Here is a 72,089-nt window from a genome sequence, read left to right on the forward strand (position 1 = left end):
TGGGCATTTTGATGTCTAATTTCTTGAGTTCTTTATATATTCTGGATATCAGCCCTCTGTCAGAAAAGAAATAGGAAAATATTTTCATTATTTTGGAATCTATTTCACTAGTAACTTATGAATCTGTTGCATGAACAGTGCCAAACCATAGTAGTTTCCTAGTTCTTCTACTTGGCTTAATGAACATGAGGAATTTCATTGAATAATACAACAATTCCATACTGGCACATAAGAAGGCTAGTAGTTGCATGTTTTCTTCGAAGTCTGACTTACAAAGATCTACCAACTCCAGTGGAGGAGCACAAACCTAGCCCTCATAGTTGTCATGATCTTACTGAGACCCACAGGGAACTACCACCAATGTGAGCTGTGACGTTTACTTGTCACGTTGCAGTTTGGTGAAACTATGTTATCTGTAATTCCTGTAAGCACTGATTTCCACAGACCTGTTCTGAGATTTAACATGTCGAGAGTTCTCATCTCAAAGAATCCACTCAAGGATGCATTTCTAATGGAGTTTTGTCTGAAGAGGAGGTCCCTCCTGAGTGAGGGAGCACAGCAAAACAGCACTGCTTAAGGAAACACAGGACATTTTGTGGTCAAAGATACTCCATCCTCAGAGTTCCTCCCCAGGCAAGTCTTTAGATACAGAAATAAAATGTCCAGCCGATGGACTTAGGCAAGAGTCAGACACAAACTTATGTTCACATGCTCACATTTGAACACATTCAGATCTGAGGGTGCACTATAGCTCTCTCTAACTTATTTTCTATTGCTCCATTACAGGGCTTTCTCTGCCCAACGATGTTCTGTGGTGCCTAGTTGTGCCAGATCCAGACCACTGACCCTTGCTTGGGCCATCAAAAAGAAAGAAAAGAAAGAAAGAAAGAAAGAAAGAAAGAAAGAAAGAAAGAAAGAAAGAAAGAAAGAAAGAAAGAAAGAAACTCCACTCTCAGGAAATTGAGATGCATCTGAAAGCACAGAAAGCTAGCTCTGCTGTCATTTTGATATATTCAAGTCACCAAATTTCAGCCATGGTTATAAGTAATTCATACAGGCAAATCTTTATTTATTAGTAAAAAGGTAAAAAAATCTAGCATTTCTCTCTGCCTGCTATTTCAAACTGGCTTTTCCATTTCTCAGATCATCTCTGTGGTAGAACAGTTAGGGCCAGGACTATTTTTCTCTTCTTTCTAGAACTTCATCCATTTGAGAAAAGAGTATTTGACCGGAGGTGTTTTCTATTCTTTGTCCTTTCTGCCCTTTGCTTGATTGTTTCGCTGAGGTTACCAACATTTTTTTTAGTGACATCCTAACTTGACACTTCATGAGGACAGATGTGTCAAGTTGCTTTCTGATCTTTCCACACTCATGTGTCCTTCCTGTCCAGTTCAGATGGGAAATCTGACATACACTGTGATTATGCTGTAATTCTGACAAGAGAAATCATGCTGAAAAGATCACTGTCTCCACACAAATAACCTAGAATTTCTTCCTCCTTTCCATCCATAAAACAAACACATATGCCAGTTTGCAACATGGGACCATAGAAAGAATGACATATCATACCCAGTTGAAGCAACAGAAGATACTATATTTCCTTTGCAAAAGGTTGAGTCTTCAGCAACACTTTTATCATTTCTCAATTAAACAATAGACAGCATATAATATTATTATACAACCAGCAAAACAAAAGTCTGGGATTTGAAGAAAGGAATTGACGCTACATTAAGATTTAATATCAAAAAGAAAATTAAACAGGATAGGGGAGAATAATAAAGTGAAAGCACTGTTCAGATGAGATGCCATTTCCTTTTCTCTATCACTCCCACACTGCCACAATCTGATCAACAATATCTGTGACTTCAAACAGCCACTTTAACACATGCTTATGAAACATTTGGCACTATTTGCTATAGCTTTGAGAGAGAAAAAAAATCATCTTCATTTTTGCTTCCTCATAACATTTATCAAATAAAAATATTCTAAAACTGTCCAAACAAAACTGAAATAGTTGTCTTTTATCCCTGATGGAGGAAAGTCTTCTATTCATTTTAAGATAACCTTGGAGAGCTTGTTAGATTACACTTAGTGAGTCTTTGTGAAGAAGTTCAAGTGTGTGGATGCTTTTGTCTTTATCCACTGGAAAGCACAGCTCACTCAAGCCTGTTTACCTAATCATTGCAGAGCCTTCTGCTTATACAGCACACGCACATTATGAAGAGCTCTACATTCCCTTATCATAAGAGGACTACAGCTGTATCACCATCCTCAGACAGGAAGCAGACAGCTGTGAATCCTGAGCTGCCGTTTGTCCCTGTCGGACATCCATTTGCCCTCTCCTAGGAGTATCATTTGTATTTGTTGCTTTTCAGTTAAAGAGAAGAAAATTAATGTCATAAAAACAACTATTGTTAAATAAAATGATGAAATAATGGGCAAAATAAGGATGAATATTACAAAGAAAGAAAGCTATCATTAAATTGTGTATGGCAGAAGCTTCATTAGGAGAGGTTAGTTATGTTCTTGAAACTGCTGTTTCCTAAGAGTTTGCATTGGGAAGAAATGCAGGGCAATAGAAATGCATGATATAAAGAAAGAGTCTCCTACCTACAGAAATCTGGGACTAGAAGCATTGTGTGAAGTGATTTTTTGTTTGGTTTTGGTTTTTTGTTTTGTTTTTTTGTTTTTTGTTTTTGTTGTTGTTGTTGTTGTTGTTGTTGTTGTTTTGAGACAGGGTTTCTCTGTGTAGCTTTGCACCTTTCCTGGAACTCGCTTTGGAGACCAGGCAGGCCTCGAACTCACAGAGATCTGCCTGCCTCTGCCTCCCAAGTGCTGGGATTAAAGGTGTGTGCCACCACTGCCCAGCGGGAACTGATCTTTTGTTACATTGTTCTGACTTTCTCTTTTTTTGTTTTATCTAGGATTTTTTTGTGTGTGTGTGCATAAAGATCACACTTATTTTCAGTATCATGAAAATAAAAGTAAGATCATAAGGTATTTCCTTACTGAACTCTGCATTTTATTCCACTGAAGAAATGTATCTTTTTGACATAATTGTAATTTTCTTTTTCTCTTTGTTTTCCTTTTACTTAAAGTAGAATTTTTCTCACATAATATATCTTGATTACAGTTTCCCATCCCTCTACTCCTCCCAGTTCCTCCTCACCTCATCTCCCATCCAGATCCCATCTTTCCTGTCTTCCATTAAAAACAGGCTTTTAAGAGATAATAATAACAACATATAATAAAATAAAATATAAGATAAAACAAAAACTAACACATTGGAATTGAGTAAAACAAACAAAAATAAAAGAGCCCAAGAGAAGGCACAAGAATCAGAGGCACACTTGTTCACAGCCTAGAGAATCCCATAAAAACACTAAAATGGAAGACATAATATATACACACAGGACCTGGTATAGACCCATGCAGACCCTGTGCATGCTGTTTTAGTCTCTGTGAGTTGATATGAGTTTTGATCATATGATTTATAGGACCTTGCTTTCTTGGTGTCTTCCATCCCATCTGGCTCTTACACTTTCTGCAACCTCTTCCAAGGGGTTCACTGAGGCCTGATGGCAGGTATTTGATAGAGACATCCCATTTAGGGCTGTGTGTTCCAGGGTCTCTCACTCTGTGTAATGTCTGGTTGTGGGTCTCTTTACTTGTTCCCATCTTCTACAGAAGGAAGCTTCTGCTATTCTCATAGTGCAGGGTCTTGCTCAGCCACCATCAGAGAAGCTTTCTTAAGCCACTTTTGATCATGATGTTTTATCACAGTAACAGAAAAGTAACTAATACAGAAGTATAAATGTAAATGTAAAGTGAGAAGCTGTGTATTGACATGGTTATAGATGTATAAAATATCTTAAATATGCAAGTGATTCTACTATTTTGGATATTATTTTCATGAAAGTATCTTAAAATAACAATATATTAAATTGCATTCCTGAAGTAAAAATATTTTTTATGTAACATACTTATCTCCTCCATATAAGAAGTAAGTCTTAATAAATGAACATGGCAGAAGAGTGCTTTTTATTTGCCCTAATCTACCAGAATCTTGCCAGTTGGAATGCAGCTGGTTCAGTTACAGGTCCCTAACAATGAGTGAAGTTTCTTAAAGCATGACCAAATGAAATCAACAAGAAACAAACTCAGAAGGAAGAAACTTATATATCTGAAGGCTATAACTACAAACCTCTTAGGATGCTCTTGATGGAGGTCCGAGTGTACACTGACCTGTACACAACCCGGAGCAGCACCCTACCACCAGTGACCTCTCCTTCCTCAACTCACTGAGTCATAATCAGTGAGACTAGGACAAAATTCTCAATGTTTGATGTTGTTATCTGTCAGCAAACATTTGTTTGAAAACAAGTTGGAAGTAAGAGAGAGATGGAGGAAGGAGGGGAAGAGAAAAAAGAAGGAAGAAAAGGATAGAAGGAGAAAAGGAAAGGGGAAATGAAGAGAAGAAAGCTGACGAAAGAAGGAAGAAGTCCGGGGCAGGGAGGATGCAGGCTGAAGTGCAAACAGGAAGCATGCACGGAGGGGAGGAAAGCGGCACTTGCCTGGCCCAATTTCTCACTTCGCTCTACTTAGGAAAATTAAGGGTGCAGTTGTGCTCTATCCTGATTGGTTCTTTGTAAATGAGGGATGCATTCACTTCCTCAGCTGATTGATCAATATTCAAATCTAACTGTAGGTCATAATTTCTTACTCAGATTCAAGTAGCGTGCTGTCTTCCAGGGACTGTTTATCTTGGCAGTTGAGGAAGAAACACGACCATGCAGTGGCCACAGACATTAACTTGTGGTCCTTGCTGGGACACAGAGTACTAAGTGTAATGCCATGAAAAATTGGCTTCCAGATTCTATTTGGAATGCTGGTGGGTTAGCCACATGAAATTGTCCTCAGAGAAAGAGCTTTGCTCATGGTGCACACATCATTCTGACTTCGTGGTCTTCTTGTACCCCCGTTGCCCTTGTCCTGATCTACTTTGCAATGAAATGATTGTATTGTACTGCCATTTCTTGTGAACAAATAGAGAAAATTTCAGCTCTCTCTGGCACTGTTCAAAGTTCATACTTCGAAAAGCAAAATACTCATTAAGTCTCCTGAGAAAGAGGTTGCTTCCTCCAACATTTCAGGAAAATGTCACCGCCATCTGCTTTGAATTTAAGGATGTTTCGGTCTCCATTAGCCATGCCTTGGCATTCTGTTTCTGAATACTTTGCTTAGCATTTTGTAGCCTGTTACACTGCAATGCATGAAACTTGTTTCATTATTTGATTTATTCACCCTTGCCTTTACTTTCGAAAAAGAAAGTGTTTAAATCTACAAATTAAAGAACTCATTTTGGATAAAGAAAGTAAATTGGATGTTTCATATTGCTGTAGCCTGTGCTAGTAAAAAAATGAACAAAGTACTTCACTAACATGTATGTGCTCTTATAGGACTTAAAAAATATAAAAATATAAAAACTCAAAAGATAAAGTCAAGAAAAGCTTTGTTTAAATGTCTATTTTTAATTTTCATTCTATGAGACCCACCTCTTGACAATGCTGTACCTCTTGTTCTAAAAAAGAGCACCTTAGTTTAACGGAAGCCAAATGAAAGGCCTGTATGTATTTTAAAAAATCAATTATTAATAGCTGTTTGAGTTTGCTTTAGATCAAGCTGAGGAAACAGAATCCTCTGTTTTGCAGCTTGTTTTTCTACTCAAGATTTTATTTTGTTTCCTTTCCTCCTAAATTGTATCTATTTATCTCCCATGCCCTGTCTTCCCTCTGTACATAATATACTGACAATTAGACTATTTATCATACTCACTCAAGACACCAAGCACTACATACTTTTTAAAGCCTTAAGAGTGCTTTAAAATTAAAGCCTGGCAGAAAGTTCCTCTCCTCAGATTTGCATTCTACAATCCATTATTTATTGTGGTCGCTTACACTCTTCCTGCACTGCTGTGAGCAATATCTATAGCCTGAAGTCGTTATCTTTTTCCCTTTGTCTACCCAAACCTGAAACCCAGGAGAAAACTCACTTTTCCATGCTGCAGACAATGCAGGCATGTCCGGCAGAATGATTGAAATGGCATCCACCAAGTTACTCCCAGACTGAGTACCCACGTCCTGAGAGTGTCACATCAAGGTGCATGGCATCCATGTCAATTCATTCATAAGCTTCTCTGTTTCTGGTCTCTCTAGGACACTTGTGTCTGAATGAGTTGCTCCAGAGATGAAGTAATAAATGAAACATCAGACAAGCTTCTTCCCAGCTCTCTTGCTCATACTAATCTTTATTGTCTGGGGCACTGTCAATGCACACCACCAGAATCAGATTCAGGTCACGGGGCTCTCATTCATAATTGTGACCATGAAGGGCACTTTCTCTCTGTGATCATTTCTAAGATATTTCTAAAAGTAACTTATGTCTCCTCTAAGGTTGTTTTATTTATTACTAAGGGAATCAGATCATGAAATGTAAATTGTCCAGTGGTGTAAAAAATAAATACACAGGATTCCAGGGTAGTGTAGGCACACAAGAAAATCAATTCTAATAACAGAATGGGTGTCATTTGATCATTCCACTTTATTCAGCCACTAGATAAAATCACTAGTTGTCTATCCTACTTACCAAGTTAAATAGTCTTCCAAATAGCACTTTGAATAAGGATTGCTGTAACTTTTTTTTTTCAGTTTAAATAAGGTATGATTTAATTTAAGAAAATTAGTTGTGGGACAGCTGATATATCTGCCCAAAGTAAGACACTACACAGCATTTTAGCTTGGGGAAAGACTTTAAATCTTTTTAAACACATATTTATTGTAACAAACCTAGATAGTGAGTATAGGGGATCCATATTTTAAATACTAACACAACTCATAAAAGTAAAATATTTTGGCCCTTCAAAAGTTTTGCAAACATCTGAACAGCATTCACTACTTAGGATAGAACCTAATAAAGTGAAAAAAAAAACCTTCAAAATATTTTTAATAGTGATTTCTTTCCTAACTCTGTTTTTTAAATAAAGTGAATATGATGTGAAATTCAGGGAAAATTAGAAATAATTAAAATCTATCTCAGTAAAACAATATTAACACCAGCTGAGACAGTTTAGTAGCCAATTAAATATTCAGAATGTGAGCCAGATTAAACATTTCAAAATTGTTATGAAATTTAAAGCAAGTTCTGTTACTCCCAAATCTCTGGTTTCATAATTTAAAAATAAGTATTACTGAGTAATATATCATAATAGTCTATGAATATTTTTGACTTATGCCTTAGTGCTGTGGGATGTTCTATATGCTGTGAATGTGTTGCTCTGATTGGTTGGTAAGTAAAATGCTAATTGGCCAGTAGCCCGACAGGAAGTATAGGCGGGACAAAGAGAGAAGGAGAATTATGGGAAGAGGAAGGCTGAGTCAGGAGATGCCAGCCCGCCATCCAGGGAGCAGCATGTAATGGCACCCAGGTAAAGCCACAGAACATGTGGCAACATATAGATTAACAGAAATGGGTTGAGTTTAAATGTAAGAGCAAGTCAGTGGTAGGCCTGAGCTAATGGCTGAGCAGTTTTAATTAATATAAGCTTCTGAGTGATTATTTTATAAGTGGCTGCGGGGTCCATAGGGCTTAAAAGGACAAGAGAAAACTTCATCTACACCTTAGGGATGCAAAACACAACTATTCAACTATATAAATCCTTCCTCTTCCTTGAGAGTTAGCAAAATTTTACCTCTCAATAGTGCTTAATACACACAGTACATTTTCCCTATAAGCTAGTGATCCAGTAGTAAGCATTTACTTGTGACATATGACTACCACTTGTTTTGATTTTAATATAAAATAGCCCCCTCGACACAGAGGCTTATGGATGCTCTGTTCCCAGATTGGGGGGTGGGGGTACTGTTTTAGGATTTGGAAACTTTAGGAGGTAGGACCAGGTGGAAATAGACCACTGGGAACATGTCCCTAAGGATGTTTCTTATCTAAGTTCATTCTCATTCATTCATTCATCCCCCCCACTCTCTCTCCCTCTCTCCTTTGCTCCCTCCTTCCTACCCTTCTCCTTGCTTCCCCACCTCTCTCCTCTCCTTCCTCTCCTCTTCTTGGGTAAAATAAGATAAAGAACCATCCATCCTCTATTACAATACTCCTCCTAAGAGCATGGGGCTAACCAACCATAGATGGAAAACTCTGAAGCCATCAACCTCAGTAAGCCCTTCCTCTCTTAGCTTGTTTTCTTAGATGTTTTGTCATAGTGACAAGATGTGGTTAATGAAACCCAATCCTATTTTACTGAAGTGGTCATTGTCATAGTTCTTCCTCAGTGCCTACTACTTGTATATTTTCTGTGAGTGAAGTCCCCATAAGAACCATGTGACGTACATTTTCTCAGCCAAATTTTCACAGCAGATAGTGTTATTGAAAAATGAAAAGCTAAAGATGTTGAATAAGATCTTGAAGCCCTGCAAATAGGATTATGTCCATTCCCTCACCTCTTCCCCTATGAAATTTTAGCTACCAAATTTAGTAAATTAAATCAGAACTTTGGAAAGAAAACAAATACTCTAGATCATTTGGGGGGAAATAGATTGGAATAGTATTTTATTTGGTAGCTATATGCCTCCCTTTAAGCAATGCATCCCTCCATCAGTAGAAGTACATTTGGGTTGCACATAGGGCAGATGTGTAGTCCTCATTCTTGGGAAGTTCAGGGAGAATAATTAAGAGTTCAAGGTCCAGTTCCATGGGGGCTCCTCAGCCATTGCTCACAGTTCATGCGTTCCCACTAGTTTGGCTATTTGTCCCTGTGCTTTTTCCAATCACGGTCTCAATATCTCTCACTCATACAATCCCTCCTCTCTCTTGCCGATTGGACTCCCAGAGCTCCACCTGGGGCTCAGCGTTGGGGAGCAGGGGACTGGACCTGCCTCTTGAGTCTACCAGGCTGGGCTGACTCCCCAGGGGAGACCTTGCCTTGGAGGAGGTGGGAATGAGGGTGGATTGGGGAGGAGGGCTGGGGGGTGGGAGGAGGGAGGACGGGGAATCCGTGGCTGATATGTGAAATTAAGTTAATTATAAAACAAAAACATTTTTAAAAAGAGTGTAAGATCATCTTCTTCATATATGTTATGTGCAAGGCTGAGTTACATGAGGCATTGACTCAAAAATAACATCACCACCAACAGAGGAAACTCCTCTGCCATTCTCTGCTCCCATGTGGGAATGAAATGTGGTCAGCCAGCTTCTTGATCCTGATGCCATGCCATACCATCCCTGACAATATAGATTCTAGTCATGAGAAACCATATGCCAAATAAATTCTTTGTTCATTGAATTGCTTTTAATCATGTTGCTTACCATAGAAACAGAAGTAACTTTATCAAGACTGCTTTCATTTTGAGTTTTTTAAGGTTATAAAGACACAAGAGCAGTGATTCATATAAAAACTTAGACGCACCCTTGTAAAACCCCATTCAGAACTGTGGGGACTCCACCATCACTTAAAAATAATGTACTATCTGCAATTCCAAAGTGGTGACTCTTATCTGTGACATAGCACCTTACAGAAACAACCTAAGGGGAGAAATGCTCATCTTGGCTCATGGTATTGAGAGACAGCAGCCCATTTTGGCTGGAAAGCAAGAGAAGGAGGTCATTGTGTGGTGGTAGGAGCTTGCTCCATGGCTTTTTCACATTTTGGTAACTCAGGAAGCCAAAAGATAAACCTTAAGTGGGGCTGGGTTATAACTTTCAAAGTCCTGCGCCCAGTCACCCAATTCTACTAGACATGCCTCCTTCTCCAAAGACTCCACGCCTTCCCAATACAGCACCACAATCTGGGGCCGAATGTCCAGATGCTGTGAGCCTGTGAGAGCCGTATCACATCCAGTCCATAATGGATTGTAACTGGATCACCATCGGCATCAGTGTCTTTCAGGATTCTTGTCTGAAATTCTGAATCTTTGGTTTTACCCCAAATTACTGAACCAGTATGGGCATTTTAATAGGATAGGGATAGCTTGCTGAATTGTATTAATACTAGTGTTTGTAAAGAGAATTTACTGTTACAATTAGAATTCTGTTCTTAAGTTATTCTTAAATGAGGTGGTTTGTTTGTTTGTTTGTTTGTTTTCAGAAAATACTTAAATATATTTAAAATAATTAAAACTTTACTAATAGAAATAAAAATATGGGGTTTATCTCTCCAGAAAATTCAAGGAACAAAACATTTCATTTATTGAGACTTCTGAACCATCCTGATTTCTTTGTGAAACTTAAGTTTTGTAATATATATATAGATGAAAAAACTTGGTTAATTCCCAATCTCAGTGGTTATGTATACAAAAAACAGAAATGACCTACTAAGAAAACAATAACCCTCTCTTCTGTTCAAACAGGAGTCTTCAAAGTCTGTTAGAATCATCAAATGTTCACAGGCTGTGGCAGTCCTCTGATGTGTTAAAACACACAGAAAATGTGACTATTTGACAGTTGATTGATTTTTCTCCTTAACATGATGTCTCTGTGTACAGGTCCTATACAGTTTTGCAGAAACATTGCTAATGCCTACCTACACCACTTGACAGTCTTTTGAAATTATTATTACATTTGGCCTTCTGTATTATAATGACTTCTTGCCATTTTGCCTCAGTGAGCACATAACATCTTGACAGCAAGGGTTGTCATACCCTCCCCATTTCTCCACCACGACCAAAAGGAGGGGCCAAAAAAGGCTCAGGATGTATTATATAGATGGAAGAAGCTGGAGAACAGGGAAGCTAACAACCACGCAACTCGAAATGACAGTACCAATTCAAAAGCCCTAGTAACTGAATGGTTAAGAACCAGTATTTTCTCTTTGTTGTATTATTGGTTTGGTAACATCCAACAGAACCTTAATTGCATCTTCTCTCAGGCTATTCGCTCGAAAAGTACAGAAACTGCTTAGCAGATTAATGCAATTTAATCAAACCTTTCCATCTATCCTCACAATGGACAAGGGGAAATAATACAAAATCTGAGGTTGAGCTTATAAATAGCAACATAGGGAGTCTTAGAAAGTGAATATTTAAAGTCCCAGGAAATACTACCAGAAACTGAAAAGTAAGATAAAGCAGAGAACAGAGAGCCTCATGAGAAAGCAAAGAAAGTTTAAATAATTCAGGAAACTTGTAGCTGGAGTTATCACCAGTCCCGCCTGGGCTGGCAGCCACTCAGACTCAAATAAACACACAGACACTTACATTATTTAAACTATTTGGCCTAATGGCTCAGGCTTCTTGATATCTAGTTCTTATACCTTAAATTAACCTATTTCTATTAATTGATAACTTGCTACGTAGCTTATGGCTTACTGGTACTTTACATCCTGTTCCTCATGGTGGCAGCTGGCAGCATCTCCCTGCTTCAGCCTTCCACCTCCCAGAATTTTCCTCCTCCTTGTCCCACCTACACTATCTCTCCTGCCTGGCTAATGACCAATCAGCATTTTATTTATCAATCAATCATAGCAACATATATTTACAGCATACAGGACATCCCACAGCAGAAACTAACCTCTCCATAGTAGCTGTACACATTCCCATTTTTATATTCTCCTCACACATTAAAAAAAAAGTGTTGACCCATGTTTTATTTTTACATGGTATATATTTGTGCATATTTATGGGTTATAGTATGACAAATCAATGTGTATAAAATATTAAGTTATATCAGTACAACTCACATTTTATATCTTCAAATCTTTATTATTTCTATGTTTAAGATCTCATCCTTCTCTTCTTCCTAATTACTTTGAAACATACGCTGCATTATAGTAGGTTGTAGATGTCTCTGTGCTGTAGAACTGAGGAATGACTCTGACTCACATAAACTTGTTTGGGTACTTGTTAACAAAATACTTTTCATCCCCTTCTCTTCCATGAATACTTTTTAATACTCACACTATTCGATTCTATGAGGTTAACTTTATTAACTTCCACAATTAGGAACATGCAGTGTTTGATGTTGGTGGCCTGGCTTATTTCATGCGATGTCTAGCTCTACTACCGTTCCTACAAATGACAGACTTTCATTCTTTTTTGTAGACTTAGTACTATTCCATTTTTATACATTTGACCACAAATGAATACCTTGATTCTACATCTTGACTTTTATGAATAGTGCTATAATATTAGCACACAAAAAAAAAAGATGAAAATGCTTCAATCTCTCTGAGTCTACTTAGGGACTTTTTGGTGCTTCACATAGCTCTTTTTTTTTTAACTATAAAGTGCTCTCATTTTATTCTTTATAATATAACTTCAAGCTGAGAAGGGGAATGGTTATGGCTTAAGAGGTTAAAGCTTTTGGCTTCATTGGCCATTCAAACAAAACCTAATTGGGAAAACAATATTCCCTTAGTATAAACATTAAGTACTAAGTTTCCTCTTGAAGAGTTTCCTTTCAATCCCTTTCAAAGTCTAAGAATAAGAAGGAGCCAAAGTTGGATGGATTCTTGGAAATAACAAGTAATTTAAAATCTCTCACAGACTTACATTTCTTATTATGGAATGAAATTGTACAAATGAATTTTGCCCACAGTAATAGCTTGAAAAACATTAAATCAAAAGTCATATGTCTGAGCCAGGCCTACTGGTTCATGCCTCTATTCCCATCACTAAAGAGATAAAGGTAATATTACTAGTAGGAATTCAAGGCCAGAGCTCAAGGACAGAACATGGACATCTGGTCTTTAAAGGAGCATGATGCTTTCCAGGTTATCAGATATATGCAAAGAAAACACAATGAACTACATCCCAAAGGATGAGAGGATTTAATAACTGAGCAAAGATTCATAATAGCATTCATGCTTTGAAAGAATGAAATGCCAAGATAAAGAAATAAGGAATCATAGGTGGGAAATATCACAGAGACACACCTCTCCAGAAAAGGAGAAGATAGCTTAAAAAAATCAATGTGGGTCAGGGTCATGAAAAGACACAATGAGAAAGGACAGCTTCCATGACAGATAGTGCTGGGAAAACTTCATATCCATAGACAAAAGAATAAACTTGTTATTATTATAGGACATACACACAATCAGTCAATCAACTCAAAATGGGTTTTAAAAGACTCAAATATAACACCTTAAATTGCACGACTCTCCTAGAATAAAATAAATGGAAAATGTTTGTGACTTTGGTTGTCACAATGATTCCATGGATCTTAACCTAAACTTCAGGTAGCAAAAGTAAAACTTAACAAATGGGATTACATCAAACCAAGAAGCTCTTACAGCGAAAAGGAGACAACGACCAAGTGAATATTTGGTAAGGGGTGAACCTCTGAAATATCTAAGAAATTCTATCAGTCAATAACATAATAACTAACAACCCAACTTTAAATGGGCTAAACAGTTAATGAGCATCTATAGAAAAAGACATAGAGAAAAAATGCCCAATATCATTAATCATAGAGTAAATAACAGTAAATAAACAATTGCTGTGTATGGTAACTTTATTTAACAATTAAATTCTATACACTTAAACACAGAAAACAATGGGTCAAAGACATAAGTTAGAATATGAAGAAGTACCAGACCTGGTGGTGGTTGCATGCCTGTAATGCCAGTGCTTGGGAAGTGAAAATATCAAGGTCAGAAGTTCAATGTCGTCCTCTGACTATTTAGCAAGATCAAGTTAGAAAGGTAGGGCTATGAAACACAGTCTCAAGAAAAATAAGAAACAAAATAATATAAAAATAAAATTTTGTAACCTAATAATATCTAATATATTCTCAAAATTTTGCCATAAAACAAGAAGCAGAAAATGGAATTCAGAAGAGAGACTATTCAAAGAGTGATCCCACCCCACAATGTCAAAAATCCTCAAACCTCCAGTGTCAAGAAACATAGGCACTATGGATTGTTCCAACAAAAGAAACATTCAGTCAAATTTCATCTTTGCTACAACCCAATTTCAAGACAATTATTGAATGAATTTGAATGGTCAGCAGATTCAGAACATGAGAAAGAATGATAGAACAATAACAGTGAAAATATTACTCCATTTTTTCTCCTAATTATGATGCAAAGACCAATCAGAATGAAACCATAGCCCAAAGGTCAGCAGATCCAAGCAGAATATAGTAAAATAGAGTAACACTTTCTTCACAGCACAGACAAATCTTTGATAACAAGATAAAGAAGACATCTAAAGAGCAACTAGAGGAGGGGTTGTGTATTTAATAAAGGGACTAATAAGAAAGTCAGAGACTTTAGTAGAGGCAAGAAGACAAGGAGTGGATTTTAAAACTGAAAAACCCCAATCTAAGATTTTTTAAAATAAATTCAGAATATACGTGTAACTCTTCAGAAAAGGGAATAAGATAGAGAATTAACAAAGGAAACAACAGTATAAATATGCCCATGTTGAAGAAAGGTGTAACCTATTGGTTGCAAGGACCTCAGTGAATCCTGAGAGAAGGAAATATGAAGAAATTTACACCAAAATTAATCATTTATCAAATTTTTTAACAGTAGTGAAATAGAAAACCTGGAGAAATACTTGTGGTTTTGAGTTAAGCAGAGTTGGTCTAAAATCTAAATATCACAATCTGTAAAGTAAACAAAATAGATTCCATCAAAGTATAAATGCTTCCTATTCAAAAGACAACATTAAGAAGCTGAAAGGTAAGCCATCAGTATGAGATATTCAGAACACATATACTTGATAAAGGAATTATATTTGGTATGTAAAGAGCTATAAATCAGTAGTGACCTAATTTTAAAAATAGCATAAGACTTGAATCTTCAACAGAGAATATGTATGAATGTCCAATAAGCATATGAAAAGATGCTTAGTGGTATTAGTCACTAAGGAAATGTAAATTAAAGTCATTGCAGAAACCCACTAGAAACCTGAATTCGACAAGGTTGAAAAGATGGGCAGACATACACAGTGAAAGAAAGTCTCATTCCCTATCTCTGTAATAAGTTCAGCAGCATCTTAAAGGAGAAACACAACCATATAATATATAACCCAGCAGCTCCACTTCCAATTAATTAGAGACATATGGAAGTGGACATTTTATCAACAACAAAATACATTAAATGTTGACAGCAATTTTATTTGTAATCGCTAAAAGTGAAAATAACCCAAAAGTTCATCGGTAGCATTATGAGTAAGCAAAATGGCATGAAATAGTCTTCAGCAATGAAAGGGATTATACACAAAACATGGATGCATATCACTAATATTACATTATAGCAAGAAGCCAAATGTAGAGTGTATATTGAAGAATGGCATTTATCCCAAATTCAAGGACAGGAAAAGTAAGCCAATGGTTATAGAATAAAACAGTCTTAGTCTGTGGTAGTGGGTATGGTTTGGATTAAATGGAAAAGAGGAAGAAGGGACTGTTTACAGTGGTGATATTATGCTTTTATGTCTGGCTTGAATATTGGTTACACAGGTAACCAATATTCACCAAATGAACTGAACTTAGGATCTGTGCATTTTATTGTTTATAAAATAATATTGTTTTAAATCTTATCACCATATGCATCTCACTTGCAGTGATGGGGCTGGCAGGGTAGTTATTATATGGATTTATAAATGAAAACATTAGAACTCCGTGGTGTGTGATTGGTGGAGTCTCTTGCTCGCCTGTGGCTCTTTGACCACTATTTTGGGTTTTTTGCACTGCATTTCTTTTCCCCCCAACATCATGCAGAGCTTGTCCATGAGCATTGACACAGAAAAGAGTTAACAGATTTAAAATGTTGAGAAGAGGAGGTTTTCTGCTGGGTTAGCACAATTTCAATACAAATAAAGCTTTGCATACCAAATATATTCTTTTGTCTCTTGACCACTGTGCTAGAGAATAGGGAAACATGCCAAAGAGTGAACTGGAGAAGGACCACGGGAAGGGGCTGTGGTTGTTAAGGGAGCAGCCTTTCTTTTTGGCTTGGAAATGCTTCTTTCCTGTTCAGAACCATGGGGAAAAGAAAAATAATTATGACCAGTACTGAAAGACTAGAGGGAAATTTGAGAGTCTTTTATCAGAGCCAGCCTAGACAAAGGTAGATGCAAGGGAGGCCACAGTGGGAAACCTGAATTAGACCAGCCAGCAGGATTGTTGATTTATAAAGTTTGTGTGTCTGAAACAAGACAAAAGGGTTAAACTTGAGATGATAGACTAGTCACCAGAGGTGAGGATGGAGTTTATTCAGGCTCTCAGCCTGCCCTGAATACCAATGTTCATTCTAGGTCCTCTGGCTGACCTCCACTCCCTTGCTGTATCTTTGCAGCTAAGGGAATAATTTATTTCCTATAGCTAATGCACACACACACACACACACACACACACACACACACACACACACACGTATATAAGCACTGCAGCTAATATATGTACATATGTGTGTATAATGCACTGCAGCTAATATAATATTATATTATATAAATTGATCAGACAGTAGAAGGAGCTGAATTGTTCTTAATTAGAAAGATTGCTAATTAAAGAAGTAAAAAAGGAGCCATCTTCATGATACTCAATTATAATTAGATTAATTTGGACTAATGTCATAAATTGACAAGTTGTTCATCCATACTCTATTTAGTTTTTCTCAATATTATCCTTGGAACTCACTGGAGAAAATACACGTTTATTCAGGGCAATAAATGTTGTGAAGAAAGGTGGTTTCTGTAAACAGTGAAGGATGAACATGAATTTGACCAGAGGTTGCCCATGCTTGATACACACTAGAGTCCTAGGTGAGTTTTCAAGGAAATGTAGTGTGGTTGTTTGAAAAAAAGTTACTCTGTAACTGTAAGAGAGTCAGCCAATTAAACATTTTCTTTATAAGAGTCACAATGGTCATGGTATCTCATCACAGGATTAAAAACCCTAACTAAAACAGAAGTTGGTACCAGGGACTGGGGTATTATTCTGACAAGCCTGACCATGCATTTGTTTAGAGGAATTTGAACTTTTGTGCTTTGGGTTTGGAAAGCAGTGGAATGCTTTAAGCACTGCTTAATGGGCCATACAAGTAGAAGCATGGAAGACAGTGGTGCTAAGAGTTATTTGAACTATGTGAAGAGGTTTCAAAGAAGAATTTTAGTCTGTTGCCTAGAGATAATTCTTGTGATATTTTGGTGAAGAAAGTCACTGCCTTTTGCCAATTGTCTGCAAAGTCTGCCTGAGGCTAAAGTAAAGAGTTTTTGTGGTGATATTGTGTTCCCCAATATATTGTGCACCCTAATAAACTTATCTGGGATAAGAGAACAGAACAGCCAGTAGATATAGAGGCCAAAAAAATGGTGGCACACACACCTTTAATCCTAGCATTCAGGAGGCAGAGATCCATCCAGATCTCCATGAGTTCAAAGCCACACTGGAAACAGGCAGACATGGTGACACATGCCTTTAATCCCAGGAAGTGAAGGCAGAAAGCAGAAAGGTATATAAGATGTGAGGACCAGGAATTAGTGCCTGGTTAAGCTTTTAGGCTTTTCGCAGCAGCTCAGCTGAGATTCATTCCAGAGGAGGACTCAGAGGTTTCTAGTTTGAGGAAACAGGATTGGCTGAGAAGTTGGCAAGGTGAGGTTAGCTGTGGCCTGTTCTGTCTTGCTGATCTTTCAGCGTTCACTCCAAAACCTGGCTCTGGGTTTGTTTTTATTAATAAGACCTTCTAACAATTCATGTTACAAGTTTTGGATTACTTCCATTAGCAGAAGAAATCACAAAACAACCTAGTATAGACTTCATTGTGTGGATATGAAGCCAAACAATAAAAAGCATCAAGCTGAAAAGGGAAAATATTCGAGGATAGAAAGGGCACCAGAAAGTGGAATGGAACTAAATCCTCTGTTCAAAGAGATAAGTGGATTAAGAAATGGAATAAAGGTAGTGGTGACCTCAGGGCAAGACCCCCACCCAGCTAAATTTCCAACTTCTGAAAAGGAACTAGGGAAAAATGTAGAGCTGTGTATGGTAGTACACACCTTTAATCTCAGCACTGGGAAGGCCAAGCCTTGGGGGATCTAGGAGTTTGAGGCCAGGCTGGTCTACAGAGCAAGTTTCAGGACAGTCAAGCTTAGGCAGTGAAGGACAGAAAGCTGGTAAAGATGTAATACAATGAGGGGGCCATATTCCAGCCCCAGTAATCAACAGAATTTGGCAAATTTAGCCGCATGGTTCTGGCTTTAGAGTTAAGGATAGAAGAAATGAGTTATAGAATTTGCCTCAGTGCCTAAAGAAAGCTGCTGAAGCTGGGCGTGTGTCAGGGATGTTCCTGAATGGAGGCCTAGTACAGAGGCCATTGTGTAAAGCTTTTAAATTAAAGCCTGAATTGTCCTGAAGAACCCAAGATGTTAAAGAAGCCAGTGTTGTGGGATACCTGCCGAGGAGAGCTGCTAACAGGGAGTAGAAGCAGCCCATTCGAAAGAAGTGTGTTGCAGTCAACAAAGCTGAACAGAGTTAGAGATCTGAAGAGTGTTTTGACATCAGACATGGAGATGCAGAGTTTAGAGCTTGCCCAGCTGGTTTTCAGTCTTGCTTTGGTCAAGTATTTCCTTGCTATGTTCCCTTCCCTGAGTTTTGGAATGGAAGTATCTGATCTGCTTTTTGATCTTGATTTTACAGGGGATTACAGTTAAGAGATTACCATGTGTCTCAGAGGAGACTTTGGGCTTTGAAATAAGTTTGAGGCTATTATGGACTATTGTTGGAGCCTTCTGACAGTCAGATGGGTAGCTAGGTGGAGGCATGTAGATTGAAGAGACAATGAAGAAGACAGAAAAGAGCTGATGGGCCTGCTAGTCAATGCCTGACAGCCCCAACCTTATTTTACAGCCAGCTTTATACAGTTTTGAAGGACAGAGGTAGAACAATGCACAGCACAGGCATTCAACCACTATCTGTCCTGTCCTTGTGCCAAGGAGCAGGCAGTTTCATTTTCTATCTCGATGTACCTCCAGCTGGTATCAGCAGCCTGAGTCTAGCTAGATAGTGTGTTCCTTCCTGTGGGCTAATCAGGACTTTCTCACAGCCCTTCAAGGAGACTCTGTGGGCTAATCAGGACTTTCTCACAGCCTTAGAACAAACAAGCTTGAACTCTGTTGACTCAGAATAGACTTCAGATTCAAACTGGGAAACTGAGGCAGTTGTGGGCTCCCACAGACTATAGGGAGTTTTGAAGTTGAACTGAATGCATTTTTGCATTATGATATGACTATAAGCCTTTGGGGATGAGGGAGTGGAATGTGATGGCTTGAAAAGAAAAATGGTCCCAAAAGGGAGCGGCATTGTTAAGAAGTGTGGCCTTGTTGGAGAAGTGTGTCACTATGGGAGTGGGCTTTGAGGTCTCTTTTGCTCAAGCTTCCCTCAGTGTGACTGCCAGTTGACTTCCTGTTTCCTGCAGGATGTAGGACTGTCAGCTACTCCAGCACCATGTCTGCCTGGATGCTGCCATGCTCCCTGTCATGATGATAATGGACTGAACTTCTGAAACTGTAAGCCAGCCCTAATTAAATGTTTTCTTTATAAGAGTTGTTATGGTCATCATATATTTCACAGAAATAAAAACCCTAACTCAGACAAACTCCATCTATAGATTGACTCTAGAATGTCCTCCACAGACTCCTATTTCAACCACAGGGATGCCACATAGTTTTTAGATAGTGGAGCAGAGACGAGGGAATTAGGTCAGTACAGGTTATAACCTTTGAAGGTTATAGATGCCCATGGTTTCAGCTGCATTCTTACTTCCTGGCCCGCTCTAATGGAATGTTTCTCTTATACAGTGGTCTTGAACTCTGCCATGTCTTCCCTGACATGATGAACTAAAATAAATCTAAATCCACTGGTAGGCATGACATACCAGGCTGGTACCATATTCCAACAGAAAGGAGAAATGCATTCAGGAAGTTTTCCACTTTCTAGTCAGGTAGACAGTCAAAAGTGAAGACAGAGAATTCAAGGCAAAGAAACTATCTAAGAAGCAAATAACACAACCCCACAGGGATACATTGCTTCAGTCAGTCTGCTTGGACAGAGGTAAATTGAGGGCTATAAATCTTGAAAATACAGATAAACAGAAATTAAGCCACTGAAATAAAGCTGTTAGTACTTTATAATATAACTTTTAGTCACTTTCCTTGATTTGTTTTTATGTGTTTCTCTTAAAGAATGGATATAAAATTATAAGCAAATTATAAAAAAGCAGGATGATTCAGCTTAAGAGAAGGTATTTATCTTTCTACTGCTATTCTTCAAGGGAAAGAAGCATAGATGTGGGCTGAAGGCATGGAATTTCTTTGTTAGTTATTGTCATTTACCGCACTATGTCTTAGAAAATGTCAAATATGGTAATATTTTATTTGTACTGAAATGTGATTTTATTTGTATGTTAATAAATTAAATTGCCTGGGGGTCAGAGCTAATAGCAAGCTATAGCAGAAGCTGGGTGGTAGTGGCATACACCTTTAATCCAGATCACATGACAGGCAGATCTCTGTGCGTTTAAGGATATGGCCAGCATGAAGACGCACGCCTTTAATCTCAATACCAACCATAGAAGACCTGGAGGTCTGTACAGATAGGCAGTGACAAGGAGGTCATGTGATTGGGTTTACAACCAATGAGAAGGCAGAACAGAAAGTCTATAAAAAAGACAAACACACAGGAAGTAGGTCTCTTGCTGAGGGAAGGACAGGAGCGGCAGTGAAGGGTAGGGTTTTTAGCTCTCAGCTATTACTCTGACCTCTTGGGCTTTCATCTCTGCATTGGCTCTGTGTTTCTCATTTAACAAGATGGTTACATCTACAGTCAAACATTACCTATAATCTGAGAGCTTGGACAGACAACACAGGAGAATTGCCTAAAGTTTAAGGCTACCTCTGTCTGCTCAATCAGTTCTAAATCAGCCCAGGAGAACTAGAGAGACCCTGTTTCTACAAGATCTCTACAGGGATGTATACTATTTCCACTCCTTCTCAACACTGTCCCTGAAGTACTAGCTGGAGCAATAAGATAGAAAAAGGAAATTAAAGGGATACAAATAGTAAAAGATGAAGTCAAACTATCCACATTTGTATATGATACAATATTATACATAAGAAAGCCTGAAAACTATGTCAGAAAACTTCTAGAAATGATAAATTCACCAACATGGAAGCATACAGAATATAAAATCAGTAGATTTTAACAGGGTGGTGGTAGTGCTTACTTTTAATCCCAGCAGTTGACAGGCAGAGGCAGGCAAATCTCTGTGAGTCTGAAGCCAGTCTGGTCTAACAAGCAAGTTCTAAGACAGCCAGAGCTGTAAGACAGAGAAACCCTGTCTCAATAAAAACAAAAAACAAAACTTCATAAGTTTGTTATACAAAAGCAACAAACATGCAGAGAAAGAGGTCATAAGAACATTCTCATTCACAAGGGCCTTAGAAAGAAAGAAGAAAGAAAGAAAGAAAGAAAGAAAGAAAGAAAGAAAGAAAGAAAGAAAGAAGGAAAGAAAGATCGATCTAGGTATAAAGCTAACCAATAAGGTGAACAACTTGTGAAATGAAAATTTTAAATCTCTGAAGAGATAGAGAAAAGCACTAAAAAATAGAAAGGTATGCTGTGCTAATGGATTGGTAGAATTAACACTGTACAAATGGCCATTTTACCAAAAGCAATTTACATATTCAATGTAATATCAATTGAAATCCCCATCTCATTCTTCACACAAATAGTAAAAAATCCTTAAATTCATATAGAACGATAAATGATTCCCAGTAGCCAAAAAATTCTGAGCAAAAGAACAAGATAAGGCTGTCCACTCTCTCCATATATGTTCAACATAGTACTCAAAGTTCTAGCTATGGCAATAAGACACTAAAAGAAGATCAAGGATATATAAATTGGAAAAGAAGAAGTTGAAGTATCACTGTTTGCAGATGACATAATAGTATATGTAAGTGTCCCCAAAAGTTCTACCAGGGAACCTCTGGTACAAAGTAACCATAATCAATATAAAATATCTTAGGTAACTCTAGCCAAGCAAGTGAAAGACCTATATGACAACAATTTCAAGTCTTTGAAGAAAGAAATTAGAGAAAACATCAGAAGAAAAGATCTCCATGCTCATGGATCAGTAGGATTAATATAGTAAAAATGCCAATCTTACCAAAAGCAATTTATAGATTCAATGCAATCCCCATCAAAATTCCAAGACAATTATTTACAGATCTTAAAAGAACAGTACTCAACTTTGTATGGGAAAACAAAAATGCCAGTATAGCTAAAACACTCCTGTACAATAAAAGAACTGCTAGAGGTGTCTCAAGCTCTACTACAGAGCAATAGTAATGAAAATAGCATTGTATTGTCATAAAAACTGACATGTGGATCAATGGAATTGAATCAAAGACCCCGACATAAATCCCCACACCTACAGACACCTGATTTTTGACAAATAGAAAAAAGAAGGAATCTTCAGCAAATGGTGCTGGCAAAACTGGATGTTGGCATGTAGAAGAATGCAAACAAATCAATATATATTACCCTGTATAAAATTGGATTCCAAGTGGATCAAAGACCTTGACATAAATCCAATGAACCTGATAGAAAAGAAAGTTGGAAATAGCCTTGAACATATTGGTATAAGAAACAGTTTCCTGAATGGAACACCAGTACCACACACACTGAGATTGACAATTAATAAATGGGACCTCATAAAACTGAAAAGCTTCTATAAGGTAAAGGACACTGTCAATAGGACAAAAATGGCAGCCTACAAAATGGGGAAAGATCTTCACCAAGCCCACATATGACAGTGGGCTGATCTCCAAAATATATAAAGAACTCAAGAAACTAGACATCAAAAATAATAATAATCCAATTTAAAAATAGGTTATAGACCTAAACAAGGAATTCTCAACAGAAGAATCTCAAATGTCAGAGAAACACTAAAAGAAATGTTCAACATCCTTAGCCATCAGGGAAATGCAAATCAAAATTACTCTGAGATTCCATAGTAAACTTGTCAGAATGGCTAAGATTAGGAAAAAAAAAAACCATAAATGACAGATTATACTGGAGTGGATGTGGAGCAAGGGGAACACTCCTCCATTGCTAGTCAGACTGTAAACTTGCACAGCCATTTTGGAAATCAATATGGCAGTTTCTCAGAAAATTAGAAATCAATCTATTTCAAGACCCAGCAATACCACTCTTGAGCATATACCCAAAGAATACTTAAACATACCACAAGGACACTTGCTTAACTGTGTTCATAGCAGGTTTATTTGTAGTAGTCAGCACCTGGAAACAACCTAGATGACCTTCAGTCAAAGAATGGATAAAGGAAATGTGGTACATTTACACAATGAAGTATTACTCAGATGTTAAAAACAATGACATCAGGGAATTTAAAGATAAATGGATGGAACTAGAAAAAAAAATCATCCTGAGTGAGGTAAACCAGACACAGAAAGAGAAACATGGTATGTACTCACTCATAAGTGGATATTAGCTATAAAGTAAAGGATAACCATGCTACCAATCCATAGATCCAGAGAGGTTAGGTAACAAGGAGGTTCAAACAGGAGGTGCTTGGATCTCCCAGGGGAGAGGAAATAGAACAGATCTCCTGGTTGGAATGGGGGTGTGTTGGGATGGGAACTTGAGGGATCAAGTTGGGGGGTAGATGGAGAGGTAGAGTAATGAAAGACATTACTTGAAAGGGGGATTATTTCAAGGTCAAATAGAAATTAGATTCAAGAGAAACTCCCAAAATTTTTGCAAGGATGACCCTAGCTAAGACTTCTAGCAACCGTGGATACATAGAATGAACTGGCCATCTCCTGTTATCAGATTGGTGTGGTGATATTGTGTTCCCCAAAATATTTTGCACTGTAATAAACTTATCTGGGGTCAGAGAATAGAACTGTCACTAGATATAGAGGCCAAAAAATGATGGTACACACAGTCTTTAATCCTAGCATTCAAGAGGCAGAGATGCTTCTGGATCTCATGAGTTCAAGGCCACACTGTAAACAGCCAGGCATGATAACAAGAGTCTTTAATCCCAGGAAGTGATAGCAGAAAGCAGAAGGGTATTTAAGGCATGAGGATGAGGAACTAGAGCCTGGTTAAGCTTTTAGGCTCTGTGCAGCACAATTCAGCAGAGAGGTATCCAGTCTGAGGAAGCAGGATCATCTGAGGAATTGTGAGGTGAAGAAACTGTGGCTTGTTCTGCTTCTCTGATCTTCCATCATTCGCCCCAATTTGAGTTTGACTTTATTAATAAGACCATCTAACAATTTGTGTTACAGATTGCTGACTACCATAATTGTCATCAGAGAGCCTTCATTCAGTAACTAATGGAAACAGATGCAGAGATCCACAGCTAAACATTAAGCAGAGCTCTGGAAATCCTGTTGAAGAAAGAGAGGAAGGATTGTAGGAGCCAGAGTAGTCAAAAACATCACAAGAAAACCCAAAGGAACAACTAACCTGGCTCATAGGAACTCACAGAGTCTGAACCAACAACCAGGTAGCCTTCATGGAACTGATCAAGCCCTCTACATATATATGACAGCTGTATAGATTGGTCTACTTTTGAGACTCCTAAGAATGGGAAAGAGGGCTGTCCTAATGCTTTGTCTGGCTCTTGAGAAACTATTCTTCATACTGGATTGGCTTATCCAGCCTTGATAAAAAGAGGAAGTGCTAGCATTACTGCAACTTGATATACTGTGCTTTGTTGACAGCCATGAGAGTACTGCTCCTTTCTGAACAGAAACAGAGGAAGAGTGGATTGAAGGGATGAAGGGAATGGAAAGAAGGGAGGAAGGGGAAACTGAGGTCAGGATGTAAAATAAATAAAAAGATTTGATTTAATTTTTTTAAAAATGAGTGGAAAAATAAAGGAAAAAACAATGCTAGATAATTATTCCAGATATCAACATATATTAATTACAAAGCCATAATTATAAAAAATATATGACACTGGCATGAAAACATACATGTAGAACAATGGATCAAAACTGAAGGCTCCAACATCAGTACATGTAACTGAATGAAAAAAAAGAAAGAAGGAAAGAAAGGCCATGACTGCTTGTAGGTATGGTGGAGGAGAAAGTTTATTGAAGATAAAAGGGAAAGCATAGGTAGAGGCATGGACAGGGACATCTGGGAAAATTCAAAGAGGGCATGACCAAATTCAGTTGGGCCATGTGGATAGAAGAAAAGGGGAAAGGAGAGAGGAGAGAGGGGAAAAGTACAAAGTTACACAAAAAAGGACAGGTAACCAAAAACACTGGACTACAAAGGGAATATTCTCTGGAGGAAGGGTATGCCAGACCCTGAGCTGAAGAGTTCAGGGTAGAGGCAGGTGTAGCATGAATCTTAAAGGTACTTGTTAATAAAAACAAACTTGAGGCCAGTTATTGGAGTAAATGCTGGAAGATCAGAGAAGCAGAACAAGCCACAGCTATCTCACCTTGCTAGTTCCTCAGCTGATCCTGTTTCCTCAGGCTGGAAGCTTCTGAGTCCTCCTCCACCTGAATCTTAGCTGAACTGTGTTGCTCCAAAGCCTGAACACTTAACCAGCCAAATGTTTAACTAACTACATGCTTTATTCCTTTAGTTCCTGGTCCTCACGTCTTATATACCTTTCTCTTTCTGCCCCCTCTTCCTGGGATTAAAGGTTGGGTATCTGGGATTAAAAGCATGGGTCACCATGCTTAGCTGTTTCTAAAGTGGCTTTGAACTCAGAGATCCGGCTAGCTCTGCCTCCCAAATGCTGGGATTAAAGGCGTGCACCACTACCGCCCAACTTCTGTTATGGCTTACTCTTCCCATTTTCTAGCCAACATTTTTGGCTTTGTTCTAGTGGCTGTCTGTTCTCTGACCCCAGATTTGTTTTTTTGGGGAACACACAATATTTCAGGGAACACAATACCCACTACATTTCCCCTGTTTTTGTCTAAAATTTAAAAAAGGTTATAACTAATACAAGAAAAACTATCCAACAAGTATATACAATATATACAGTCAAGAACTACATTAACAATGTCTAGTCCATTAACATCTGACAAATTCAGATAAAAACTCCATTATATATATTAACAATGTCCAGTCCAGTAACATTTGATAAACTCAGACAAAAAAAAAATTCATTACTTATGATATTTGAAACAAATAGTTCCTTTTTTCAAAGTAGATTCCATAATCTCCCTTTTTATCTATCATATCCATATTCTCTCTTTGCATAACAGATTCAATAATCTACCTTTTGTCATCTTTCTCTTTCTCTTTTTATAGTAGATTCAATGATCTACCCATTTATCCTGTTATTTCTTTATCTTTTTTCTCAGAGTAGATTCAGTGATCTACCTCAGATCTATATTCTCCTTTTTCTTTCTTTCTCTCTGCTGTGGATATCACTCTGTGTAAATAAAGTTCTGATTGGCCAGTGGCCAGGCAGGAAGTATAGGAGGGACAAGAGAGAAGAGAATTCTGAGAAATAGAAGGCTGGAGAGACACTGCCAGCCGCTGCCATGAAAAGCAACATGTAAAGACACTGGTAAGCCACAAGCCATGTGACAAAGTATAGACTAACAAAAATGGGTTAATTTAAGATAAAAGAAGCAGATAACAAGAAGCCTGCCATGGCCATACGGTTTGTAAGTAATATAAGTTTATGTGTGCTTTCTTGGTTGGGTCTGAGCGACTGTGGGCCTGGCGGGTGAGAGAGATTTGTCCTGACTGTGGGCCAGGCAGGAAAACTCTAACTACATCTCTCTCTTTCTTTCTTTCTTTCTTTCTTTCTTTCTTTCTTTCTTTCTTTCTTTCTTTCTTTCCTCAACTCTATTTTGGGGTTGTCAAGTCCTGTATTATTTGTCCAGCTGCTGCATAATGAGAAAGTGCAGGGCTTGTTTCAAGTCCTTGTTCAAGTAGTCTGTCAGGCTGTATCATCTCAGCCAGCCATCTCAAAATTGTCCTGAGCAGTTTGTAGTCCAAAGTCGATCTTTTCATGGTGTTAATGGCTTTACCATAGTCCATGTGGCATCATCATTGTGGGATCCTGTCATCTTTTTGAAGATTTCAAAGTTGCTGTTAGGCGTGGTCATGGTTCCCTGTAGATTTTTTTTTTTTTTTGTGCCTCCTCTGTGGTTTGGAGCAATCACAGTCTGATAAATGTCTGTCTCTCAGGACCATGAATGTTCTTCCCTAGAAGAGAATATCTTCACAGCAATTTCTCCCCACCATTTGTCTTGCCAACTTTTCCAAACTGACCTTTGCCGATGCTTTCTTGTAACACGCTGATCCTGGCAATTCTTCTCTGAACAAGCAGCAGTAAATTCTTTGTTCCAGGTAGCAGCATCACCACAGTCACCAACACAATGAGAAGCAGCCGGCAACTCGAAGCAGCAGCCTCCATGGTCCCACCAACACTGTGTCTCTGCCCTGGTGGAAGCTTCTCCTAGGCCGACCTCAACTCAGGATCTTCCTGCCTCTGCCTTCTTCAGTAAATCCTAGCAGCATGTGCCACCACAATCGGCCGAGTGTAGCTCGGGCCTGAGCTGGGCCCTCAAGGCCACAGACAAGAGGCTTTTTCATGAATTTGTACCACGAACGTTGGACGCCAGATGTAGCATGAATCTTAAAGGTACTCTTGCGGAGAGGAAGGACAACAGAAGCAGTGAAGGGTAAGGTTTTCCACTCTTGCTCTGACCTCGTGGTTTTTAACTCTGCAATTGGCTCTGTGTTTCTCACTTAACAAGACGGTTACATCTACAGGCGGGGGCATGCCAGACATACCCCATAACATGTAGGGACTAAGGGATGCTGGGAGAACCTTGGAGCCAGGTCTACTTTGATATGTTAAATAGGCACCTTAGCCATTTGTCCTGAATTTGAAACTTAATACCCAGCCATTTTGTAGATAATGAATGATAGAGGGCAACATACTCTTCTATGACAACCTCTTCCTGACATTGGAGTATCTTTGTTGGGGCCAAAAAAAGCTGAAATGTTGGCCAAGTCCAAGAAGATCAGGATGTTTCACTCAATGTCCAGTCTCTGCAAAACCATCTGAGGCTAGGGATATTCAGGCAGTAGTTGGGGCACTTTGCAGTGTTTAATAGATTGGAAATCTGTTGGAATAGATACATGTAGTGGATAGGCATCCCAGCATTGGCCTGGAAGTTCCAACCCCCACTGAGGCTTCGGTAATGGTCACACCCACAAGGCGGGGCAGAGGAGGAAGCGGAAGACGAAGGATCGGGAAGGACTCACTCTCTTGGTTCCGGGACGCGGGACGCGAGAGGTGGACTGAGCAGAGTTCTCCAGTGAACGCCTCCGGACTACCCTATACCTTTGCCAGACTCTGCGACCTACCCCTTCATTTGTAAGTTACGCCACAAAATAAACTTCCCTTTTAACTACGTGGAGTGGCCTTAATAATTTCACCAATAGATACATATTAGGGATGAAAGGTAATATTAAGGAGTTTAGGGGAAATTTTTTTTCTTAGGCGTACATTTGAAACTTTTAGGCCCATAGTCCTAGTAGCTGGGGAAGCAGAGTCCTAAAACCAGGCAAAGGGGAAGAGATGCCATCCTCAGAACTACAGGTAAGGAAACAGGCTGTTGATTGACAATGCTTAATTGGCATCCATTTGACTCATGAGGGGTGGATTCAAATTGGTTCACTAAAGCTTGTAAGATTTTTTTTTAAGTTTACAAAAAGAGATGTTTTAGATATGTTAGTGTTACCACTGTTTGCAATCTGTACTAAAACCCACATTGTAGAAAAGGCAGTAGACTCATGTCTTTGAGTCATAGTAAAAGGCTGGGGACTCAAAATGATTTTGTGTTAAAATCATTATGGTGGTTTGAAAGAAAATAGCCCATAAAGAGAGTGGCACTATTAGGAGATGTGGTTTTGTTAAAGTAGGTGTAGCCTTGGTCAGGGGGAGGAAGTGTGTCACTGTGGGGGCAGGCTTTGAGATTTCCTTGGATCAAGCTTAGCTCAGTGTGATGCTCAGTCCACTTCCTGTTGCCTTCAAGGTATAGGGCTCTCAGTTACTTCTCCAGCATCATGTCTGCCTGCATGTCCCCATGTACCATCATGATAATAATGGACTGAATCTCTGAACTGTAAGCAAGCCACCCCAATTAAAAGTTTTCTTTATAATAGTTGCTGTGGTCATGATGTCTTTTCACAGCATAGAAAACTTAACTAAGACAAGCATAAATACTCTTTTCTCTCCAGAAGATTTGGGGTATATAGATTAAACAGGTGTTTTTAGCACAATGAGAAGCATTTTTAAGTCTGTACTTAGAAGACAACCAAAGGAAATTGGGCTTGTGACTATGATAATAGTAGTTAGTGCTTACCAGAGCTAGATTAATACTTTATGCAAAGTCCATTGATTAATGTTAAAATTCTGAACTGTTGAAGTCTTAATAAAACAATAACAAAGCAAGGTGTGGTAGTTTGAATGTAATTGGGACCCATCAGCTCATAGGGAGTGGCACTATTAGGAGGTGTGGCTTTGTTGCAATAGGTATGACATTTTTGGAGGAAGTGTGTCAGTGTGGGAGTGGACTTTGTGCTCTCAGATATGCTCAAGTCACACCCGGTGTTCCAGATCACTTCCTTTTGCCTCAGGGATCAAGATATAGCTCCTTCTCTACTCTCAGCTCCTTCTCCAGCCCCATGCCTCCCTGCATACTACCATGCTCCCCACCATGATAATAGACTGAACCTTTGTGACTGTAAGCAAGCCACCCCAACAAGAATTTCAATCTGGAGCATTCCCAAGTGGACTGAGAGACTTGTCAGAGAAATGTTCCAAATCACAGAGGAGAGGTGTCTATTTCTTCATGATGGGGGCCTGGTAGAGTGGGAGGAAGCTTCCTGACACATTAGTGTGACTTTCAAAGTAAAAGTAGACAAGGCAGGGAGTTCCATACTGACACTTACCCAGTAGAAGGGTAGAGATAAGTGGTTAGAGCAGGTAGAGGAAAAAAACAGCTGGAGAGGTCCAAGTGTCTCCATGAGCAGAATTACCCATGTGGTGAGGCCCCAAAAGGGCATAACAAGGAGATGCCTACATGGTGGGCAGCCCAAATGGGCATAGCAGGGAGATGAGACACTTACTGAGTAGTCAAGATCAGATGGATGATTAGTTATGGGCAGAGGGAAGAGGTGGCTGAAGATACATAGACTCTAGAATCAAATTTAGTGGGTGGCAAAAGCCAGCAGAAGTAAATGATCTTTACATGCGTTAGGAGAGTCAGATCAAAAGCTTGGTTTGGAGTGACTGAGTCCTTGGGGAAGGAACTCCCCAAGTTTCAGCCCAAGGTGAATGAAAAAAAGAAACAAAAAGAAAAGGACATGGCTGCTGCTAGGTATGGTGGAGGAGAAAGTTTATTGTAGATAAAAGAGAGAGCATAGAAGAAGCATGGACATGGAAATCTAGGAAAGTCCAAAATGGACTTGATCAAACTGACCTGGTCCATGTGTGTAGAAGGAGAAAGGAAGGGAGAGAAGAAAACAGTGGGGAGCCAGGTACAGCATACAGGAAAGCCAAAGGTGCAAAAAAGAAGGTAACCAAAATTGTCTGGATTATATAGGGAAGATTCTTTGGGGAAAGGGCAGCCTAGGCCCTGGGGTGGAAAGTTCAGAGTCAAGTGCAGGATATTCCAGCCATACTCTGTAACATATAGGGACTGAAGGATGCTGGGAGAACCTAGCAGCCAGGTCCACTTTGATGTTAAATAGACACTTCAGCTATTTGTTTGGGTTTGAAAATTAACAGTAACTACAGCCACTCAATATTTTACAAAGATGTCAAAAATATGCTAAAGAAAATAAAGCATCTTCAAAAATAAAGAGTGCTGGGAAAACTGAATGTCCACATGTAGAAGAACAAAATTAGACCCATATCTATCACCTTGCACAAAAACTAACTCCTATTGGGTCAAAGACCTAAGTGTGAACCCTGAAACACTGAAACTGCTAGACAAAAAAAAAAAAAAAAAAAAAAAAAGCACTAGCCTACATAACCCAGGCATAGGAAAGGACTTCCTGAATAGGACATCATTGGCCCAAGAATTCAGTCCAACAATTAACAAATGGGACTTCATAAAACTTAAATGCTTCTGCGCAGCTAAAGAAACAATCAGCCTGGGGAAGAGGAAGCCCACTGAAAAGGAGAGAATCTTTGCCAACTATATATCTGACAAATGTTTGATTTCTAAAATTCATAAAGAACTTAAAAAATAAAAATTCAAAAGACAAACAACCCATTCAAAAAAATGAGACTAGAACCTGAATATAGAATCCTCAGAAGACGGGGGGCAGGGGGGAAGCAAAGAAAGGTCCAAAAACATGTTCATCAACCCTACCTATTAGAGATGCAAACTTAAACAACTGTGAGAATTCATCTTACTCCAGTCAGAATGGCTAAGGTCAACAACACAATCAACAACAAACACTGGAGGGGGTATGGGGAAAAGAACTCTCCTCCACGGTTGGTGAGATTGCAAATTGATCTAACCACTCTGGAAATCAGTGTGAAGAATTCTCAAAATGCTGAACATAAATCTACCATATGACTCAGCTATACCATTCCCTGGCATATGTCCAAATAACTCAACATCCCACCCCATAAACATTTACTTGGTCATGATCATTGCTTCTCTATTCATAATAGCTAAGAAATGGAAACAATCTAAATGTCCTTCAACAGAAGAACGGATAAGTGAAGTATGTGTCTTAGTCCCGCAGCATTCAGGGTTCAGGTCCTGAAATGGGGAAGAGATGTCCACAGAAGAACTGTCCGACCACCAGATGAGTTTCACACGAGTTGCCAGCCCCAAATAGCTTGACCTGTCTTTATTTATACTTCAAAAACAAGCATGTTTTTCTCACTCTCCAGGATTAGCTTCCAGAAAAAAACAAACATTTTTTTCCCCCAAGTTTTACATCAAAACAACTTTTAAACCAAAAACAATGCTCAGCATTTTGTTAGCTTGGCTAAAAATCAAACCAGGCACATCCCGTCCTTGCATAGAGACACATTCTCAAGAACAACAATGTCGTTCAAAACTTAACAAAGCATATTTACAGAAATAGGGGTGATTTGCCATAAACTGCAGGCATACAGTTAGCTTGTATGTCTTTAACTACCCATTAACTTTTATTACCTCTGATCCTGTCAGCACTGAATCAAACAGTTCCCAGGGCCTCGAGTGACAGCTGGTATTTTCAGATAAGAAACCTGAGGAGCATCAGTTCCCAAAGAATTTTAAGGGAAAATATTATAGAAAAAAAATGGGTTTCCAGGAATGATCACATCTGTCCCATGTGTGGCTGATAAAGTAAAACTAAAAGCCATTAAGAGAATCATCAACATTATGAGGAAGAAGAGATTACGCAGGCTGTGCAGTCCCAGAAGTATTCTGCACTGTCCTGAAGTTCACTGGTATTTGCCAAGTGAGTGATTGTGTCCATGGGTCTTGCCTCACAGAGACCAGTTGGACAAGCATTCATATGCTCACACAAAAGTAGGCCATATGGCTCTTAACAAATGTGGCACGTGTATATCATGGAATGTGATTCAGCTATATGGAAAATGAGCTTCTCAGGTATATGGGTGGAACTGTAAAATACTAAGTTACATTTTAGGTTTTAATTCCTGTGCCTAAGAGATCCATGAAATAAAAATGCCTCTGATCCACAAGCCCCTTGTCCAAGGATAGATAGTTCCTGAAATGCTGATGGCTATTGTTTATGGGAGATAACAAGCTTCATGTTTTCACTCCCCTAAATAATTTTGTTTAACCCATCTGCACTGGATATGCTTGGTCACATGTGGGCAGGGAGGTTCACAGGAAGGAAGTACATCAGGATGTATGCTTGCCCCTGATTGCACCTCATTGGAAATGTAGTGAATGATGGGTTGTGCTTTCTTAAGACTCTGAAAAACATGGCTTGGGGCCATTTCCTAGGAATCTGGGTATGGACCTTGCCAGAGCCCTGGCCAGTATTTAATTAAAGCTTGTTTCAAATTTGGCTTTAAATTGTGGTCTTATTTTCAACCAGTGGATTAACAGAACTAGAGGAGATCATGCTGAGTTAGGTAATCCTGACCCAGAAAGACAACTTTTTCATATTCTCTGTTGTCTAAGGCTCCTTCCAATGTGAGTACAAAAACTGGAGTAAACTGCAGAAACCAGGAAAGTAAAAAGAGATCACTGGAGGCCATCAATAGAGTTGTAAACAGCAGGTGATATGGAGAGGGAAATAGGAAAAAGTTGGAGTGGGGGGCCTTTAATTAAGGCAGGAAGAGGGAAGTAAACTCAGAAGAAGGAGGGAGAAGAGTATAATAATGATAAGGATGTCTGCAAATGTAATGGGAACCATACTGTTAACTACTTACAGAAAATACTTATAATATATGTAAGTCTGAGTATAAATGATACACATGCAGTTTAAATAAAATTTTCCCATCTGGCTGACAATGCTCCCTCCAAGAGTCAAGACCATCAAACAAAAATTCCAACACCAGCCCTGAGAAGCACTCTTTTGAGTTGTTGGGCAGGATTGTTCAATAGACTCTAAAACATTATAGACTATTAATGTTGCTATTGGTTGCCCATGCCCAGCAAAAGGTTAGTCCCTATTGTCAAAGACACCATGCTCTTCTCAACACAGGGCCCAGATGACCTGAGCCATATATGGCATTCGAACCTCCTCCCTGGGCACTAATTTTTCATGGTAGCAGAAGGTAAGATACAAACTTCCCAAAGATGTAAGTGTCCAACAGTTCTACTGAGCTATTACCCTATGAGCAACAACAATGACCAGCATGGCAAGCTAACCCTAGAGATACAGTAGCACATGCATACTTTATTCAAGATCTCTATAATTAGATTTAAGACAAGAGAGAAATCATGTCTGCGATTGGAAACTTAGCCAAATACCCAGGGCTAATGAAGTCATGAATCTTGGAGAAGAGTCTATAATCACCATTTTACTAAACCAGAATAATACCTAACTATATTCTAAATGTTAGTTCCTATACCCACAAGAAGTTTAGGTAATCCTCACCCTTCATCGAGGAAACTTCACTTTGTAACAGACAGACCACTACGGAAAACCACACCTGTTGGAACAAGTCCATGAATGAAGTTGTGTGAGGAGATTTCTGGGACTTGTGAAAACTCCAAGTATGTAAGACAAGAGTCTTGCAGTCTTTCTCTATAACATGAATTTGTTCTTAGAATGCACTTTTGTGCCTCTCCCAGGTGTAATAATAAGAATAGGCTTTACTGTAGATTATACCCATTATTATTCAGAATGATGTTTCCAAGCACAAGTCTTATGTGACCTTGTCCATGGGACTGTGTGCAACATGAAATCGAGTGAACTTTGCTCACATGACCTTCCTTAACTCCCAGAATATCCTCAGACTATAAATTGTCTGATGCCCTGAATAAAATTGGTGACTGCATGAGACTTTAGTCTGTTTCATTTTTCAGACTCCATTCTCCTAGGTTGCTTCTGTCAAATAAATCAGCAACAACACACCCACTCAAAATGCAGAGTTGTGGAGCACAGTCTAAACTGATATATCTACAACTCTTGCATCTATGGCTCAGGGATGATTGTAGAAGATTGTAGGATCCAGAGGATTAGGGAGTTTCCTGTGATATTGTGTCTCCCAGAAATGTCAGAGAGGGTACACCTATCAAGTCTCACCAACATGGCTGCCTTACATGACCCGAACAAGAAGAACCAATAGACATACTATTGTGGATGGGGGGACCTCATAAGGCTCCAACCCTAAACAAAGAACTACATATAACTAAGGAAAGCTGAGAGTGGGAGAAATAGCCTTCTCCGGGGAAGAACACATCAGTATGTTATGATTTACTATTAAAAAGTTAAATTTGTAAAAGCCACTAGTTAAAAATCATTTCCAAACCTCAGGACAAACATTTCACTCTCATAAAATATTTGTCCCAATGTTTAAGAGACTAACTACAGATTCATTCATATACTTACCTATGAGGTTTATTGTAAGATTGGAATTAACTTAAATATCTAATTATAAAGAAGTAAACAATGAAGTATCTACATCTTTTCTATCAAAAAGTGTAAAGTTATAATACAAAAGACTACTATAAACTAATACTTGGTTAGATAAATATTCGATCATAATGTACACTATATGATTTAGGTAAGTATATAAACATAGAAAGAGGAATGACTTCTGCCTTCAAACACTTGAGAGCAATTATCTGAGCAAAACAGCACCTCTTACAATGTGTTTCTAATTTTTAGAATTTTCACAAAATTTTTTATCCCTTATTTAAACACAAAGGCAGGAAAATCAAATACAGAAAGAAAACCTGACTAAAATTATAAGACAAAATACAAATAGACTTTTAATGTTATAACATTAGTTTATCTGGGCATATTAAGGTTTTATAATTATAAACATATTACTTTTTACAATAAAATACTGAAAACTATTTAAACCTGATTCTTACATAACCTAAAACATTTTTTTTCAAGACAGGGTTTCTCTATATAGCTTTGCACCTTTCCTGGAACTTGCTTAGGAGACCAGGCTGGCCTCAACTTGAACTCACAGAGATCCACCTGCCTCTGCCTTTCAAGTGCTGGGATTAAAGGCATGCACCACCACAACCTGGCTAACCTAAAACATTTTAGCAACTTCAAATAATTTAGCTGTCAACAACATTGCATTTTATTTACTGGGTGGGGAAAAAAAAGAGTTTTCAAACAATTGCAAATCTGTCAGGCCTCAACACTAGCTGCTTCCAGTTTAGGCAATGGCTCTGCTATAAAGAGTCTATTTACATTTGGGGAACTACTCTTGCCTCCATGTAGCTTCAGAGAAGAAAGAAGTCCCTCAGATTTTTGTTCTGCTTAGAACTTCTAATTTTTAATTGATGTTTTATTCTGTATTTGGAAGACATAGGTACTTGTTAGCAACTTCTTTTGTATGGTTGTCTCTCCACTGAACTATGCTGGGTCCTGGCAAAGCTGACTACAAGCACCAGTGACCATTCTAATTACAGTGTATACCCAAGTAGCATTTAACACAGAAATTCTCATCCAAATATCTGCTTTGAAATTTTACAGTCAGAAAGTGAGGGTGGTATTTTGAGATTCTCAGGCTACTATCTTGGCATGCCAGAGGCATTGCTATCAAAGTCATACCTGATAACTTCAGTCAGAGGGCTTTCCAGCATCCTCTGTAGAAGAACAAGATGTATTTTCCTGAGATTCTAAGCACTTCTTCTGAACTGGAAAAACATCTGCAGCAACAGATCCACGTGTTCTTAGTAAAACAGTATGTGCATTGAAAATACCTTACATGGAAATCTGATGGGTAAAAGACACCAGAGGGAGAGCACTTTCCACCTTAATGACACAGCTGGCCACAGAGGTCACGGGATGACTCTACAAGATCCCTGAACACCAGCACTACAGTGTGTTCCCATCACATCCTCAGCCCTAGGTATACAGTACCCTTCCGTAACACTTGAGGTATTAAGTGAATACAGATAACAAATGGAAGTATGAATAATTGATGTCCCATGAACTTGTTTATAGGGCATACATATTTATAAGAAAGCAATTAGCACAGGAATAAGAAATAGAAAGGCAACAAAATAAGATCATCTCAGCAGAGAAAAGAATGATATTATATTCTTTCTCCAGAGGAAGTTCTGACAGATGGAAGAGGCCAGTGTACAAGACTCTCATGACCAGGAGGAAGGGAGGGGAAGACTCACACAAATTTCTGGCTGGAGAACATTCCTCCTCATTGACCCCTGCTGCAGTCCTACAAACTCCACAGGAGACTCAATCCTCTCTATCTTTGAGTTACAAAGCTTCTACTTTCCAAAATAGGTACTTCAGAGGAGAGACCGGCTCACTTACATAGAAAAATGGAATGTCTTATCTTTTGTCTGTATCTAAAATTATGAAATTCAGGAAACAACCCAACTTTCCAAGGAACTGAAAATGAAGTCACTGGTGGAACAAATGGCAAGTTCAATCTTTGTGTTTCTCCCTGGACTCATCTCTACCCCTCTTCTTTTACATCCTCTACCTGATGAAAGACTGCATGGTAGTGATTCTGTAATCCAGGCCTATGTAACCAACTACACTAAAACCTACTGTGCATTTACAGTGTTTCACAACCGTGTGGGTCAGAAATCCAAGTTCTGTTAATTGGATTTCCCTTTGGTTTCTGTGTTCTCAAAGTGATGATTTCTGACAGACAATGTAAGCCAGAATTTTCTATGAAAACAAAGCAAAGTGAGAGTGAACCCCAGAGATTTGCAGAAGGCTGACCCAAAGAGTGGGTTAACAAGCTACTGCATTCTGCAATGCTTTGCAAGTATCCAGTGAGGAAAATGGAAGGTGTTTACCCTCATGGAGCCTCAGTGTGAGGTTGTGTTTCTTCCTACAAAGTTCTCTATTGCTGCAGCACTTCTTGAGGACATTTAAGCTTCAGGGGAAAAAAATCTGCAAAATTTGCTGTATGGTCAAAGGAACCAGAACATTCACTGGGTAGGAAATTACTAATAGATTGACACAAAAAGAGATTCACAAGAAAATCAGCCATTAAACAGTCATATGATGTTGATTTGTATGTACTTCTTGGTAAGTAGGAAGAGATATGCCTCAGAGAACACAGAAAAGGGAGCCCAGAAGGATGTAGATGTTGCTAGGAAACATGTTTCTCCAGGGACCCAACGATAAAAGAAACTACCTTAACTCTTCCATCCATCAAAATGTGGAAGGGGTAGACTATAGGTGGGCACAAAATGTCCTTAGTACCAGTCAAAATAACTGACATGGTACTGAGCTGAAGGTCACACCAGAATTCATAATGAGACCCAAGAAATTTTAAAGTGGAATCCATAACAATTTTAAGTGTCTTTTCCACAGGATAGACACTCTGCTTCTCACAGGCAAGTCAAGCAGTTGGACGGCCTCATTTTATAAGTGAGTGAAATCTCACGGCCATCTCATGGTGTCAGCTGTCATCCAGGCTATCACATTCTGCCTGGCAGGCTGGGAAATGAGGTGCAGAACAACATATTCTGCTCTCTCTGAAGAACACTGGCTCTGGGGCTCATCAGTCAGTCCTGGTATAGTGCAAAGTGTTCCCAGAGGGCTTTCCAGCAAGAAATGGATTCTCAGAAAGTAAAATTCTGTACAAATTGTGGAGAAAGTATCTTGTTTTATTTGTGTCCAATACCTTAAGATCATCTGAGTTGCCCATATTGCTAACAAGCCCTGTCTCCTTATAAGACCATCTACTTATATCCTCACATATCATATCCTCACAAACTCAAAGTAAAGAGTGAATTAACCTTAGATTTACCCTGTAGTAAATTAACCAAGACTAAAGTTACATATATGAAAGCAAAGTAAGAAGGAAGTCATTAAATTTTGAAAGCAGTGCTGTGACCCAAAGACTCACTCACTATACAGCACTGCTTCAAATATGCATGAGTGTACATGCATTGATCAGGTACATCCAGGGTGATGTAGCCATAGATCTGAGTGCACATAGGAGAGAAAATAACTGATTAAGACTCTACTTGCCAATTAGCTTGTGCAGGTTCTACCACTATAGACATTAGGAGCTAGCTTTGGAGATAGGACATTTTTCATGAAATGGGAACATTCTAGGGATACCACTAGTAATGAACAAAACATATCCAAAGACTAAACATCTGCTGAATTAACTGTTCTTCAAGATTAGCTGCTACACATGAGAGCCTTGTTTCAGTTGCTTAATGAGACTTGCCAGTAAATGAACAGCTGACATGTGGTAAATTTTATCTGATTCTCAGGGAAGGTTTCCTTGAGAGAGCGACCTGGAGACACTAAAATGAATACAATCCAGATATTAAAAAACCAGAGAAATGGGCTAGTACTTAAGAACATATACATACACCCAAACTCTAAAACCACTATCATTGAGGAAATGCATGCAAGAGTTAGAAGTAAAAGACATGTCAACTCAGAAAGTCTAACAGTTAAGAGAAGATCCAGTGTTGGTCAGCCAGGCTTCCTCCCCAGCATCTGAGCTTCCTCCAACATGAGGATGGACCTTTTAGGAGCAACATTGCCCATCAGCCCCTTCTCCTGAGGAGGCTGAGATGTGATGGGCTTTGTGATTCATCACCCCTCTCCAACTTCTGTCACTTGAAGGGTTTGAAGTCCCTATCCTCTGTAATACATGTGTCTGTCTGGCTTTGAAGAGAAGTCAAAAAAATAGCATGTTTGTATTGATAAAATACCTGAACACTATGTAGCTATTTACTAGATAAATGAATTTCCTGTTTGGGATACTATCAGTTTGGGCACTTAAAAATTACATAAGCATCTAAAAGCGTATTGCATTGTTTATTTAGACAAGAATTATTTTTTCCAGAATGTAATGTTCACTTGCATTCATTTCATAAGTTGTTGTTATCATCAAGTATGTTATATAGAGTATATTCTTAAAGTCTTGTCAACAAGTACCAGAAAAACATTTGACAATATTCAATACCACATGAGAGAAACAGAACCAGGCAGTGGTGATACATGCCTTTAATCTCAGAAAGTAATATGGCAGGACACAGAAAGGTACATAAGGTGTGAGGAACCAGGAACTCACTCTCTTGAGGCTGAGGGTTTCATAGAGGTAAGAATGTGGCTGGCTGTTCTGCTTCTTTGATCTTTCAACTTTAACCTTAATATGTGGCTCTGGGTTTTTTTTTTATTATTATTATAAGACCTTTTAAGATTTGAGTTACAAATTATCTATTACTGATTTTTAAAAGAAGACTGGAACTTGAAGAATGCATTTTAATACAAAGAAGAACATGTGACTTAAACCAATATGTAACATAGTACTGGACAATGAATTCCTAGAGTGACTTAAATCAAAATTGAAGTTGCAGAGGCAAAAAATACGTAATTACCAATGTTGTTTTGCATCGTTCTGATAGTTATTGGGTATGGATAAGGTGAAAAACAAAACAAAAGTAAAATTCTTTGGATTCAAATGTGTCCAGCAGGAGAAAATTAACTCAGACTTAGTTCCTTAAACATGGGTGAAGTGGGGCTGGAAACAGCTCTGTGAAGACAATGCTGTGGCACAGGCCTAAGCACTGGAATTCATATCTTCAGAACCTGCATTAGAAAAAAGTCATGCAGACACAGTTGCCCACTTGTGATCCAAATTTAATGGAAAACAAAGCTAGATGAAGCATGGGGTGTCTATCTCAGCAACAGGCCCTTGGGACCTTCTTGAAGACCAACAGAAGAAAAAGATGGCCAAAATGTTAGTGGATCATCCAAGCAGAAATAAATACAAATGGGCAGCTATTGCTTGAAGCAAATTTAGTTTTGCTTTTCCCCCAAGAGGTAGAAAGTAGAGTTCCACCTCATTTTTTCATGCACTAATTTGAAATAGGAAAATCTCTTAGCATAAAAATCTTTCTGTAGTGAAATCTGTTTGCATACCTTCACTTCACTGATTTTCTTTGTCTTTGGGAGCTAATAAAGCATCTTCCTGTGATATCAAATACTTTGTGTTTCCAGAAAGGCTTTCTGCATACAGAGGCCACTATTGGAATATGTGCATATGCTTATAGCACTTTTGTGTTGTTTTTACCTTACATTATATCTTGGACTTTACATTATATCAGTGCATAAAAACATGATTCATTGTAAGTTTCTGTATAGAAATTAAAGCTTCACTTCTAGTTTCCTTTCTATCACCTTCTGCTTTCCCAGTCCTTTAATGTCATTGCACTGACATGTGAAAGATGCCTGGAGTGTCTCTAGACTGGATATCATTGCTAAGCAGCAGTGACAGTTTCACAGTGTGAAAGTGTCCCTGTGTTGGTTCAAACTGAATCTTATCTTTCGATGAATCAAAAACTTGCTCCCTTCTCTGCAAGATGGAGAAACATAGGTCATCATATGATGACAAATGGAACTAGGTCTGTTTGTAGTAGACACTGAGGAAAGAACAGTGGAGTAACTAGGTCTCTGAGGACAGTGAAAGCCCAGGGATTAAAGCCAACTTCTTGTCAACTCTACCATAGGACCTCCACATTATCAATGTATTTTCTTGTAGTGTAAGCCATCATAAGTCAGACTTGTAATTCTCAACATAAAGAGCACTAACTGAACTAGTCATCTTTGGTAATGGCCAGACCACCACCACTACCCACTTTGTAGAGGGTTCAGACAAGCTACTGCTGTTACACAAACAATATGGTCATTTTGTAAAGGTTTCTGTAAGCCAAATATAGAGAAAAACCATCAATGCATCTGAAGACATCAGTCCTTGAAGTAAAGTTGCTTTCCAATGGGAAGAGAATTTAAATTTTTGTAGTGCTTTCCAAATTTCACTGCATGGACTTGATAGCACTTTTACATATTAATACATTAACAAACTATGCAAATGTCCATTCCCCCAAACAATCATTAACTCAGGTTCAGCAAAACTCCCAATCATCAAAAATTGTGTTTCTAGCAGCAGTATTTAATGCTGATGAGATGCTCCTGTGTAATTTTGTTAGGAGGACTGAGTGGCCTATAGCCTTTCTGGGAAGCAATCAGGCAATATGAACTAGGGGACTTAACAAGATCATTCTCTCTGAATGAGTAGTTTTCATGAGGAAACTTTCAGAGATTTGGACAATTATGTATACATATTTATACATGAGAGACTAAAGAGTTATTGTTTAAGAGAAAACACTGCACTTAAGAGAAAATGATCAAATAAATCATGCCGTATCTATAGAATATTATTCAGTCATTGAATACATTTTGTAAAACATTTAATAAAAGCAAAATACAAGGATAGAGAGATGGCTCAAGAGGTTAAGAGCACTGGCTCCTTCCAAATGTCCTGAGTTCAATTCCCAGCAACCACATGGTGACTCTCAACCATCTTATAATGAGATCTGGTGCCCTCTTCTGGCCTGCAGGCATACATACAGGCAGAATGAACACTGTATTTATAACAAATAAATAAATCTTTTTTTAAAAAAAGCAAAATACATTCTTACATAAGATCATATCAGAAATAATCATTAATGTCAAACAATGTACAAAATTTGAAAGTGTACACATATGCACACATGTATATTGATGTGTACAACAGATTATTTACTTTTTTATATATATACATACATTCATCACAGGATTTTGTACAATAATATTAGTTCTAGTTTTTCTTTTCTTTGTATATTAAGCAGTGATGAGTCTTAATTTATTCATAATAATCTTTGACATTTACAAAATTCCAAGTAATAAATATGTGTTATTTTATAATCAAGAAAATGTTACCTTCCTTTGCTGTCCTTTGCCTTTAGCTTGACAAGGCATTTGAATTCATAATTAATCAGAAGAAAAGAAGATGACTTCTGGTTCATGAAACTTTCAACATGAATGAAAAATGAATGCATTCCGTAGCATTTCTGAAATGCTGATCTTTCTACTCTAGACCCTCATTTGATTAAGTTGTAAGGTTAGAAAATATTCATTGCTACATCAAATTCCCCTGTCTAATGTTCATTCATTATTTTTCTAAAATAATTTAAACTTATCACACATGATTCCTAGATAGGGTGTGTACATGAGAGGAAACTGACATATAAATATTTAGTTGATTCCATTGTACATTCACTAGTTATATAGTGAACCATGAGAAAAAAATATTTCCCACACTAGAGAAATAGATATTCTTAACTCATTCCACTCATATATGGAAATTTTCAGTGAAGACTTCCAATAAGAGAAAGAGGCTGCTAGTAAGATGGTTCAAAGTGTGGACTCTGAAGTTAGATGCCTGGATTCAGTCCACCTGCTACATAGTAGCTATTTGGTATAGGGAAAGTCATGTAACTTCTCTATAATCAGTTTATGAATATATTAATTGAAATTTTTGAAGTTCCTATTTCATAGGATTATTATGAATAGTGAGGTATTTGAAATTCTGTTAAGAGTATTTGATGACATTGACCTAAATGTTAAATTATAAATTAGCATAATTACATGTGTGTGCACATTTAAATAAGGTAAATAATATCCCATATGCCAATATAGAAGAATACATATACATATGTGTATATGTGCACATTTTTACATAAAAGTTAGATATTTTGAAAAAGGCACTTAGTTAAGAAATGACAGTTGGCTAGAGAAGACTCTACATTATTGGTGGTTATAGTGCTTATTTGAAAGATACACATGAGCAAACTGTGATTAAAAGAGAACACATGTAAAGGTAAGAAAAGACCACAAACAATGTATTTACCTTAGTAAATATTTGGAGTTTGTTTTATTAAAGTGTTCTATGGAACCAATTTTTAAAACCCACTCTGTTTATGTAGCACAGAAAAGATTAGGATAAGACAACAGGAAGAAGGAAAGGGTCCATAGGAGGCTACTAGACTAGGCTAGGTAAGAGAGATGTTTTTCAAAGAAGAGCAAAGTTAGTAAAGAAGAAGAAAATAGACAGATTTGAGAAAAACTGAGAGGAAAGCATAATCTTCCTAGGTGGTTGATCAAATCCTGAGAATGGGAGAAAGGAGACTGTCAAGATCAACTCCTGGGCTTCTGTGGTGATTACATAGGGACCGCTGGGCAAACAACTGTATTTGGCAAATGAAGCATGACTGTGTACCTAAATGCTTTGAACTTGAGGTGACTGAGCACTTCTATGGCTATGGATTCTACGATTTTAAAGCTTCTATCACCATCACAAAGTAAATGAAACAAGAAACTCACAAGGAGAAAGGGCTTGCTTTGGCTCACAGCTTCTGATATGTCAGCCCAGTTAGTAGATTTCCTGTTTCCAAGCTTGGTGTGAAGTGGTATAATCTGGAATGGGGCTTCTGGTACAGCAAAGCTGCTCAGGGCATAGCAGCTAGGAAGCAAAGTGGAAGACAGGGAGAGGTCTGGATTCAACACTAAATCAGGGGCCTGCCAACGACCTTCCTCACTTCTGTTAAGTCTCACTTGTAATGGCTCCATCCTCCCCAGACTTCAATCAGCTGGTGATCAAGACTTCAACACATAGCCCTTGATAAACATTTAAAGTCAAAACTAGGACAGAATATATTACCAAAAGCCATTGCAACCAAATGAAATTTATTAAATGAGTCCATATGTAGCAAAATGGAAGTCATTGTTGAACTTTTAAGTAGCATTATTCCAATAGGTAGCATAAACAAAATTAAATTGGAAAGCTTTGATTATGGAATGAGACAGAGTGTAATAGTGGTACCCAATGTGAGTGACACTTTTCAGGTGCTACACAAGGAGACAAAGCAGAGGGAGACAGTATTGCTGGCCTAGTGTTTTAGTGGAGAATTCAAAGGTGATGAGAAAGAACTATTTGAGCTGATGTTGAATACCCAAGACAGAGAGAGGATAGTAGAATCAATGCCTCAAGATTTCTAAGCAAGAAGGTAAACGAATTGCCCTTTACAGGAAAGACCTGCACTGAGACAAACAGAAAGAAGCAAGGACTTCTCTAAGCTGGGGTGGTAGCAGAGGAACAGCCTCTTGCTCTCACTATACAGGCAGCACAGTTGCCTTGACTTAACAGCTCTGTGGGAAGTTCTGTGGAACACCCAGCCGCCTAGATCTCTTCACACTCTACCACAGAAGAAGAAGGACATGATTACTTAGTCTTAGGTACAGAAAAGCTGGTAGTAAATATTTATATAGTCTGTAAATATGAACTCTCTCACCTTTCCTTTTTAATTAAAAAATTGTGAAATTATAAATTAATTGCAATGTTTCTCCCCTTCCCACTCTCCTTCAAGTTTATGGTCCCTTTTTGTAGTAATTGTATTGTATGCATATGCATATGTAATATATGTGTGTATGATGTATCTGTCTATATAATGCATGTATTTATATAGACACATATATTCCTGAATATAACCTGTTTAGTCTATATAGATTTAATTCTATGTATGTTTTCAGCATTGACCATTTAACAGTGGACAACCAATTGGTGTGATTTCCTTGGGGAAAGCCCCCTCTCACTCCCAGTTTTCCTGGGTTGCCTATAGTTTTTTACATAGGACCTTGTGGATTTTTCCCCATCCAGTTTGGCATGTTCAGTGTTGTATCATACTTGTTCAGCTCATTTGACACTCTTTTTTCTTAACAAAATATTTTAAAATGTATTCAGCATGCCTCAGGGGCCTGGGATGAGAATGCATATATCATCTCTAGCAACAATAGAACATCTGGAACCACAGCAGTAATCAGAATTACTGTGTGGCTGAATTTGCAATGATCAGACCTTGAAGGGGCTAGATTGACAAACTTAAAGCAGATAAGGAAATGATAGGGATGGATGATGTATCTCTGCCATATTCTTCCAGTATTCTCTCCCTAGAATGCACACACAAGCAGAGATGGGGCCACTTTAGAGAATTTTGTATGAGTTTATTTGTGTGTGTGTGTGTGTGTGTGTGTGTGTGTGTGTGTGTGTGTGTGTGTGTGTATCTTGCCTGAGAGGCCGATGACCAAGTGAATAATTTGTTCCAACCACAAAGTATGTTCACCCTAATTTTATTCTCAGGAAATGATTAGTGAACAGATCCATGGATTCAGTGACTTCATTAGCAACATTTTTGTTAGAACTTCAAATTTTCACAAGCTGTCACACAGTCAGGGAGTTATGACAAAACTTTTTTCCCCCAAGCATCAAAGTCAACCTTTCCCTCTTGTCCTATAGTCCTTGAAATGTGAGGAAGTTTCTTTTTGTCTAATGTATTGACTGACTAAATGGTACATGCTGTTGGGAAAATGAATGGAAAATTATGACAATATACTATTTTGAGTTGCTGTGACTTCTTAGGAATAGGCATCCTTTTAATCACTTGGTTACAGATCTAAAAAGTGGCTGCAGTCCAGGAACTGAGCAAGGAATTGTTGCTTTTCACCATACTGACTGCAAAAAAGGTAGACCCTCCTTCTACTCCTCTGTGAGATCTAAAGTTAAACAGCACATCTAGTTTACTCCAGCACTAGGAGACAACACTCCCTATGCACTCTCCACGGCTTCCTAAAGTGTTCTTAAGATTTCTTCACATATTAAATCCACCTCACCAACTATTTCACTCCTAGACATTTATTTGAGAGAAGTGGGAGAATAAATTCTTATAAAACTAGTATATAATGTTTATTGCAGCGTTATTTGACATAGCCAAAATTTGAAGCAACCAAATGTTCAACAATTTGTGAATGATGAACAAAATGTGAATGATGGATAAAATGTCCTCATTCAGCAATAATGAAAAGTATCAATACATCAAAATAACTGAAGGAAGAAACTCCATGGGGGGAAAAAAAGTTTTAAAAATACTAAGCAAAGTGAAAGCAATCAATAAAAATGAGAACAAATGTTGTGATTTTATTGACACAAATTCAGAGAAAGGTAAAACTATAATTTTAGATAGATCTTATTTCACCCAAGGCTGAGGAGTTCTTTCTCCAGCAGAGCTGATGCGAACAGGTGTAGAGACCCTTAGCCAAACATTAAGCAGAGACAGAGAGCTCAAATTGGAGATTTCCAGTGGGTCCCTCCTCTTTGAGCTCAGGGAACCTGGTGGAAGAGAGGAAGAAAGTATTGTAGGAGCCAGAGGGGTTGAGGATACCAGGAGAACACAGCCCATGGAATCAACTAAATAGGGCTCAATCAGGGCTCACAAAGACTGAAGCTGAAATCACAGAGCTTGCATGGGTTGATGCTAGGTTCTCTGCATATATGGTTGTTTGCTTGATGTTTTTATGGGACTCCTAACAATGAGGGTAGAGGTGTCTCTGACTCTTTTGCCTGCTTTTGGGACTATTTTCCTTCTACTGAGTTTCCTTGCTCAGCCTTGGTATAAGGGTTTGTGCCTGGTCTTATTTTATCTTTTTAAGTTGGTATCTCTGGGAGGGCTGCTCTTTCCTGAAGGGAGAAAAGGAGGAGTAGATCTGGGGGAGAGCAGAGGTGGGAAGGGTAATTTGGAGGAGGAGAGAGAGGGGAAACTGCAGTCGGGATATATTATAAGAGAGGGAAAAGTGTATTCAAGTCTGGTTATCTTTTGTTTTACATCTATTATCTACTTACAAGTCAGTACATACCATGTTTGTCTTTCTGACTCTGGGTTTCTCACTCAGGATGATATTTTCTAGTTCTACCCATTTGCCTACAAACTTTATGATGCCATTGTCTTTTACAGTTGAGTAATACTCCATTACATAAATGTACCACATTTATTTATCCCTACTTCAGTTGAGGGGCATCTAGGTTGTTCCCATGTTCTGGCTAGTATGAATAATACTGTTATGAACCTAGTTGAGCAAGTGTCCTTATGGTATGACTGAGCATATATTGAATATATGCCCAAGAGTGGTATTATTAAATCTTGAGGTAGATTGATTCCCAATTTTCTGAGAAGTCACCATGCTGATTTCCAAAGTGGCTGTACAAGTTTGTGTTCCCACTAGCAGTGGAGGAGTCTTCCCTTTACTCCACATCCTCTCCAACATAAGCTGCCCTCAATGTTTTTTAATCTTAGCCATTCTGACAGATATATCTCAGAGTCATTTTGATTTGCATTTCCCTGATTACTGAAGTTGTTGAGCAATTCCTTAAATGTCTTTCAGCCACTTGAGATCCTTTTGTTGAGAATTCTCTGTTTGGCTCTGTATTCTAGTTTTTATTGGATTATTTGGTATTTTGATGTCCCTGGCAGTGGGATCAGGATCCATCCCTGGTACATGAACTGGCTTTCTGAAGCCTATTGCCTATGGTAGGACACCTTGCTCAGCCTTGATGCAGGAGGGAGGGGCTTGGTCTTGCCTCAACTGAATGTTCTAGGCTTTGTTGGAAAAGAGGATGGGAATGGGGTGGAGGGAAGGTAAAGGGGGAGCAGTAGAAGGTAGGGGGAACTGTAGTTGGTATGTAAAATTAAAAAATTAAATAAAAAAGTTGGAATGATAACTGAAAAAAAAATGTGGCCAAACCATAGCAGTTAGCTAAGAGAATTTTCTGAGCATCCATGGAACACCATAATCCATTCCTTTTGGATATTATATATATATATATATATATTATGTGTTGGACCAGCAGTGTGAGCACAGAACAAATAGAAAATGAAGTTTGCAGAGACATACTAATTCATCAACCAGCAAAAAGATTTTGCAAAGTCCAGGGTTGTATGAATTCCAAGTATCAAAGTTGGGTGTTGAGGGAGTCAAAGATAGAAAATAAAATAGAAAATCAAAACCTAAGAGAGAAACTCATGGAAACTTCATGATAAAGGGACACACTAGTGTAGAAGAAGGCAATTGGGAAGGCAGCCTAGGGAAAGGAAAGACAGAGCTCAGAACTAGAAGCACAGGAGTTCCTAGAAATGCAACGAGACATTACTTTAATTAAAAGTACTGTGCTTGCTAGGAGTTTATAAAAATACTTTTCAAGTTTCAATCTACTACTTATTTGCAGATCTCTCTCTGAAATTCTAAGGTGTTAATTAAAGCCTTTATAATTATTTGCACATAGCAATTTCACATCTCTTTGAGGAAATATGTGGAAATACTTTGTCTTTCAAACACTGTTTCCAAGCGATTGTTATCAATGTGCAATCATAAAAGTGAAATTTCAAATGTCTTCTCTGTGCCACTGGCAACAGAATCTTGTTTTTTTCTAGAAATAGATATATGACTGAATTATGAAACACAAAATTCCTAAATTACCTCATATGTTTATGATGATTGAATCAAATTTCTTTACCTCCAGGGTTTAGTGATCAACTTGAAGAAAAAACGAAACTAAGAAAATAAAAAAATATTTTCTCTTAATGTCCTGCTTCTCAGTAACAAAAATGAATTTTTAAGAGCTCCATTATTTTGACTGGAAGAAACAAAACTCTAGCAAGGCAGCAGGTGGTTATCATTTTGAAACAGAGAAATAAACACTTTCAACTTCAAAGCATCCCTTTGAATCTAGTCCAGTTGAGTGTCAATATCTCTTGAGTACTGATGTTTGTGGGTGAGCTCTGAAATGCTAATGTGATGACTGACTTCATCACTTGAGACCATAGACTCAAAGTTGTGAATACAGGATAAAAAACAAAGCATGTCATCCAGCTGATCCTCTGAGAGATCTAGTTCCCAAAGAAGCATGCACTTGGAGAGGATGTGATGGAAAGATGGTAACAGTTATAGCAATGGATTGTTTCGTTATGTATGTTTTCTAAGGGCAGTTATACATTGCATGCATAACATAAAATGCCAGTCTCCCTGGGACAGTATCAGTTTCCTATGAGTTACAGAATACAAAATGATCACATAATCTTATTTTATCATATCTCCATAGACATATGATCTATTTCTTTCTTTCTTTCTTTCTTTCTTTCTTTCTTTCTTTCTTTCTTTCTTTCTTTCTTTTTTTGAGCTGAGGATCGAACCCAGGGCCTTGCACTTGCTAGGCAAGCACTCTACTACTGAGCTAAATCCCCAACCCCATTTCTTCCATTGTTGTCTACAGTGGATTTCTCCTTTTTCTGGAATTTGGAGGAGAAATTCTTTCTCTAAAAATATATGGATGTGAGTATGTTTCAATGGTCCATCCCCAGTGTCTTCCTCTATTGCTCTCCACCTTCTATTTTGAGAGAGGATCGCTTGTTGAACCTGGAGCTCACAGACTGGCTAAGAGCTCTTGGCACCCTCCTGGTCTCCTACTTCCTGGAGCTGAGACTGCAGTGTGCACCACCAAGCTTGGCTTTTACCATGGGTTCTGGGAATCTAAACTCATGTGCTTATGCAAGCAAAGCATTTACCTACCCACCAAGCCATCTCTCCATCCAATTCTCAAGTTTCCCCTTTTAGTGTCAATATGAGGTTTGGTAGTCTGCCTTGGTAGGTATAAAGTGGAAGCAGACTGATCAAGGCCTCAAAATTATCCAACAGCAGAAGGCATCATTCTGAAGGATAGTTTTGCACCCCTAAGGCATCATTCTTGCAGAACACAATGTGGTGTAAATGGCCATATTCTAACTTGTAGAACATGGAGGTCCTATGGAGAACAACCGAGAAATGGGAATGGCAGGTTACTGTGTGCAATCCAGTATTTCAACTGAGGGACAGCCTCAGTGTGTAACTGACACTGACTTCTCTCAGCTATTCCTTTAACCCTATAGGAAGGATGCCATTATTTCACTTTTCACTTTGCACATGAAAAAACTGAGGCAAACACTGATTATATAACTCATCCATGATGATAAAGCTCTCAAACCTGGAATTCTCTGCTTGTTAAACAGTGACTTTGTTCTATTTTTCCTCAAATAAAAGGAAAATAAGAAAAATACTAAGAGTTCATGTGTTATATAATAAACAAAATATAAGTAGAGTACTTGATCTGTAAAACATGTTTGGTTTTATATCTTAATAGGATGACATTACAGCTGTACAAAATATGAAGAAACTATAACAAAAAGTTTCTTTGGTTAACTAGTATTTTTTCTTTTTATTAGTACTCTCTTTTAGACTATATTAATTATGATGAATAATGGGTTTGATTATGACACTGTCATATATGGGCTAATGCATTTTGATACATTTATACACTGCTATCATCTTCTGTTGTGCTAAAGAGGGATTCTTTGTAGATGACTATTTGTTTTCTATTTTTTCCCTTAAGTAAAATTTTGTGAAAAACAAATGGGGGCTTGCTTCTCAGTAAGATTCTTGGCCTTTATTCCAAGGATGACTTCTCAGAAAATAAACCATTACACAACAACATGAAATTATATTATTACCAATGATAAGCCAAATATCCCAAAGGTAAAACACTCACCAACATGTCTGTTTTTCTATTGATCTTTTATTTGTGTGTTTTCTGGTTGTCCCACCTTTTTTTTCTTAATGGATGGGGTTCAACCCAATTAAAATTTTCAAATGTGAAAAATTATATTGTGTTATATGGAACTGTATTTATCCTGTAGAAGCATTTTATGGAATTTTTAAAACATAATTTGGTTTTATCAAACTTAGAACTCATTTCCTTGAGTTAGAATCAAAGATTACTGATGTTAATACACCAGACAAATGCATAATACAGTTAGCTCCCCAAGATGTATCTTAGTGCTTGCCAGCATTCATGCCTCACTCTCCGATGCAGACAGGTGATGTGATGTAAGGATTTTACAGCTGAGCTGGTAAGGCATGTCAAGGTTCACATAAAAGAAATTTCAGCAATTGTAGAAAGGCTCCTCAATGAAACGTCATCCCCTTCACATGAAATAGCTGTTGCTCTATAATGGCAGATAAAAGTATTTGGAAAGAATTCACTTAGCAAATTCAACATGAGCAAAACACACTTTAGATTTCAGATTAGCCTTGCTAATTCAAAAAATCACCAGCAAGAGTAAGACATTTTCTTCCAAAATAAAGAATTAAAAATTCCCATCCTGGAGGCTTTTTAAAATAAAAATACTTCTGCGATCTGTAACTATATTTTAAAATGCCCCAAAGCAAACACATTAAGAAGAATGAAAATTATTCCTAATCTTTGCATTTTTTTCTAGATGTTAGCACAGAAAATGTTGATTGAAGTGACTACAAAAAAAGCTACCCTCTTGGAATCCTGAAAACCTGTGATTGTTGCTGTTGGTCATAAAGAAAAGCTTTTGCTCCTGAGATTTACTTTGCTGCCTCAAAGGATATTGCACGAGTCTGCTAAAAAACATTATTGTTGACATTAATATTTAACTAAGTAAGCTCCATGAAGCTTCTTAGGAGAATGGCACCAATCTCCAGTGATGAAGAAGTGTATACTCTGAGCCTGCCGCTGGTTTCCTACACTGAATCCCTAGTGCACACCTGAAATAGTTTCTCACATAAAAGGTGAGAGTGAGTACTAGGACATATTTGCATATTTGAGAAGGTATAAGTTTTGGCATTTTCTTCAATTTGTATTTTATTGACCACACAGATAATACTTCATATTGTACAAAAACATGCTTATAAGGAAGATTTTAGGGCCAAGGGGATGAGTACCTGAGTTCAAACAGCAAGCATCCCCATAAAAAGCCATGCATAGTCACAGTGTTGAAGAGTGGAGAGAAGAAGACCACTGAGGCTTGCTAAACCTAGATCCAAGTTCAGTTGAGAGTCTTTGTGTTAAGAGGATAAGATAGAAAGTGGTAGACTGGTATACTCAATGCCCTTCTCTGGCCTCTGTAAATGCACAAGCATACACACTTACAAGCATATGTATACATATACCAAATTCATATACACACCAAGAAAAAGGAAAGAAAGGGAGAGTTTAGTTAAGACTAGAGAGAAAAGACAAAGAAAACAAGAGGGTTGGGAGACACACACATACACACTCACACACACACACACACACACACACAGAGAGAGAGAGAGAGAGAGAGAGAGAGAGAGAGAGAGAGAGAGGTTACTCTCCTCTTTCTATCAGTTTATCTAAACCCAAGGGAATGAGAGATGCATGGCTTAATAAAGGAATGTAATACCAATAAAATGTTTTCCTATCCTTTGCTCTAACTGGACTTGATGGTCAGTGTTATTTTACTATGAAATGTTGTCTGTGAGAATCTATGAGAGAAAACAAAGAATAATAGCAAGGCACAAAACAAAATGAAAATGAAGGAATCAGAAATGTACACCCCTTGCTTGCTCCTTCCTCCAACCTCATCTCCCTACTTGAACCTACCTCCTTGAAGCTATAAGGCCAAAAATACAGTGCTATACCTTTCTTCTTTTATTTTCAAGCAGCATGAGGTCACTTGGGTTATTCCATCATCTGGAAAAAAAAGGAAGTTGAAAATAAGGATGCTCTCCTGCAGAGCTGAAGCCATTGTGCAAGTTTTCATCTCCCTGTATCTTTCTGCACATCACCTCCATCACTCTGAAACCTCTTTGTGTCTTTTATACTCCTTCACAATCTCATTCCACACATGATTAGCTGTCATATTCCTGATTTATGACATCCCTTCAGAAAATGAACTCTGATTTTGTTTTGAATTCTGAATCCCAAGACAGGGGATGTGATTGACCCAGTTCAGTCTTTTGTACTCTGTCTGGATTGATAAATATTTAATCATTATTAATGGTTGAATTGTTTCCTCCAAAAAGACGGGGTACAGTATTCATCTACAATATCTGAATGTAACTATTTTATAAATGGGATCTTTACAGATGTATTCACAATAAGGTGAGATCATTAGGATGGAGTCAATCCATTGTAGCAGATGTCTGGTCAGAAAAGAGAAATGTAGACGTAATCACAGGGAGAAGGTAGCAGGGACCAAGCACTGGCAGACACTGGATTTGTCCTTCCACCAGACTCTGTTGTTTCTTGGACTGCAGTAAGGCAGAACATTATGAAGGAAGTGTTGTGCTGCAAAAATCTGCTTGCTTACAGCAACTAGAAAGCAGAGAAAAACATAGAACAAAGCCAAAAATAAGTTATTGTTCAAAGGCACATCACTTACTTCTTCCAACTTTGCCTCACCTCCTAAATCTCCACCAATTCTCAGAAATGATGTCAAATTCGTACTTTATTTGTGGCTGGGGCTACACCTCAGTTGGTACCTATTTGCCGCACAAGCACACATCTGGGGATGTGAGCTCAAGGCCCATGGAAGAGCTGGGTGCAGTTGCCCATGTGAATGATCCCGTCACTGGGAAGATGGATAGGAAGATCCCTGGGGCTTTTTGGCCAGCCACTCTAGTCAACTGATGAGTTACAGGTTCAGGGAGAGACTTCCTCAAAAACCAAAGTAGATAGCCCTTGAGGAAGACAGCTGACACTGACTTCTGGCCTTCACATGTATGTGCAGTGCACATGCAACTGGACATACACATTCACAAATGTATGAATACATGCACACAATTAATTTTTCGAATTATAATGCTAATCATTTATTAATCTTCAATTAGGTCAGAATACTCATGAAACACTCATTCCTCTGTTCTTGGGTCTATCAGCTGAGGACCAATTCCTCAACACTAATGCTTTCGGGAAAATTTCTCTGCTCTCATATTGGCTCCCTTTTTGGTTCATTTACTCTACTTTACAACTATTTTGGAATGATATCTGATCTGGACTTCATGCTTTTATGTTTTCAATTTGGTCTTGAACACCCTCTGAAAATAGCTGTGTAGTCTCCTCTATGTAGGAAGTCTCCAAGTTTTAATGACTTCTCGGATTCTTCAGAAAAATGGGTCTCTGATACTCAACTAGAGTGCCTGACACATATGATCATTGATAGTACCTTCAAGACATGCAAGTGTTACCAATAAGCTGCCCTTTCAAAACACCACCCAGCAAAATTTAAGGGACTCAAAATGCCAATGTTCTGGAAGTCATCTCCCATTTATGACAAGTTACCATATAAATGTCCTTACATAGAAATAAAAGTGCATTATAAGAAAGGAGCCACCCCTTCTGCAAGTATATCTTGATGAAGGAACCATAGAGTTACATAGCCTCCCACAGATAGAAATAGTCTTATCTTATGACTGAGTAATGGTCAGTAATGGTCAGGTAATTACATTTTTCCTGAGAAACTAAAAATTTCTATGTTGTAGGATATCTGTATAGTATGTGAATATATATTGTTGTAATTGGCTTAATAAAGAGTCAAATGCTCAACGGTTAAGTAGGAGGTATAGGTCAGGCTTCCAGGAAGAGAGAGAGGAAGAAGGAGATGAATCTCGATGACATGGAGATGTGGAACAAGTCAGACACACAGAATAGGAGAGAGGTAAAGGCCACATCATAGAAAGTAGATAAATAAAAATATGGGTTAAGTTATAAGAACTAGTGGGACATGTCTTAACTATGGTCAAGCTTTCATAATTAAAAATAAGTTTCTGTGTCACTATTTGTGAGCTGGCTGGTGGGACAGAGAAAGACACTATATTTCTAGAATCATATTTTTTAAAAAAATGACTCAGTATATGTTGTCGCTGGTCCCAAAGACACATACCTCATACTGATATCCTGGCACATCTTCAGAAACACTCAGATGATGAACAAAAACCATACCATTTCCTGCATTCTAATTACTAAATACTGACCAAAGCTCATAGGCTTTAGTCTACCAAACCATTTCCATTTGCAGCAAAGAATTCCGCATGAAATAAAACCAAAAGCACATTTTGGTTTTAACCTTGCCGATGATCTAAAAGAACCAGTTTGTATCAGCTTGCCTGAGCCAAATGTTAAATCTTCAGAAATTCTATGAACCAATTGGCATTGCTAGATTAAAATCAGCCATCTTGGGAATAGTAGCAAAAATAAATAAATAAATCAGAAAATGCTACAAAACAAGTTTGTTTGGTTTTTTGTTTGTTGGCTTCTTTGTTTGTTTATTTTTGTTTTTGTCAAGAGAGCTCCCTGCTAAATATTTGTCAGGGTGCCTCCAATCCCTACTATACCAGTAACAATGTCAGTGTACTTAAATATATATATATATATATATATATATATATATATATATATATCCCATTTATATAACTGCCCAGTATTTGATAACAGTGTTTCAGCTTCTGGATGTTGCCATTTCAGAATATACATATCTATCAACTCACTCCACCATAGACAAAGAAAAAAGAAACAAAGCCCTCTTTTGCACCTCTCAAAAACAACACACCTGGTCTACATATCAGAGAGGCCATTTCTTATCTTTCACGGTTATCATTTGACATTGTGAAACCTAACTGTATCTTCTATAAATGTTCTGAAGAGAGTGATGGAAGATTTTGAACAAGCAGAGTAGATTTTAAAAATGAATATCTGGAAATATCTAGTGATACGTATTTTAACTCAAGACTAATTCTAAGGAGTACATCTTCCCCTAGGAAATGCAGAATAATACTGATTACTCAGAAAGGCTGCTTCTGCATTGCAGAAGAAAGAGCAGCTGTGAATGCTGGCCTCCATCCAGGTTGATAAACTAGGGACAGGCTGCTGCTGTACATGGAAGTCTTAGCATTCACACTTCTACTGTAAGACCTATCATGGGGGAAGTTTACCTTTTGTGGTTTTCAACTAATTTTTCTCCAAAGGAAAGAGAATAAATTTTACTCTAAATTTAAATTCTTCCACGATGCAATAACAAGATGTGAACCTTGTTTTTTCACTGGCTTGATAACTGTAGTCTTTCTGCCCTCTCCTTTTTTTGTGGTTGATAAAACATAAAGAAATCCCACGGACCCCACAGTTATCCATGGATTCATTTTCTGTGGTTTTAGTTACCCACAGCCAAATGTTACTTCGAAATATCAAGTGGAAAATTCTAGAAATAAACAATATATTTAAAATAACTTAAACAAAATTATATTGTTATAATTGTTCCATTTTATGTAGTAGTAATTATAGGTAACTTCTGATTGTGTCTAATTTATGAAATAAACTTTACAGTAGGTTTGCAGTTAAAGAAAACAAGCATGGAATCTTTTTGATAATGCCATCCTACTGGTGTGAAGTGATATCTCACTGTAACTTTAATTTGTGTTTCTCTAATGATCAGTGATGTTGAATCCCCTCTCACTCTCCCGTTGGCCATGTGCGTGCTTTCTTTTGAAAAAGTGTCACCTTTGCTTAGCTGTCAATCAGATTGTTTATCTTCTTGTTACTGAGTTGTTTGAGTTCCTTACATATGTTGGATATTAACCTTCTCTCAGATATATGCTTTGCAAATATATGTCAGGTGAGAATGTATACCTAACATATTGAAGGCCCTTGATTTAATTCCTAACATATACAAGAAAATGATGATGTATATAGGATCCATTAGGGATCTCCAAAGATGTCAACAACAGATAGGGAGAGGGATACTATACCCATAAAAGGCCTGTTGTTCTTGTATATAGTTCCTGAGTAGTGAACATAAAATAAAATTCTGATTGAAAAAAAAAATGCTTCTCAAAATCAACTGTTTTATAAATGTCTACCATTAGAGCTTCATTCCTTTGGCCTACAAAAATAATCGTTTATTATGTAGTTAAATTGCCATGATGCCAATCTGTTTTTAACTATACGTGTTTATACCCAAAGACAAAAGCTACTCTCAACCTTGATCAGAGAAGCCCAATGATGGTGAAAGCAGAGACTCATGGCTGACAATGGACTGAGAGTAAGAAACAATTGCATGCACAATTCTAAACAAGATCTTTATGCCACCACTGTTGCAGGATATTTAATCACACTGTGAACCCTTGACATTGCATTATCTACTGGGAAAACCTGTTTGTAGTGTGGTGTGGCTCAGCCCTAGCACACATCTTTAATCCAAGAGCTTTCTACTTGAGTATCATAAACATGATTAAATAAAGTCAACCATAGGTTAAGATGTGGAGCAAGCAACTAGTTGATAGGAAGTGAACATAAAAAAGCATAGAGAGTAAAAAGGAGTCAGCAAGATGGATAGAGATATTCACAGGAAGTAGAAGGGAAGGGCATTCAGTTTGAGGAGGTTGGTGAGATGGGTAGGAAAAGAGAGAGGTTTCTTGGACAATGGTGGAGGAGGAAGGTCAGCTGGGCACTTTCTCTGCCTCTCTAAGCTGTCAAGATTTCACCCCAACATATGGCTTCTGAGATTTTGTTAAAACTACTGAGATTTTGTTAAAACAAAACAAAGCAAAAACAAACAAACAACAAAAAAAAAACAACCCACCATCTCTAAGGCTTAGAGGACTTCATGGAAGAGGGGACAGAAAGAATGTAAGAGCCAGACTATAGGAGAAAGGCTATGAAATGCCATCTTGTAGGCATGACACAGCCAATGTAGTCATGACCTCAAAGTAACTGTGACTGACTACATTGGGCCTATACAAAACTGAGCCTGTCAACATTCAACTGGGCCCTATCTTGCCCTACAAAAATATTGACTACTAATGGATTCTGGGAAAAGGCAACCATTGTCTTCAGTTGTGTCCCCACTGAGGAGCCTATCAGGCTTCAGTGGCTAATTTCAAACTCTTGATCACACAGAATACCATAGTTAAATTTAGTGTAACCCAAAACAAATAAAATGAAATACATGCTGGAAGGAACTTGTGTAGTACAATAGGAGTAAGAGGGAGACAAACTGAGTGGATGGTTATCATAATCCAGATACACTGCTCATATGTACAAAACTATCAAAGCAAAATTCAATAAAAAATATTTTTGAAAAGTACTACATGTGACCATTAATATTTCAATGAGAATCAATCACCTCAAACCTGAAAAACATAGAAACTTTTTATCTAATAATTTTTGCTAAGTTTTCAGAGTTTCAGAGGCCCTGAGCTGTGTTAAAGGGATCCATATGTGAAGCTTGGATTTGCCTCAAAAAGATCTGCCTTGAAGACACACAGCTTTTTCTAAAGTGTCTCTCAGATGGAACCAGAGCAGTGTTGTCTCCACACTTCAGAGATCACACAGCTGGTCAACTGGAGAACTGAGTGTAGCCAAGATAGAATGTTGAGTTTAGAGTATTCTTCCCCCTGTACTGCATTCCCTGAAGGAATGAAATTAGGGGGTAAATCTCCACTTATATTCAACAGACCCTAGGGACTATGGATACTCTTTAAGTATAGAATATTAAACATTTTATGGTGTGTTATGGCACAGTGGGACAATGCCTGCTTAGTAGATGGGAGAACCTGGGTTTGATCCCAAGCATGAGAAAACCAAGCAAAGCAACAAAGAACATTATCTGCTGTTGTGGTTTAAATAAGGACGACTCTAAGAGGCTCATAGTTGTGAGTGTCTGGTCCCCAGCTGGGGAAGAAGGATTAGGAGCTGTGGCCTGGGGTATAGTGGGTGTGTCACTGGGGTGGGCTTTGAGGTTTCAAAACCTCATACCATTCACAGTTAGCTTTCTCTGTGACTCCCATTATGGAGAAGGATGTAAGTTCTCAACTATTGCTTCAGTGCCATGCCTGTCTTCGTGATGTCATGTTTTCTGCCATGATGGTCATGGACTTACCCTCTGAAACAGTAAGCCCCCCAATACACTCTTCATTATTATATAAGTTGCCTTTATCACTGTTTCTTATCACAGCAATAGAGAAGTAACTAAGATGCCTGATATTTTGGGGAAAGGTCTTTGGCCAGATAAAACATGGTCTAAGAATTCTACTTTTGCAAGTTGGGTGGTACATGCCTGTAATCCAAGCACTTAGGAGGCACTCAGGAGGCAGAGGAAAGTGGGAATCTATGAGTTTGAGACCAGCCTGTCATACATAGTGAGTTCCAGGCCAGCTAGGGTTAGAGTGAGACCCTGTCTCAAAAAAAAAAAAAAAAATTTTCCTTCTGTTTTCACAAAGCCTTGTTGTAGGAAGGGTGATAATGATAGCTTTCATTCAACAGTATTCCAATTCATTTCCTAAAGCCTCTGAAAGAGATTATCACAAACCAAGTAGCATAAAACAACAGAAATGCTTTTCTCTTGCAACTGTGGAAACAGATTGTCAAGATCAAGGATCAGCAGGACCCTGCTTACTCTGTATACTGTGTGAAGACCTTTTCCTTGGCTCTTTGCAATTGCCACTATGCCCTAGCTTGTAGCCACACCTCTGCTCCTTTTTTCATACTATCTTCCACTGTGTCTATGTTACCTCTTTGTGCCCCTCTCTTTTTAAAGTATTTAAATCATTATGATATGATTCAGCCATATAATTCATCGAGGAAATCCTTAACCACATTTCCAAAGACTTTTCTTCTAAAGTATCACTTACAAAAACCCAAGGATATGTATTTCAGGTCTTTAGATGTTCATTGTCCAACCCACTACAGTACACTATGTGATGAAGTGTAATTTTCACTTACATATAGGAGAACATGTACTGGTAAATTATCATTCTGTCTTTAAGATACAGGTCTTTTCCACCACAGACCCATTTCTTGGTATCTACCATGTCACCCACCTCCCTAAGCTGGGTTGTGTCTGGAGGAAAGGCAGACTGTCTCATTATCCCAGTGGCTGTTTAGGACTATTTTACTGCTTCCATAGGCTGTACTTGAACATGTGGGTTAGCTACAGAATGTGAGTAGTGCCATCCTTGGACTCAGGCTACAAGAGTCCCCACCATGAGTTTTATAGCTTTGAGGTACTGTTCTGTCCTGACTATTGCTGTGTCCTATTGCCTCCTTGAGGCAAACTACATGTGACAAGAAATTATGACTTGGAGCTCAACACTCCCAACTCTAGACCATATTTCAAGATTCTGACATCTTGAAATTCTTTCCTCAAGAGACTTCTCTCCCAAAGTGAACTATACTGCCAGTACTAACTCCTTGAGTACTGAGGGACACTGAAGATAAGACTAGGTGAGTTATAGGGTCACTTGAATACAGGGATTGGAACATCTACATACATGGTCCAGGCTTGAACAGGTATGGAAGGGGAAGGTGAGAGACATAGAACTTAGAGGCTCCACTCATCTTCACACCTAAGGCTCTGCAAACACTACAGGTAAACTTGACCATGAGGACAGAACAGAGGCAAAGCCAGGTATTAATGTGCTTCCCTTGGTTTCTCCAAGACATGGTAGGAGATGAGAGGTAAAGATAATTGAGAACAGTTAGCAACTACCCTGCTAAGTTAGAGTTCATTTCTAACAAATGCCAAAAATACATATCTTTAATATATATATATATATATATATATATATATATATATATGTATGTATATTACTTTATAGCTTACAATTTTGGTTCAATTATTTCTTCCCCTGAATTTTATCCTTGAAAACATTTTAAAATACAAGAGTATTGTTTTCATTTCCAAGTTGCTTTTTTTCTCTTAAGAAAATAAAAAGAGAAATGTCCCAAATGCCCTGTAATAGACGAATAGCTAAATAAGCAGCAGCATACCAAAATCAATATAATGGAGCTTATAAAATAATGTTTATAAATTGCTTTAATAATATGGAAAACCCTTTAAAATTGAATAAAAACAATGCAATTACACATAAAATTTTAAGTTCAATATGGTTCCAACTATGTAAAATAAATTTTAGGGGAAAATGACTTCAAGGAAATAACCAAAATGTTAATTGTTCACAGAAAGTGAACATCTGGTTTATTTTTATTATAATTTATAATTTAATTAACAAATTATCTACAGCAGCATGTATTACTTTTGTGGCCAGATTTTTTAAAAATCACTTTAAAAAATAAAACACAGAAACCTATTACAGAGGACAGATTGAGCACATATGTTTATTAGCTCCTTACCTGAACTGAACTGGATGACAACAGAGGTTTGTTTGTTTGTTTGTTTGTTTTGTTTGAATAAAGGCATAAATCTGAAAAAAAAAAAAAAGGATTAGGAAAGAAAGCAACAATAAAACTACTTTGGAAACCAGAAAGCTGGTGAGTAAATAGGGACGCATGTAACAGGAGGCCTTTAAAAGGTGACTTTCTACCAAGAATGCAGGTCCAACCTGATGATAGAAAAGTCAGGATTAGAGGTTTTCTATATGTAAGAATGGAAAAACAAACATGTTGTAAAAACAAAGAGAGCAATGGAAAATCTGAACAAAATGCATTTATGATCCCAGCAGAGCTTTTCTTCCTAAAGAAATTAAAGTAGATGCCGTTACCTCCACAAGATTGGGCCCCGAGATATTTTATCATTGGTGGAGAGGGGTTCATGTATTCCCCCCCTTTTCCCTCCTTGAGAGACTATTGGCAGCTGATAGCTGTTGAAGGATCAGATGTTGTTTTTGTAAGTGGTGTAGACATTGAAAAGTGGATCGTGCTGGAAACCATGGCTACACTCAGTGGGTCACACCGAAAAGATGACACAGAAGTAGATGGGAAACTCCTGCAAGAACAAAGCTTTCAGTAGAGGAGGAGAGAGGAAAGCGGCTGGTGAGGTGACTCAAACTCAGTTTGCATGCATGAAACCCTTCAAAGAATAAAAATGCAATACATGAAAATAAATTAGAGCAGACATTCTGGACCCAGCACAATAGGCAGAGCAGAGAACTGATGCATAATATTGAAAATATAAGCAATGTCTAAATGGTGAGATTCCTCTTATTTTCCCCTGGAATGCTAGTGTGATGATTCAGGCAGAAATCTGATCACATCAAGAGAAAAGACCTATATTCTGGTCACTGGTGGGTTGATAGACAAGATATTCATTAATATATTTTTCATGTTTTTGCACAGTGACTAAACAACCTTTTGCTGCCTCGTTCTTAAAAAGCAGTGGAAGCCAAGAATTGTGAATCACTTGAGAAAAGTCTTTATTTTGAAAGGGAAAAATATAAGAGTTCTCCCAAAGGGCTGGAGAGATATCTCAGAAGTTAAGAGCACTGGCAGCTTTCCAGAGGTCCTGAGTTCAAGTCCACCAACCACATGGCAGCTCACAATTATCTATAATGTGATCTGGTGCCCTCTTCTTGAATGCAGGCAGAATACTGTATACATAATAAACAAAACAAAACAAAACAAAAAAACAGTTGCCCCAAAATATAGACTAACAACAAACACTAAGGTATGCAAATATAAATTTTGAATAATTACTGAAACCTTCAAGGAGATAGGCTAGTATGTTTAGTTCATAAAAAAGAAATGAATTCTGTTCTGGTTAGTTTTTTGTCAACTTGAGTGATCTAGGAAGAGGAACTTCAATTGAGAAAGTATTTCCATCAGATTACCTACAGGGCAGGCAGTGGAGCTTTTTCTTCATGATTCATGCAGGAGGGGCCAATTCAGCTTGAGTGGTACCAGCTCTGGGCTGATGGTCCTGAGTTGTACGAGAAAGTAGACTGAGCCAGCTACGGAGGGCAAGACAGTAAGAAGCATTCCTCTATGGGCTCTGCTTCAGATCTTGCTTCCATGTTCCTGCCCTAAATTCCTGTTCCCAACTTCCCTTCATGATGGACTTCATGTGAGCTGAATGGAGACACAAACCTTTTCCTCCCTACCTTAGTTAGGGTTTCTATTGCTGTGAAGAGACACCATGACCACAACAACTCTTATAAAGAAAAGCATTTATTTGCTTTTCTGGCTTACAGTTCAGAAGTTTAGTCCATTATCATTATGGTAGGAAGCATGATGGTACACAGGCAGACATCTGCTACAGAGGCAGCTAAGAGTTCTACACTTATATTGGCAGGCAGCAGGAAGAGAAAGTGAGATACTGGGCCTGGCTTAAGTATCTGAGACTTCAAAGGCCACCTCCAGTGACACACTTCCTCTAATAAAGCCACACCTACTCCAACAAGGCATTGCTTCCTAATAGTGCCACTCCCTAAGGTCCTATGGAGGATGTTCTCATTCAAACCATCACATTCCACTCCCTGGCCCCCACAGGCTTATAGCCATATCATAACGCAAAATGCATTTAGTCTAACTTCAAAAGTCTCCATAGTCTATCACAGTCTCAGCACTGTTTAAAAGTTCAAAGTTTGGCCAGGCGGTGGTAGCGCACGCCTTTAATCCCAGCACCCGGGAGGCAGAGGCAGGCAGATCTCTGTGAGTTCAAGAACAGCCTGGGCTACCAAGTGAGTTCCAGGAAAGGCGCAAAGCTACACAGAGAAACCCTGTCTTGAAAAACAAACAAACAAACAAAAAAAAAAAAAGGTTCAAAGTTCCTTCTGAGACTCATGCAATCTCTTAACTCTAATCACCTATAAAATCAAAATGAAAAAGCAGATCACATACTTCCAACATATACTGTCACAGGATATATGTTACCATTCCAAAAAGAAGGAAAGGGAACATACTGAAATACTGGACCAAAGCAATACCGAAAAGCCACTGGTAAACTCCACACTCTGCATCTCCATGTCTGATGTCAAGGAACTCTTCAGATCTCTAACTCCTTTCAGCTTTGTTGACTACAGCACACTTCTCTCTCTTGAATTGGTTCCACTCTCTGTTAGCAACTTTCCTTGACAGGTATAACATGGCTCTGGCATCTCCAACATTTGGGGATCTCCATGGTAATCCAGGCCCCACCTTCAGAGCTTCACACAATGCCCTCTCTATGCCTCCATTCAGGAACACACCTGCCATGTGCCTGGCCTCAACAGCTTTCCATAGCTATGGAGAGAGATTCCTGAACCCCTTTCTTCTGACTTGACTCTGAAGCCAGAGTGGCAGCTTTCTGTTTTAGATGGTTTCTTTCACTGCCTGAGCTTGGTTGTTCTGGAACTTGTTCTATAGACTAGGTTGGCCTTGAACTTAGAGATCTGCTAGTATCTGCCTTCTGAGTATGGGGATTAAAGGCATACACCACCCTTCTCAGCCCTAAGCTTTTCTTTAATTTCCTTTCACAAAATGGAAGCTTGTTTGGGTGGGGTCTTGCACTGAGGTCACCTTTATTCCACTTAGCATCAGGCTTTTGTTTAATCTGTTTACATTTCCTGGTGCCCCTTTACTCCTCAAACTGTACATTTTGTATTTTTCCTTGCTCAGATTGCTCCTTTTCATTGTATATCTCCATAGGAATTAACACTAATAACCACACCACAGAGTCAAATACTGGGCTGTTTTGAGATTTCCTCTGCTAAGGCAAATACTTCAAAATTTTTCAATTTATCTCAAGTTGACTTTTTTTGGACAAGGGTAGAAAGTAGCCACATTCTTCACCAAAATATCATAAGAATGCTCTCTAAGCCACACACAAATATATTTCTTCTCTGAATCCTCTTGAACCAGGCCCACACAGTTCAAACCAACTTCAGCCGTACTGTCTTCTATTTTCCTGCTAAGATCCAATTATTTTTCTAGTCCAAAGTACCAAATTGTTTTATATTCCTCCAAACAAAATCAATTCCCCACTCCTGGTACCAACTTCTGTCTTAGAAGAGACTATTGCTATGATAGAGATCATAACCAAAAGCAACTTAGTCATGGTCTCTATTATAGCAAGAGTAACAAAACTAAGACAAAGGCCAAAGTATCAGTTCTTGAGAAAAAAAAATCCTTGAAATTTAAAAATAGTGAAATGAAAATCCCCAAAAGTTTTGAAGAATAAACAAAAACAAACTTTCCTGATGAGAAGTGGAACTGAAATGTAAACCCACCTTTGAACTCAAGAACCAGCCAGAATTCACCCTTTGCCATTCATCAACACTTGTCTGTTCTAATGGATGCTGATTGCAGTTTGAAGAAGTCATTTGTGGCATTCTGTCTCCCTCTTAGAACTGCTATGCCAAAGCACCCTGACTTCCTGAGCAATGAAGCTTTATTTCCACTTTCTGCCATTCATCTGAAATTGAAGAATTGATTTCCCTGGCCCTCTGTTTTACCCCCTTTCTCAAATACAGTCTGATCATTTTATAATACAAATTGCCTACTAGTTCCTTTTTTTTCTAGGCAGATACCCACAAGACTGACTCCCCTTTTAATACCTTTGGAAACAGCAACTCAAATTAATAAAAAGCATTGACATGTTCCCAGAGGGCCCATAGTACCTTCTGCTAACAGCCAGCTCCATGTATACATACAACCACTCCCCACCCCTGCCATGAACCATCCTGTGCTTAGCGTCCTCATCTATCCATGACCATTAATTAGACACCTCTTCAGTACTGTTCTACAGTTGTCTACTACAGTTCTACTATAGGCCTGTCTCCTTTTGTGTGACTGTTTGAAGTTTTCACCACAGCCAAAGCTCAGATTTAACCCTTTGATTCTAGTTCACTCTGTATCTCAAACTGTAAATGTGTTTAAGTATAGTATGAAAGGTCTGGGACTATGACGATGCTGTTCAACAGTGTCATTCTCATAGTAAGGGGCCTAGCTTTGTAAGAAGCAAATGATTTGCTTTAAAAATAAAACTCTTAGACTTTTAATTTGTCTCTGATGAAATCATTAACTTGTTTCTGTTATTGTTTTCTGAGACACACTGTGATTATGAAAAAAGCAAATACTGAATTGAGTCAGAGTTATTGTGTACTACACTAGTTCATTAATATAGATATGCTTTTAAATAACCAGGAATATATCCCATTACAGGAAAGTTCAACATGAATTTATAAAGCAAAATGCTGGAAGAAGCTGTCCACACCACTGAGATGTCTAGTCAGAATTAACTTCACAAACAAGGTCCATTAGTTCACTTAATCCCAAAATATACTTTGCAATTTAGGAGTCACATGCCTTGGAACACTTAAATTTACTTTTATGTGATTTTCAACACTGATGGAGGTCACAAAACAATGTTGCATTTATTACCTCATTTGGTTCCATTTACAGATCTGTGGTATATGCAAGATGACTGCTTTCTCCACCTTATAGATGGTGAGTTACTTATCAGAAGAAACACCCTCCCAATGAATGCCTGTTCCTTACCTCCACCAGTGCTTTTAGGAATGCCAAGAAGCTACAGGGGTGTGCTTAGTTGAGTACCTGAAAGTCACTCAACAGAAACTTCTGGAAAAAAAACAATAAAGACACAAAGACAATGCTCACTTTCAAAGGAATACCTTGCTCAAAAGGTCTCAAGACAGAATGGTCATAAAAATAACCCATTCCATAGGCTACTTATGCTATGAACACACTGCTTTCTTAGCTATCAGGAAGAGACACAGCACTCCTGAGTCACACTCCAGACCTAAGTTATCCCTTGCAAGGAACGTCAGCCTGGCTTGCCCAATCTTTTATAATGTCCCTAACCTAGAATTAAACAAGGTTAGGGAAATATGTTAAAACTAACCACTTTAGTCTACTGAATGTGACTCGAGCTTGAATCAGAATCTGGAGTACTGATATGTATTAGAGGAAACTTCCACCATTTCGAATTATACAAAGGCACTCAAAGATTGCCAACATAGTGACCTTAGTGTGGAAACAAGTGAAATTTATTGCTAGAAAATGAAGTGTTTCTTTTAATGGCTGATTTTGGGAACATAGCTTTGTGTCAATGATGCCACATTTATGTTTCCCACCCCTGCTCCCAGCATCGAGTCTGGATGGTATTCATCTTTATACTGACACAGCTTGTCTGGTATTTGTATTGTGGGGATTTGATAGATGTTTAATGAATAAGTTAATTAATGCTTCAATGAACTGCTTCAGAATGGTTCCTAGATGTCTCTTGGCAGAGAAAAAATACAAGCTGTAGAGTCAGAGACACTTGGGCATACTTTCCAGCTACCACAGGCAACAGTTGATTCTCAGCCTCTCAGTACCATGGCATATCAACTGTGAAAGGGGGTCCTTGTGCATGACAATGCCAACCTCATGCAGTAACTCAGACAAAGGAATGACAGAATACATATTAAATAAACCACACATTCCATTAATGCATGTAAGCATAATGGTTGCTTTCCCTGACACTTTGTAAATACGATAAATATACTTTAGCAACAAAAGAAATCCTTACCAAGCAAGCCAAATTTCACATCCCCAAATAACACAGCCCTGAACTGAAATAATAGAGTTCAACTAAACTCACTGTCTTCTTTAAATGGGGGTGCGCACACGCACACACACACACACACACACACACACACACACAGAATGTTTAGCTGTAATAGAACTCAGTCCTAGCCACTCAGAAGGCATGGGCAGGAGGACTGCAAATTCAGCTGCAAAGTCAGTTCAAGTCCAGCCTGGACAAGTGAGTGAGACTATGATGACTAATCTCGGTTGTCAACTTGACTATATTAGGAATTATCTAAGATCCAAGCAGATGGGTACAGTCACCTGTTTCTCTACTGGGATGGAAAAAGTCACCTTAAATTTTGGGTAAACCTTCTGGTGGCAGCCCACATACAGGGACAAGGAAGAAGGAAGAGTTTGTTTTGTGCCTGCTTGCCCTCACTTTCACTGGCAAGTTCATTTATTTTGTTGCTGATGCATTCTTTAGCTGGTATTAGAACCAGGATCCCAACATAGATTGTAGACAAGCAGCTCTACAGGATGCCTCTGGAACACAGCACTAGATTAGCACTGCTGATACATCCAGTCTAATGGACTGAACAAGCCAGTTCCTTGGCCTTTCTGTCGGTCAGAGACAGCCATTATTGGGCTATCCAGACTGCAGCCTGCAAGTCACTCTAAAAATATATATATGTATATATAAAATGTGTATATGTGTATATATAATCTGTAAGTCACACATCTAAATATGTTTATATAATGATTCATATATAATAGAAATATTTTCTATTCATATATATTTATAGAATATTAATAATTATATTATATAATGATATTATATTTACATAAATATTATATATATATATATATATATATATATATATATATATATATTCTGTGAGTTCTATTTCTCTAGATAGCCCAGACTAATATGGATACTGTCTAAAAGTAAACAATAAAAAGAAAGTAGAGGGTATAGCTCAATGGTAAAGTGGTTACTTAGTGTGTGCCAAGCTCTAGATTCAATCTCACTACTGCTACTACCTAAAAACAAAGGTCAATCGGGAATATGGATTAGCCGTCATTAACTGAAAAGAACAGATGTCACTGTACAGTGCTTGTTGCATAAGCATAAGGCCCTGAGTTCAATCTTCAGAATGCAGGGGGAAGTCAAGCACAGTGGCACATGTTTGCAGTCCATCACTGCATCATTGAGGGGACAGAGAGGAAATCTAACAAAGACCTCTGGGGCTCGGTGTCCAGCCACCAACCCAAGACAGTGAGTCCCAGGTCCTAGTGAATGAACCTGTCTCAAAAACCAAGGTGGACAACACCTAAGATAAACTTCATTTCTCCACATGCACTCATACATGCATACACACACACACACACACACACACACACACACACACATAGAGAGAGAGAGAATTTTTAAGAAATAATTAACATAAAAAAGAATATGCAATCAAAATAACTAAAAGAAGATATCTATGAGTATGGCTTTGTTGTGAATTTAATTATTGATTTTTGAGAGTGGATATTCATTTTAAATCTTTAGAACTAATCATTTTATCCCAGTAATTTGTCAAAATTTGGACTCTGAGGCAATTAATGACAGCAAGACCTACATCAGGGAAGTATATATCATGGAATAGTTTGAAATTCATGTTTAAAGCCTGAAATGACTGGGAGAAATGAAAATTAAATATGTGCAAAAACATGGTAGGAATTCCCTATTTTCATAACTGCTGAGGATGAAAACCTGGCTTGGTGTGGTTTCCAATTCCCTGCAAGTCCTTTCACAATGTAAATGTCACGCTGAAAATTTTGGCAGTTGCTTTAAGGAAAGGTAAGTTGCCCAGATCTCCAGAAAATGTTTTGACATTTCAGTGACCCTTCCGTTCTGCTTTACAATTGAAGCTCCAATTAAGCTCGGGACTTTCGTCCTATTTACTATGCTGGCCCTGGAAATGAAGGCTGGCAATCCCAGTGTTGTTCTTGCTCTGAGCACAGGGCCAAATACTCTGCAAGAAGGAGCAGGGACTCTCAGCCACCTCCCAAGATGAAGTTAGAAAGACCTGCTGTGTGTGAGACTTACAGTCTCCCCACAATCCAGCCTTTTGTTTTCTTCTTTTCTTTCTTTGAGCTTGGATGAAGCCCAATACAGATGTTCACTCTGGCTATCAGTACACATGGAAGGGCTAAGTACAGGGAAGTGCTGGTCCTTTGCTACTGACTTAAAATGCAACTTCACATAAGCCTTGTCATCCCTTAGAACCTGCTTTTCTTGTTGAGGGGGACGAAGTTAATGATGTCCAGGGTCTCTTCCAGTATTTTGTGTTTTCTGTTTTTTGGAGGTAAGGAAGCAAAAAAGCAGAGTACCTGTGATTTCTGCAGTGCAGTCAAGTGTCTTCTGTCTCAGTGAAACTTCAACTGCAAGAACAAAAACAACAGAATTGCCTCTGTGTCTGAGTGGTGGATTTCGGGGTTACTCGGTTACAGAGACCTAGCCAGGCTTCGGTGTTCTAGTGACATGGACAATGCTTTCTTTACAGATTCACTTGAAATAATACTGGACAAAGACACATCTACCCCTTAAGTTAGTCAGGGTTTTGCCCGGAGCTACCAGCCATCACTAAGCTAGCTTACGTGAAAATGATGACATTGGCAAACAAATCCATGGGATCTTGTAAAGTCCTCAAGTATCTAGACAGTCCCTTTGTCTCTGCTCCTTTCTACACATCTACTTTTCCCCACATCTTCTAATCTTCTTTAGCTTCTCTCCTCCTTTATAATTTTCCTCCTCTCCTCCCTCTTCCTTCTCTACCCCTCTTTCAGACCACCCCATCTTCTCCCTACCATCCCCTTTCTGCTCCCAAGCAGGCTTTCTTTATTCTTATCCTCTGTCCACATAGATAAATACAGACCACCATGAATGTCATCCTCACATTCAACAAGTCCACCCATATGTAGAGAAAGACTAGCCACCCTGAGTCCACGTAAATTCCAGTTTCCATAACTGATTGGAGCAGATGTCTATGCCTTGAGAGGAGAGTTGTGGAAGAAGCAAAAGGCCTCTTAGCCAGGTAAAGACATGAGAGATCCAAATCTTCAAGAGTAAGTTTTAATCTTATTATACTCTGTTCAGGGAGAAATAACACTTTAATACTTCAGAGTTCTGTCTGCCCACTTGAAGCAGGTTATGAGAATATTCAACCTCACTAAGCTTCCTAACAAAGTTAGTAGCGAAAATATTTTTTTAGAAATATTATTTTATGTTGAGCAATGGTGCTGTATGCCTTTAATCCTCTCAGGAGGCAGAGGCAGACAGATGAGTTTGAGGCCAGCCTGGTCTACTGAGAGAGTTCCAGGACAGCCAAGGCAAGTATTATTTAACTACTGTTTGCTGTGCATCATTGCATTTAAAGTGAAACATCTTTACATACTTTTCTAGGTTTTACCTCATTTAGTTGCTCTTCTTTGGTAACCACTATTGAGACTATTGAGCTCAAGAGTTGAGTTCCACTGGAATCTCTTCTTGAAACAATTCATTCTGGATCAATATGAATTATCCTATGTTTGAGCCCCACCATAAGTCACATTACAGCTTGTCCTCTGTAAGAATTCAGATACTGAGGGTAGCTTGAGGACATGCTTCAAAGGAAAAAGAAACGGTCACAGGGATGTCAGTAGATCAAATAAGCATCATTAGATCCTGCTGGATAAGGATCCAGCCTTTGCTTACCTACTTATTAGATTAGTTTATGTTTAATTCATTCTTTATTCACTCAAATACTTGCACACTGTCTATTCTGAAAAAAATATCATTTACTTCTTCTTCTGTGGGTAATTGGTTTGATCATTTGTTACAAAAGATCATGCTCCACCATGCTCAGGTAAGAGTCACTTGTGATTCATTAAGCATCCTCTATAAGTACATTTTCACAGGTTTCTGGGCTATAAAGTTAGACTTCAAACTTACAACCATACATTGTAAAAATTCCAAGTGGTAGAGAAATGAATAAGACAGAATATAGAAGCCTCCTGGTATCAGCTTGCTTGTAAATTCTACTCGATTTTTCTATGCATTTTCTACAACAAAATATATATGCACATAATTCCAAATATAGAAATGCACATGAGGTACATACATATATTTTTATTTTATTATATTTTATTATACACACACACGCATACACACACACACACATACACACATACATATTGCCTGGCAAGAAGCACAAGCTTTTGCTATCTATCAATGTGTTAAAAATATTTTTATCTACCTCAGTATTTTAAAAGGCATCAGAGTAGTCTGTTATTTGGATACAAAAAGTGCCCTTCAATCAACAAATGAATAGTCAAGATTTTACCTTTTATGTACAAATATGCTACTGTGAAAGCCTCTAAATGTGTACCTTTGTACATGGGAGTCAGAAGAATGAAGCTTTACAAATGGAACCACTAAATCAAAGGACACACACAGTTATAATTTAAGTAATAACTGTCAAACTGCTTTTCAGAAAGCTTTTACCAAGTTACACCTCACCTTGACTCCATGGTGATGTGGGCTCCTACATTCCAACCAGCACTATCTGACAAATAATTGCTACTTGATTGGATTCCT

The sequence above is a fragment of the Onychomys torridus genome, chromosome 9 (assembly GCF_903995425.1).
Source record: "Onychomys torridus chromosome 9, mOncTor1.1, whole genome shotgun sequence".
In the NCBI taxonomy this organism is placed as follows: Eukaryota; Metazoa; Chordata; class Mammalia; order Rodentia; family Cricetidae; genus Onychomys; species Onychomys torridus.